A 72089-nucleotide genomic window follows, 5' to 3' on the forward strand; every position below is an offset into this window, starting at 1 on the left:
AAAAAATATGTTCTAATAATTATGTGATCTGTATACTAATTGTCTCATTGAATATATACATATATATATATATTTTCAACAAAAAATTACTTCTAATAATTATGTGATGTATATACAAATTGTCTCCCTTTGTTTAGCACTATTTAAAGTGTAATTATTAAATAAAAATCTAAATAAAATGTCCTTATTGCTCTATGTCTTATTGAGCACTCTTATATAAATCTAGTTAAATCTTAATGTTTATTTATCCTGTAATAAAATAAACGTTTTATAATATCAGCTCTGTCTAGTTTTGAGCACTATTTTAAAGGGTTATTATTAAGTCAAAATGTAAATAACATGACTTTATTGCTCTATGTCTCATTGATGGCATTGAAATAAAATATATATATATATATATATATATATATATATATATATATATATATATATATATATATATATATATATTTACTTCAATTAAAACAGACTTCCATTAATTATGTGATCTATATATAAATTGTCTCCCTTGTATATATATATATATATATATATATATATATATATATATATATTTCCTTAAAAAAATCACTTCTGATTATTATGTCATCTATATACAAATTGTCTCCCGTGAATATATATACAAAATAACTTCTAATCATTATGTGATGTATATATAAATTGTCTCCCTTGAATATATATAGATATAGATTAAATATATATATATATATGCATTTCAATTAAAAAAATAAGTACTAATTATGTCATCTATATACAAATTGTCTCCCTTGAATATATATATATATATATATATATATATATATATATATATATATATATATATATTTCAAGTAAAAAAATAACTTCTAATAATTATGTGATCTATATATATACCAATGATGCTTGCATGTGCTCCATAGTTTTATATAGCTGTGTAGTAAGTTTAAAAATTGCTTTGTTTAATTATACAAGACGATTTTACTTTAAGAGTGCTCAATGCATTTAAAGAGCTTTGTAGTAAGAGTTGAAAACATTTTTGCAATTATTTTAGACAAATCTACTTCCAGAGTGCTCAATATATTAGTAGAGCTAAATAAAACATTTGAGAAACAGATATGGCATTTCAACTGCATAAATTTATTTTGACAGAGTACAATACATTAGTAGAGCTAAATATACACTTTCAAAAACATGTATGGCAATTCAGCTACACAAATATACTTAAGAGTGCTCAATAGATTAGTAGACGAAAGCATAAAATTCAGAAAACATGAGGAGCTCTGCAGTATGTTTTGAAAACCTAAATGTCAATATGTAAGTATAGATATACTGTAAGTTTTTATATATATATATATATATATATATATATATATATATATATATATATATATATATATATATATATATATGACAAGTATTTGAAACAAATTTCCTATTTGAGTGCCTAATATATTTGAGAGCTCTATGGTAACTTTATAAAACATATTTCAAAATTATGTTAGATAAATTGTCTTTGAGAGTGCTCATTTAATTAAGTAGAGTTCTGCATTAGTTTTGGGGTATGGTTCTCACTTTATTAGGGCAATAACTTGGACACATTATACTATGGACAAATCCATTGAGGACAATCAAAGGTAACCTGTTTTTTTCGACTCTGCTGAATAAGACTCATCCGTCTTGGTTCACTCTTGGGACATTAAAACAAAAAAGGTGAAGAATTAAAAAAAGAATGCAAAAATGTAAATGTCTTTGCAACTCATTCATTTTCACTTTCATAAAACAAAAACATCTGTAAAAACTTGATAAAAGAATGCACAAACAATAAAATACAAATTTGCTGTCTTGGAATCTGAAATCAGTAGAAACATCCCCTACTGAAATTCCTGCACACCTCAAAAAAAAAAAAAAAAAAAGATTCCTTCCCAATGCAATACTTTTCAAGCAATTACAGTGTCAGACTTGGTACTGGAATGACTCTGTAAACTGAAAAAATATACATAATAAAAAATGTTAAGCAAAATTGATTCATGTTAACACCTCTCCCAACACCACAGATTAACTACAAAAATACTTGATAAAACAAGACACAATTACAAATGTGTATGAAAAAAATTAAAATAAAAAAAATAAAAAAAATCAACCAAGCAATTGCTCATGATTTTCTGGTGTTTGATGGAATGTGAGTAGGCATACAGCCTGGATAATTTTCCAAGGTAAGTGATGATATTCATCATTATTGTCTTTTTGGATTAGTTCAGATATATCTCATAACTATAATTGTTTTATGTATATATTTATATGTCTAGATGTTATGTCTGCTATTTGCATGTTCCCTATAGAAAAAAAGCTACATAAAATCTACAAGTGTATTCTGATGTAAAATTAACTAGTAAATACAATGCTTGTGTTCCTGATATATCAACTATTTCTTATTAGCATATAAGTTGAATCATGAAATGTATCTCCCTTGCCTGTCTCTCTTTATACCTCTGTATTTATCTAGATCTGTCTATCTCTCTTTTCTTATTCTATATCCCTATTCCTCGCCTTGCTATCCACTATGTGTGAACTTATAAATTTCAACATGTCTAGATTGATAAGCTTCTCATTTACCGGTACCTAACTCCCGTTTTGAAGTTAGAAGTTTTAACTTGATTACACATTTATATGCCAAGGCATCGATGAGGCACATCCAGACGCCAACCTACACGGTGCAGAGAAAGGACAGAAAAAAAACTAAGTCCCGATGTGCCTAGCAGATTAGAAGGCATTTTGCTACGCCTACATTCACCCAACATGGCAGTAGGCGTCGATCGGGCACTTCCAGACACTTATTTACACTGTTTTGAACTTAGAAATTTAAATTGAATACTCGTGGACATGTGTTGGTCTAGTAGCTCCTCATCTACCTATACCTACGTCCGCCCCTGTAAGGACTTAGAAATTTTTCAATTGAATACACGCTGAGATGCCTTGGTCTATAAGATTGTCACCTATCTATACCTACATCCCCTCTTGTTTGGACTTAGAAATTTTTCAATTGAATACACGCTGAGATGCCTTGGTCTATAAGATTGTCACCTATCTATACCTACATCCCCTCTTGTTTGGACTTAGAATTTTTTCAATTGAATACACTCTGAGATGCTTTGGTCTATAAGATTGTCACCTATCTATACCTACATCCCCTCTTGTTTGGACTTAGAAATTTTTCACTTGAATACACTCTGAGATGCCTTGGTCTATAAGATTGTCACCTATCTATACCTACATCCCCTCTTGTTTGGACTTAGAAATTTTTCAATTGAATACACTCTGAGATGCTTTGGTCTATAAGATTGTCACCTATCTATACCTACATCCCCTCTTGTTTGGACTTAGAAATTTTTCAATTGAATACACTCTGAGATGCTTTGGTCTATAAGATTGTCACCTATCTATACCTACATCCCCTCTTGTTTGGACTTAGAATTTTTTCAATTGAATACACTCTGAGATGCTTTGGTCTATAAGATTGTCACCTATCTATACCTACATCCCCTCTTGTTTGGACTTTGAAATTTTTCAATTGAATACACTCTGAGATGCCTTGGTCTATAAGATTGTCACCTATCTATACCTACATCCCCTCTTGTTTGGACTTAGACATTTTTCAATTGAATACACGCTGAGATGCCTTGGTCTATAAGATTGTCACCTATCTATACCTACATCCCCTCTTGTTTGGACTTAGAAATTTTTCAATTGAATACACTCTGAGATGCCTTGGTCTATAAGATTGTCACCTATCTATACCTACATCCCCTCTTGTTTGGACTTAGAAATTTTTCAATTGAATACACTCTGAGATGCCTTGGTCTATAAGATTGTCACCTATCTATACCTACATCCCCTCTTGTTTGGACTTAGAAATTTTTCAATTGAATACACGCTGAGATGCCTTGGTCTATAAGATTGTCACCTATCTATACCTACATCCCCTCTTGTTTGGACTTAGAATTTTTTCAATTGAATACACTCTGAGATGCTTTGGTCTATAAGATTGTCACCTATCTATACCTACATCCCCTCTTGTTTGGACTTGGAAATTTTTCAATTGAATACACGCTGAGATGCCTTGGTCTATAAGATTGTCACCTATCTATACCTACATCCCCTCTTGTTTGGACTTAGAAATTTTTCACTTGAATACACTCTGAGATGCCTTGGTCTATAAGATTGTCACCTATCTATACCTACATCCCCTCTTGTTTGGACTTAGAAATTTTTCACTTGAATACACTCTGAGATGCCTTGGTCTATAAGATTGTCACCTATCTATACCTACATCCCCTCTTGTTTGGACTTGGAAATTTTTCAATTGAATACACGCTGAGATGCCTTGGTCTATAAGATTGTCACCTATCTATACCTACATCCCCTCTTGTTTGGACTTAGAAATTTTTCAATTGAATACACTCTGAGATGCGTTGGTCTATAAGATTGTCACCTATCTATACCTACATCCCCTCTTGTTTGGACTTAGAAATTTTTCAATTGAATACACTCTGAGATGCCTTGGTCTATAAGATTGTCACCTATCTATACCTACATCCCCTCTTGTTTGGACTTAGAAATTTTTCAATTGAATACACGCTGAGATGCCTTGGTCTATAAGATTGTCACCTATCTATACCTACATCCCCTCTTGTTTGGACTTAGAAATTTTTCACGTGAATACACGCTGAGATGCCTTGGTCTATAAGATTGTCACCTATCTATACCTACATCCCCTCTTGTTTGGACTTAGAAATTTTTCACTTGAATACACTCTGAGATGCCTTGGTCTATAAGATTGTCACCTATCTATACCTACATCCCCTCTTGTTTGGACTTAGAAATTTTTCAATTGAATACACGCTGAGATGCCTTGGTCTATAAGATTGTCACCTATCTATACCTACATCCCCTCTTGTTTGGACTTAGAAATTTTTCAATTGAATACACGCTGAGATGCCTTGGTCTATAAGATTGTCACCTATCTATACCTACATCCCCTCTTGTTTGGACTTAGAAATTTTTCACTTGAATACACTCTGAGATGCTTTGGTCTATAAGATTGTCACCTATCTATACCTACATCCCCCTCTTGTTTGGACTTAGAAATTTTTCAATTGAATACACGCTGAGATGCCTTGGTCTATAAGATTGTCACCTATCTATACCTACATCCCCTCTTGTTTGGACTTAGAAATTTTTCACGTGAATACACGCTGAGATGCCTTGGTCTATAAGATTGTCACCTATCTATACCTACATCCCCTCTTGTTTGGACTTAGAAATTTTTCACTTGAATACACTCTGAGATGCTTTGGTCTATAAGATTGTCACCTATCTATACCTACATCCCCCTCTTGTTTGGACTTAGAAATTTTTCACGTGAATACACGCTGAGATGCCTTGGTCTATAAGATTGTCACCTATCTATACCTACATCCCCTCTTGTTTGGACTTAGAAATTTTTCAATTGAATACACTCTGAGATGCTTTGGTCTATAAGATTGTCACCTATCTATACCTACATCCCCTCTTGTTTGGACTTAGAAATTTTTCAATTGAATACACTCTGAGATGCCTTGGTCTATAAGATTGTCACCTATCTATACCTACATCCCCTCTTGTTTGGACTTAGAAATTTTTCAATTGAATACACGCTGAGATGCCTTGGTCTATAAGATTGTCACCTATCTATACCTACATCCCCTCTTGTTTGGACTTAGAAATTTTTCACGTGAATACACGCTGAGATGCCTTGGTCTATAAGATTGTCACCTATCTATACCTACATCCCCTCTTGTTTGGACTTAGAAATTTTTCAATTGAATACACTCTGAGATGCTTTGGTCTATAAGATTGTCACCTATCTATACCTACATCCCCTCTTGTTTGGACTTAGAAATTTTTCACGTGAATACACGCTGAGATGCCTTGGTCTATAAGATTGTCACCTATCTATACCTACATCCCCTCTTGTTTAGACTTAGAAATTTTTCAATTGAATACACTCTGAGATGCTTTGGTCTATAAGATTGTCACCTATCTATACCTACATCCCCTCTTGTTTGGACTTAGAATTTTTTCAATTGAATACACTCTGAGATGCTTTGGTCTATAAGATTGTCACCTATCTATACCTACATCCCCTCTTGTTTGGACTTAGAATTTTTTCAATTGAATACACTCTGAGATGCCTTGGTCTATAAGATTGTCACCTATCTATACCTACATCCCCTCTTGTTTGGACTTAGAAATTTTTCAATTGAATACACTCTGAGATGCCTTGGTCTATAAGATTGTCACCTATCTATACCTACATCCCCTCTTGTTTGGACTTAGAAATTTTTCAATTGAATACACGCTGAGATGCCTTGGTCTATAAGATTGTCACCTATCTATACCTACATCCCCTCTTGTTTGGACTTAGAAATTTTTCACGTGAATACACGCTGAGATGCCTTGGTCTATAAGATTGTCACCTATCTATACCTACATCCCCTCTTGTTTGGACTTAGAAATTTTTCAATTGAATACACGCTGAGATGCCTTGGTCTATAAGATTGTCACCTATCTATACCTACATCCCCTCTTGTTTGGACTTAGAAATTTTTCAATTGAATACACGCTGAGATGCCTTGGTCTATAAGATTGTCACCTATCTATACCTACATCCCCTCTTGTTTGGACTTAGAAATTTTTCAATTGAATACACGCTGAGATGCCTTGGTCTATAAGATTGTCACCTATCTATACCTACATCCCCTCTTGTTGGACTTGGAAATTTTTCAATTGAATACACGCTGAGATGCCTTGGTCTATAAGATTGTCACCTATCTATACCTACATCCCCTCTTGTTTGGACTTAGAAATTTTTCAATTGAATACACGCTGAGATGCCTTGGTCTATAAGATTGTCACCTATCTATACCTACATCCCCCTCTTGTTTGGACTTAGAAATTTTTCACGTGAATACACGCTGAGATGCCTTGGTCTATAAGATTGTCACCTATCTATACCTACATCCCCTCTTGTTTGGACTTATTGTCACCTATCTATACCTACATCCCCACTTGTTTGGACTTAGAAATTTTTCAATTGAATACACGCTGAGATGCCTTGGTCTATAAGATTGCCATCTATCAATGCCTACATCCCCTCTTGTTTGCACTTAGAAATTTTTCAATTGAATACACTCTGAGATGCTTTGGTCTATAAGATTGTCACCTATCTATACCTACATCCCCTCTTGTTTGGACTTAGAATTTTTTCAATTGAATACACTCTGAGATGCCTTGGTCTATAAGATTGTCACCTATCTATACCTACATCCCCTCTTGTTTGGACTTAGAAATTTTTCAATTGAATACACTCTGAGATGCTTTGGTCTATAAGATTGTCACCTATCTATACCTACATCCCCTCTTGTTTGGACTTAGAAATTTTTCAATTGAATACACGCTGAGATGCCTTGGTCTATAAGATTGTCACCTATCTATACCTACATCCCCTCTTGTTTGACTTAGAAATTTTTCAATTGAATACACTCTGAGATGCTTTGGTCTATAAGATTGTCACCTATCTATACCTACATCCCCTCTTGTTTGGAGTTAGAAATTTTTCAATTGAATACACTCTGAGATGCTTTGGTCTATAAGATTGTCACCTATCTATACCTACATCCCCTCTTGTTTGGACTTAGAAATTTTTCACTTGAATACACTCTGAGATGCTTTGGTCTATAAGATTGTCACCTATCTATACCTACATCCCCTCTTGTTTGGACTTTGAAATTTTTCAATTGAATACACTCTGAGATGCCTTGGTCTATAAGATTGTCACCTATCTATACCTACATCCCCTCTTGTTTGGACTTAGAAATTTTTCAATTGAATACACGCTGAGATGCCTTGGTCTATAAGATTGTCACCTATCTATACCTACATCCCCTCTTGTTGGACTTGGAAATTTTTCAATTGAATACACGCTGAGATGCCTTGGTCTATAAGATTGTCACCTATCTATACCTACATCCCCTCTTGTTTGGACTTAGAAATTTTTCAATTGAATACACGCTGAGATGCCTTGGTCTATAAGATTGCCATCTATCAATGCCTACATCCCCTCTTGTTTGGACTTAGAAATTTTTCAATTGAATACACTCTGAGATTCCTTGGTCTATAAGATTGTCACCTATCTATACCTACATCCCCTCTTGTTTGACTTAGAAATTTTTCAATTGAATACACTCTGAGATGCTTTGGTCTATAAGATTGTCACCTATCTATACCTACATCCCCTCTTGTTTGGAGTTAGAAATTTTTCAATTGAATACACTCTGAGATGCTTTGGTCTATAAGATTGTCACCTATCTATACCTACATCCCCTCTTGTTTGGACTTAGAAATTTTTCAATTGAATACACGCTGAGATGCCTTGGTCTATAAGATTGTCACCTATCTATACCTACATCCCCTCTTGTTTGGACTTAGAAATTTTTCAATTGAATACACGCTGAGATGCCTTGGTCTATAAGATTGTCACCTATCTATACCTACATCCTCCTCTTGTTTGGACTTAGAAATTTTTCACGTGAATACACGCTGAGATGCCTTGGTCTATAAGATTGTCACCTATCTATACCTACATCCCCTCTTGTTTGGACTTAGAAATTTTTCACTTGAATACACTCTGAGATGCCTTGGTCTATAAGATTGTCACCTATCTATACCTACATCCCCTCTTGTTTGGACTTAGAAATTTTTCAATTGAATACACGCTGAGATGCCTTGGTCTATAAGATTGCCATCTATCAATGCCTACATCCCCTCTTGTTTGGACTTAGAAATTTTTCACTTGAATACACGCTGAGATGCCTTGGTCTATAAGATTGCCATCTATCAATGCCTACATCCCCTCTTGTTTGGACTTAGAAATTTTTCAATTGAATACACTCTGAGATGCCTTGGTCTATAAGATTGTCACCTATCTATACCTACATCCCCTCTTGTTTGACTTAGAAATTTTTCAATTGAATACACTCTGAGATGCTTTGGTCTATAAGATTGTCACCTATCGATACCTACATCCCCTCTTGTTTGGAGTTAGAAATTAAAAATAGATATGGAAAGAGTTAATTTCGAAACATCGCTAAAATCATCCCCACACACAGCAAGCATAGCTATATTATTAAATTAATTAAAAAAAAACACTAACCTAGTTCTAAAACAGATCCTTTGTTCGATAAAATGCATGCCCATTGGCTGATAGGAAGGGGCGCGGTGGATACTAGAAAGCTGATTGGCTAACTAAAAATCCTCAACATATATAAAAACAAGAAGCAACCACAGAATTCGCGCATAAGCCTGACGAATCCTATAAGTGGATGAAACGCAGAATATTCAGTGTAGCTTAATTGCCGTATATATTTTATAAATTACTATATATATATATATATATATATATATATATATGACATGTTGTGTTGCCATGTGTAATATAAAAGTTTTTAATTTTAACTCAAAATTAAAATTAAAAAATCTCTTAATCCTATTAATTTCAGTGTTATGCAATCAATTGTTTAAGGGTTTATCAGTTAAATATTTTTGCATAGACACACATACATACATTTACTTTTTGATTTATATAGATTTGTTTTATTTTCTTTATAGGATTGTCACCAGCCGACATTATTTCCAACAGGAAGTTGCAAGGGTTTGTGCGGCATTGGTGCAAATTTTAGAAACAAAAAAAAAACAATATGGGAAGTCAGGAATTTGTTTCGATTATGTTCACGAAAAAAAATGCCGAAATGTTTAAGTTGATTCAGGAGGAAATGCACCTTGACGACAACGCTTTGATGGAATTCTTTTTTACATTGCATGAAAAGTAAGTATCATTTATAAAAATTAAATTTTGTTATTTTTTATAAATTTAATTTTAATTGGTCTCCAGACAAAAGAGGAATTGGACCTAGTAATGTAAGCTTTTTAATGCTATCATTTATAAAAATTAAATTTTGTTATTTTTTATAAATTTAATTTTAATTGGTCTCCAGACAAAAGAGGAATTGGACCTAGTAATGTAAGCTTTTTAATGCTATCATTTATAAAAATTAAATTGTGTTATTTTTTTATAGATTTATTTTTAATTGGTATCCAGACAAAAGAGGAATTGGACCTAGTAATTTAACCTTTTTAACGCTATCATTTATAAAAATTAAATTGTGTTATTTTTTTATAAATTTAATTTTAATTGGTCTCCAGACAAAAGAGGAATTGGACCTAGTAATTTAACCTTTTTAACGCTATCATTTATAAAAATTAAATTTTGTTATTTTTTTATAAATTTCATTTTAATTGGTCTCCAGACAAAAGAGGAATTGGACCTAGTAATTTAACCTTTTTAACGCTATCATTTATACAAATTAACACTGACTTAAATTTTGTTCTGGTACTTTGTACAATTTAATGAAGGCATTAAAAAATGAAAATATCGAAAAAAGGTTATATTGTACGTATCCGTTATGGACTGAAGATCTCCAAGGAAAAATTTCATTTAATTTGATCGAGTAGTTTTTTTTTTTTTTTTTTTTTTTACATCGAAAAAACACGTTTTTATGAGAGCACGTTGAAATCAGCCATTATGGAAATTTTTAACCCGCCACGGGGAGATAACTCAATGTAAAGTGCTGACACTCCCTCCCCGTCTTTATTACTAGCTTTTCTTTTTAAAAATCAAACCTTTTGCTTGGTATCATAACAAATTGTTTTTTCGCTGTAAAAAACATACTACTAAAACTAATTAAGTGAAATTATTTTCTGGAAAACTTTGTTCCATAACGTATATGTACAATATAACCTTTTTTCGATATTTTCAATTTTTAATGTCTTGAAACATTTTAATTTTTTTTAAATTAATAAGAAAATATTGGATCCAAAAGATAAAACAGTTTTTAGAACACATTAAAAAATGAAAAAATGTTTCATTAAAAGGAGAAAAAAATATCCGATTCCTTTTACACCATATCAGGTTCATCTTCAGAAAGCGAAAAAGTTCTATTGCTGTTTTTTTTTTTTTTTTTTTTTTTTGCATATAAAAATCTTTGTCTTGTTATGTTTACTGTTTATCTTTTTTACGAAATCATTTACGAACTTTGTTATCAAACATAATTTTTTATAACACTATTGAATACAACAGGAAAAAAAAAAAAAAAATTACTGTTGTTTAGTGTTAAAATTTGTGTGAAAAAAAAAAAAAAAAATTTCTTTTGTTTTCATTTAATTTTACTCTATATGAAAAAAAAAAATCTCGCATTGTTCTTGGCTTTTAATTTTACCTTATAATTTTCTTCAACAATGCTTCAAGCAAACTACAATCTACTTATAATTTTTTTTAATTAGCAGGAATTCACTCCCGTTTGTTCGTACTTTTCTCAATAACCACACCTTGGATTTTTTTTAAATATTGTGCACAAACAGTAGTCATGGTGATAATAAATTTTTGCCAGAACGGATTTTCTGGGATATCTCTGGTCGTCCCATCTAGGGGGCATTATATGAATAAATGTTCGAAGTCCTGTTGAAAGTAAATTTTTCACTCCTGGGGGAGATCTTGCATGCTCGGTTTGTTAATGGGAAAATCTTTGAATAAACAGATAAAACTGTTTTTAGAACACGTTAAATATGCAAAAGTATTTTTATTAAATGAAGAAAATATGATCCTATTCCCTGTTTTTTTTCTTTTTTCTTAAAGTTGAAACATTTAAATCTGAAACAGCTAAATCTGACCCCCAAGATCGCCATGGGCATGGAATATGTGCCTACATTAAAGATGGCTTCCCGTGTGGCAGGGATATCTCTAGAGAAGATCCTAATTTACCCTATATGTGCTTCAGGGTTGCACTTGCTAACACCACTGCATTTATATTTGCCCTCTATCGGCCCCACAACAGCGGAGTTACTATCTTTAAGAGTATATCTGAGAAAATAGACCAGATCCTGTCTGCACATACCTCAGCTAACATCCACATCTGTGGTGACTTCAACGTCCATAACGTGGAATGGCTGACCCATTCAAATAAGACAGACGATGAGGGGAGGTTTTGTCATGATTTTGCCATTGTTTATGACCTCACTCAGATTGTTCGCGAACCCACCCGTGTGCCTGATACTACCGGTCAATATTCAAACCTCCTAGACCTTTTTCTCTCAACTTCCCCTGAGCTATGTTCATGTTCCATTCATTCTCCTTTAGGATCCCCCGACCACTCCGTCGTATCAGTTAAGATAAAAATGAAATGTAATAAGTCCCCAGACGTACCCCTCCACCGTACTGTATACCGATACTCTATGGCTGACTGGGATAGCTTCCGTACATTCATATCTGATTTACCTCTGCATTCCATGTTTAAAAAGGAAGTGCCCTCTATAGTATCAGATCTGACCGAATGGTTAATTGTAGGCATAGACCGATTCATACCATCTAAAAAATTCCAACAAAAACCTAACAGCCAGCCATGGTTCTCCCCAGAATGTGCTGCTGCCATTGCGCACAAAAATCACTTTTTCCATAGCTACCAACGTAATAGATGCACTGAGACTAAAGCTGCTTTCAAGAACGCCAGCAACCACTGTAAAAGAGTAATAAAAAATGCATGAGAGCTATATGCCCAGTCTGTTAAATCCAAAGTAGCTGATCAGCGGCTTGGTTCCCACCAGTTTTGGCAAATAACAAATAGGATCCTGAAAAGAAGTGTGCGTTCTATCCCAACCATTATCAATGGACCAGACGTCATCTCGTCAGCATCAGACAAGGCCAAACTATTTGCAAAGAACTTTGCAGCTAATTCTCCCCTATGCGACGAAGGCCAACAACTTCCTTAACCCTAACCCTATAACACAGAACACTCTAGGTAACATACAAATATCTGTGCATGAGGTCGCCAAGCTAATCAAGAACCTTGATTCCAGTAAAGTAACTGGCCCTGATGGCATCCCAATTATAGTGTTAAAAAAGCTTCAACCAGAACTTGCTCCCATACTTACGAAACGTTGCCTTAAGGAGAAGTGCTTTCCGACTCCCTGGAAAATCTCATCAGTATGCCCTGTATTTAAGAATTCAGGTGATAAGTCATCTCCCTCTCAGTACAGACCAATAAGTCTCCTGTGTGTTATGAGTAAGTTGCTGGAATCCATATTAAATAGAGAAATAGTCAACCACCTCAGCAGAAATAACCTTCTTAGTTACACACAATATGGTTTCCGTTCTGCAAGATCTACCGCAGATGTGCTAACGGTTATATCTCACAGGATTAGTGAATCTCTTGATAAAGGCTTCCTTTCTAGGGCAATTGCTCTTGACATATCAAAGGCCTTCGACAAGGTATGGCATAAGGGCCTACTTCACAAGATTTCCAGCTACGGTATAACTGGAAATGTTTTCTCAATCATTTAAACATTTCTCTCCGATAGGCTCATAAGAGTAGTGGTTGATGGACAAAAATCAGAGGCCTACAGTATTAATGCTGGAGTCCCTCAAGGGTCAATCCTGGGCCCAGCTCTCTTCCTGATCTACATCAATGATCTCCCTAAACACATACTTAAATCATTCGTTGACATCTATGCTGATGACGTGACCATCTACGGCAACACATCAAAGGCTGTAAATGACAAAGCTCTCTCTGATTCTCTCTCCTCTGATCTTTAACGAGTAGTTCAGTGGGAGAAGACGTGGCTGGTTACCTTTAATGCATCTAAAACCAAACTCCTATCTTTACATCATCAATGCTCTGATCCCCATCTGGCATCAATTGAAATGAATGGCTTTCGTCTAGGAGAAGTCCCGTGTTTTGACAAGCTTCTGGGTTTGTCCTTTACTCCTGATCTGAAATGGAACACGTACATCAAGTCTGTTGCCAAGGTCGCTGGAAAGATGGTGGGATCCTTCTACCGCTCCAGAAAATATCTTGCTACTGATGCAATTCTCTATCTATATAAAAGCCAAGTACGTCCAAGGATAGAATACTGCTGCCATATCTGGGCAGGAGCTGCTAAAAACAGCCTATCCTGCCTTGACAGAGTACAAAATAGACTTTGTGGCTTAGTGGGGGATGTCCTTTTCTCTTCCCTGCAACCTCTCTCCCACAGAAGAGACGTTGTGAGCCTATCCTTGTTTTATCGTTATTTCCATGGCAGGTGCTCGTCTGAACTCCAATCTCTGGTCCCCCCTCGCCAATCTTTCACGAAAAACACCCGTCTAGCTGAATCCACTGTGAAAAATTTTCCCCACTCTTTATCTGTGCCTGAATCAAAACGTAGATTCCATGAACAAATCTTCTTTCTTAGAACTGCACGCCTGTGGAACTCTGTTCTGTCTGCCTGCTTCCCACCTGACTACAACCTGGATGTCTTCAAGTCCAATGTAAACATTCCTAATGAACCGCCTCCTTAAGTAAACACTTCATTAAATCTCCACACTAACATACTGTACTTGCAATAACCCTTATCCCTGAGTGGCTTCCGGGCCTTGATAAGTGATGACCACTGTGTAAAAAAAAAAAAAATTATTAAATCAAATAAAGCACATATATAAAAAAATGTGGTGTTTGTCTATAAATCGGTCAAAAAAAACTTTTTTACTAGAAAAATCTGTAAAAAATCTTTTTAATCTACGTACTTGTCATTGCATGAAAAGGTTATATTCCAAAAATCACATAAATCGATCAAGTAGGTTTTTTTTATTTAAGAAAATCAAATATTATGAGACATTTTATCGAAGAATGACTTCACACCATCGTGTTTTTAAATGATACACTGCTCGCGACACCTATTGGAATTGTTTGGAATATAAGTTCCGCAAGGGGCAGGCAATCAACTTTTTACGCTTTAGAAGAAAAAAAAAAAAACTTGGAAAATTAAGACATTTATAAGTTTTTAAGGATGTTGAAAACGAAAATAACGTTTAAAATTCCAGCAAATGAGTAGTTTCCAAGATATGAAGAATTTTACGTAAACTGAGCACCCACACGTTGACGATCCTCCAACAAAAATTCGGCAAATGCGTATTTCAGCTGCGTAAATATTTGACCACTAAAACTGGTGGCCATAAAGTGGGTGATCATTATACGTTAAATTATTTTCGAAAAGTAATCCCCTCCACTTTCTTTAAACTAACATTTCTTCATATCTTGGAAATTATTCGTTTGCTGGAATTTTAAACGTTATTTTCGTTTTCAACTTCCCCAAAAACCTATAAATGTCTTAATTTTCCAAGTTTTTTTTTTTTTCTAGAACGTGGAAAGTCGATTGTCTGACCCTTGCTGATCTTATATTCCAAACATTCCCAATAGGTGTCGCTAGCAGTGTATTATTCATAAACAAGATGGCATGAAGTCATTCTTTGATAAAATATCTCATAATATTTGATTTTCTTAAATAAATAAAAAAAAACTACTTGATCGATTTACGTGATTTTTGGAATATAACCTTTTCATGCAGTGATAAGTATGTACATTATAAAGATTTTTTTACAGACTTTTCTTGTAAAAAAAAAAAAGTTTTTTTTGGCCCGTTTTTGGTTCAACACTAAAAAAAATAAACAATTTGAAAGTGATGTTTATTGATATATTTCGGCGAAGAAATGCACCTTTGTCAAGATTGTTTTTTTTTTACCTCTCATGTCTCACGAAGGTACTTTTAGGCGTTTAGTTGTTGCTCAACGATTTGATTTTTTTTTTTATATAGTCCAGGAATGCACATGATGTGTGCTTAAGGAATAATAGTTTGGAAATGTTGGTAAATAGGAAATCAAACAGAGCACGTATATATAAAATAAAGAAGGGCAAGTTTCTTATCTCTATATAAATAAAATGAACTCATTTTTTCCCGTCTGATTTTGACCTTAATAGGATTAAAAATCAAGATATTTCATGCAAATATAATATGCACAAACGGCAGAACAATATCTGAGGTGTGTTATAGGCTTATTATTTCTCAAATTCCTCGATAATCTTAGATTTCTATACTTTTTCTGCTGAGAAGCCACGGCCAAAATCGGTTAAGATCAATGGAAGTGGTAAAATACTTTCTCTCTTATAAATTCCTCCTCCCCCTGCCACCACTTAACACCGTTTGGGGATCGTTCACAAGGAACAGTTGAGAAGAGAACACCGGTTTGGCTTCGTAGTTCTTTCATGTGAAGTTATTTAAAGTTTCTTATCTGAAATATATTGATAATTTTTATTGGATGGATTATCATCATTATTATTATTATTATTATTATTATCATCATTATTATTATTATTATGATTTTTGGAATATAACCTTTTCATGCAGTGATAAGTATGTACATTATAAAGATTTTTTTACAGACTTTTCTTGTAAAAAAAAAAAGTTTTTTTTGACCCGTTTTTGGTTCAACACAAAAAAAATAAACAATTTGAAAGTAATGTTTATTGATATATTTCGGCAAAGAAATGCACCTTTGTCAAGATTGTTTTTTTTTTACCTCTCATACCTCACGAAGGTACTTTTAGGTGTTTAGTTGTTGTTCAATGGTTTTACCTTTTTTTTATATAGTCCAGGAATGCACATGATGTGTGCTTAAGGAATAATAGTTTGGAAATGTTGGTAAATAGGAAATCAAACAGAACACGTATATATAAAATAAAGAAGGGCAAGTTTCTTATCTCTATATAAATAAAATGAACTCATTTTTTCCCGTCTGATTTTGACCTTAATAGGATTAAAAATCAAGATATTTCATGCAAATATAATATGCACAAACGGCAGAACAATATCTGAGGTGTGTTATAGGCTTATTATTTCTCAAATTCCTCGATAATCTTAGATTTCTATACTTTTTCTGCTGAGAAGCCACGGCCAAAATCGGTTAAGATCAATGGAAGTGGTAAAATACTTTCTCTCTTATAAATTCCTCCTCCCCCTGCCACCACTTAACACCGTTTGGGGATCGTTCACAAGGAACAGTTGAGAAGAGAACACCGGTTTGGCTTCGTAGTTCTTTCATGTGAAGTTATTTAAAGTTTCTTATCTGAAATATATTGATAATTTTTATTGGATGGATTATCATTATTATTATTATTATTATTATTATTAGAGAATGGGTTTTCTTGAAATAGGAGACTTCTGCTAGGTCCGTATATATTGGAACGGTTATTTGAATTACGTTTCAATGTATTATCCCCCTTCTCTCCTGCCTCATTATTTTGCTCCTAATGTAGTCATTGCTAGATGTCACATCCATAGTAAGCCGTTTAGACCTGCCAAACTTGCTTTGTCTGAATCCAACACACAGACACAGAACAAGCATGGAGCAGAGCACGTGCAGGCATCGCACGGCTTTGAGGCACATGTATTTCCGGTGACCTTTGACATTAAGCTTCCGTCCTCTTCTCTTCTTTCTCTTTTTCGCTTGACACCAAGCCGGTCGCACGTATAAACCACGCGCTTTATAAGCATGCACTCGGAGAGCGACAACAGAAACATGAGGTAGGCTTGCATATTTTTCATATAAACATAGTTATCTGTAAGATGCTTACATATAGAGCTAATACAATATGAACAATCCAAGACTGTTATATTTAAGCTATATATCGCTTGTGTAAAGTATGAACTATAACCTCTATTTGCGCACACTTACACAGATGTCAACATGTACAAGCCACAATCACACGTCCTTACGTGACTACCAAATTATTGCACCACTGTATAAACTTCGTTTTGTTTTAAATAAATAATGTAGTTATATATATATATATATATATATATTTTTTACATTTTCACCCCAAACAAGGCAAATTGCCACTTTGGTGTAGGGGGCTACTATCGGGAGCAGCAACTACTGGGGTACTATGTAGGGATTAGGGCAGCAAGATGTCGGTTCACGTTACACTTGAACTTCTGCACGTCAGTACTGTTGGGGAAGCAGAGACCTGGAATGGAATTCCAGAGTCTAGCGGTTCTGGGGAAGAAACTATTGGAGTAAAAAGATCTTTTACATCTAGGGATCTCTACAGTGTGGGGGTGGGATTTAGCAGCCTGTCGGGTTTGTCGAGGGTGCTCACGTCATGGGGGCACAAGTGATTGCAGTTCGTCAGAGCATTCACCACTAAAATACTTGTAGAACAGGCAGAGGGATGCAACATTTCGTCGATGGGACAGAGGCTGAAGCTTAGATGCCAGTTCAGGGCCTATCAGGTTTGCGACTCTCTTTTGAACCTTGTCAAGGAGCGAGAGACTAGTAGCAGATGCACCAGCCCAAATGTGACAGCAATACTCCATACATGGGCGAATGGTTGCCTTATAGAGGTACAGGATACTTTCGGGTGTTAGTAGTTTTCTAGCACGGTAGAGAGAGCCCACCTTTCTTGCAGCGGCCCTGGCAATGTATACTGGTATAATGTAGTTTTACATATATACTGGTATAATGTAGTTTTACATATATACTGGTATAATGTAGTTTTACATATATACTGGTATAATGTAGTTTTATATATCTATACTGGTATAATGTAGTTTTATATATATATATATATACGGATATAATGGTTTTCTTTATTTCTAATTGATGTAACATCCATATTGATTAAATGATTAAATATATTTTTATATTGTTGTTCTGTTATTTGTTATCTTCTATATGAGCTCCACCTCTATTTGTAGAGCTTTGCATTATTTTATCATTATCATTATTATTATTATTGTTATCGTTATTATTGTTATTTTTATTATAATTACTATTATTGTTATTATAATTATTATTATTATTATTAATATTATTGTTATTATTATCTTTATAATTGTTATTATTATTATTATTATTATTATTATTATTATCGTTATTATTGTTATTATTATTGGCTCACATGGAGCTTTCACACAAGTCAACAATTGATTGGTTTGGAGACCTGTGGTGTTCTCTGGAAGCTGAGTGACAACAAGTCTCCCCAGACGTCCAGCTCTCTCCACCTCCTTCGATAGCATTTGCAGATAAATCTGCCTCATCACAATAGTCTCATACCATTGATTTCTTGCTGGTAGTGGCCATTGGTTTATACTGGAATTTGAGTGGCACTAAGCCTCCCCATGATCCCAGTTCTCTTGGCGCTTGTCCAGCGGAGGTCTGGCCAGCGCTCTCTCCTCGGTCTTTCCATCATACTTAACCCTTCTTGGCTCTTTGGTATCACTTTTCTATTAGAGGAGGGGAACGGTGATGACACATTCTAGGGTTTTCCTTAATATTTCAGCCGTTTTCTTTATCGTTAGGCGTTGTATTTTTGCAGTTATTCCTCTGATTCCAATTTTTGCCATTCTTTTTTCAAAGTTTTTCCTAGTGCTCCTACTATTATCAGTACTATTTTGATTTTCTTCATCATCCAAATCCCTTTTAACTCTCTGGCTAGCTCTGTGTATTTCCTTTGTTTCTCCTTTTCTTTCATACTCGCCCTGTGGTCAGCTGGGACAGCAAAGTCTACAATTTGACAGGATTTTTCTTTCTTGTTAATTATTACGACATCTGGTCTTCTTGCTTGGATGGGTTTGTCCGTCTGTATGTCCATGTCCCTTAGGATTTTGTGGTTCTTGTTTTCGAGTGCTGTTGCGGGTTTATGCTTGTACCATTTGTCTGTACACTCAAAATGCAGTCGTTTGCACAATTCCCAGTGCACCGCCCTCCCCACTTGGTCATGCCTGTTTTTGTATTCCTTTTGGGCCAGTTTGCTGCATTCACTTACTATATGGTTTAGCATTTCGTCTCTCTGTCCACATAGTCTGCATTTGCTGTTTTCTTGTGTTTTATCGATCCTTGCTTTGATATGGTTGGTTCTTATCAAGTTATCTTGTGCTGCAGTTATTAGAGATTCAGTTTCACGGTTTATATGTCCTTTTCACATCCATGTCCAGGTGTTTTCGTTATTCTCATCTTTTCTCGCTTTGTCATTTGTCTCTCTGTTTTTTGCTTTGTTGTTGTTTTTTTCGGTGTCTCTCGCTGCCATAATTATCCTTTCAGTGTTTTGCATTATGTATTTTTCTAGTTCTTTTTTCGTGTCCTTCACACAGTCCTCTATACAGATCAGTCCTCTCTCGCCGTCTTTCCTTTTCACGTAGAGTCTGTCAGTATCGTCCTTTGGGTGTAGTGCATTATGCATGGTCATGAGTTTCCTGGTTTTCTGGTCGAGTTGTCCCAGTTCTTCTTTTGTCCACCCTAACCCGACGGTCCAGACTATCTTACTAGCGATAATCCCCATGTACTTATACCTTTTTATTAGGTTTCTGCTATACAATTTCGTTTCCAGGAGTTTTCTTGTTCTCCTGAGGTATTCCTTTCCAATTTTCTCTTTCATTTCTATTGTTCTGATGGTGTCCGCTTCCAGAATTCCCAAGTATTTATAGTCGTCTTGTTCCCCTAGTGCCTTAATTTCTGTTTAGTTGGGTAGTTCCATGCCTTCTGTCGTTTCCAGTTTTCCCTTTCTTATAACTAGTTGTGCGCACTTTTCCATTCCAAATTCCATTTGGATATCTTGACTGAAGATTCTGGTAGTGTTGATTAGTGTCTCTAGGTCCTTTTCGGTCCTTGCAAATAGTTTAAGATCGTCCATGTACATCAGGTGGTTCATTTTTTTCTCTGTATTGGAGAACTTGTATCCGGCTTGGCACTTTCTCAGAATACTATTCAAGGGCATCATGGCTATGATGAACAGTAATAGTGATAGTGAGTCTCCTTGGAAGATGCCTCTTTGTATGTTAATTTCTGTTATGTGTTGTCCATCAGCTGTCAGTTCCAGTCTCCATGTTTTCATTGCATTTTCTATTACATCAGTGATCCCGCTTGGTATTTTATACATTTTTAAGCATTCTGTTATCCATGCGTGGGGGATCCTGTCTTACGCTTTTTTGTAGTTGATCCATGCCATCGCTAAATTCTATAATTATTATTATAATAATTATTATTAGTGAATGGGGTTTCTCGAAATAGGAGACTTCTGCTAGGTCCGTATATATTGGAAGGGGTATTCAAATTATGGCCTATTATTTTGCTGCTAATGTAGTCATCGCTAGACATCACATCTCTAACATTTTACCTACCATTTTCTTTTGATGAGAAGCATTAGGCTTCGAAATAACTAGGTATGCATTCGTATATATTTTTATATTGTTGTTTTTATTCTTGTTGACTCTTTGCATTATCCTGATAAGTCTCCTCTTAAAGAATTTCTTTAATTTTTTGAAATCTCCATGTGTGTTTATATATATATATATATATATATATATATATATTTTTTTTTTAACCTTTGTATATCTAATTTTAAATAAATAAGAATGTAAAAATACTAATCATAGTAGGGGTGATAAGTAGTTAAATGGATTAATCCTAATCTTATAAATACAAGACTGATAAATTAAAAAATATATCCATTTTAAATGTGGAAATTTATAGCATGAAAAGGTTAGTAACTGCAATTAAGAATAGGAAATTAGATTAAATATTTGTAACATGTCTTCTTCCTGAGGTTAAGGGTGGTGGTGTTTGATCAACACTGCTGGGGAGCCATGATGTAATATACTGTTTTGTTTTTAAATCCCTGAAACAGTGTTTCATGGTAAACAACTGATGATCCCTTTAAAAATAAATTATTAGTACTATAGTAAATTCGAGAGCGAGTTGATGCAGTGATTGCAGGTGATTAAATGGCTTACTGACTAGATGGTTTTCTAACGAATGATAAAAAATATTTTTTTGTATAGTTTTAAAGGTTAAAAATTTCAAAGACTATATATATGTATATATATATATATATATATAATATATATATATATATATATAAACAAATTTACATGGTTGCGACACTGGACATTCTAATGTTTCTAACAAATGGTCAGTTAAAACCAGAAGTCTTCATCAGGCGACTTAATAAATGGTTGCTTCTCACAGAATAAGCCAGTCCTTAACTGGCCTATGGCCTAACTAAAAAAAACACACAATCGTAACTACTCTTCTGAGTTTTTGGATTTTGTAATTTTGCCCGTATTCCTTTCGTTTTCTTTTAAAGTTGATGAGTATCTTTTCTTCTGATGAGTCAGGACAGAAAAGATAAAAAAATGAAATTAATTTTGGCTGCAAGCCAGTTTCTGCGTTTCCCTCCAAGATGTTTGGGAAAACCAGCTCCCATAAATAGCGTGTAAAAGTCGTGCAAATTAAAGATAGACATGACCCCCATTCGTAACTCGTAGATATTATGATTTAGACAGTATATAAAAAGTTTTAAGGAGGAGTGACCCGACCGAGCACCCCCCCCCCAAAGCCTTTGCCGGACATACACAAAAAGTGCACACACACACACATTTTCGCTTTTATATATATACTAGCGGGGGGGGGGGGTACCTGGCGATGCCCCGGGTGTCTTGAGGTAAATTAAAACTCCGGGGGGGGGGGTTAAATGATAAAAAAAAATGTTTTGGTAGGTGAGTGTATGAGGATCGAACCCGTACCCTTGAGTTGGAAATTAATGTGTGAAAAAAAAATGTGCTAAGTTAACCATTGAACCACGGCGACAGACAACGTTAAGCAGGTTATTTAACTATAAAAACAGGCATGTGCAATAAAAGTTAACTCTGCTGCTTCCATTTGACCTAATTAAGAAGGTCAAATAGAAGTCACGCAGCATTTGGGTTTGTTTACCCAAATTTAACTGTTTCTTCCCCCAACAGATGTTGGGGAGGGGGAAAGCCGCTCCCAATTGTCCAGATTGAATAGCAACTGATCAAAGCTGATTGCTTCTGGACGTTTTTCCAGGCGCAATGCCGAAGACATCGTTTGAGTTTAGTTTCACTTTATATATACTAAAAAGCCCAATCAACGCGCAAGAAGCCAAAATAGCAATAATTTTGTAAAAATCGACGTAAATAAATCTATACGCTACGCAGTTTCCTAATTCCTAGATATTATTATATAGGACCTATATACACAGTTGTAAGAGATAGTAACGAACCTGGGACCGTGTGCGAGAAAAGCCTTTGCCAGACATACACAAAATGGTCACACACATTTTGCCTTTTATATATATATAGATATATATATAAAAAATATTATAGCCAATAATATTTTGTAAGACCGATAATCACTGGATTTCCAAACCAGTAGATTTATTGCATTACTTATTGTGAAGTAATATATCTCTATATAAATAAAATGAACTCATTTTTTCCCGTCTGATTTTGACATTAATAGGATTAAAAATCAAGATATTTCATGCAAATATAATATGCACAAACGGCAGAACAATATCTGAGGTGTGTTATAGGCTTATTATTTCTCAAATTCCTCAATAATCTTAGATTTCTATACTTTTTCTGCTGAGAAGTCACGGCCAAAATCGGTTAAGATCAATGGAAGTGGTAAAATATTTTCTCTCTAATAAATTCCTCCTCCCCCTGCCACCACTTAACACCGTTTGGGGATTGTTCACAAGGAACAGTTGAGAAGAGAACACCGGTTTGGCTTCGTAGTTCTTTCATGTGAAGTTATTTAAAATCACTAAACTAAGCTGCAGTGCTCTGTGGCGTAGTGGTTAGCGTGCTGGACAATTCACATTATATTTTCACGTTCGCGCCGACCTACCGTAGTCGTTTTTTTTTTTTTTTTTTTTTTTTTCCTAAACAACTGGAATGGACTTTTCTTGGTGGCCGAACTGTTAACGTTGCAGATGTTTTTTTTTTTTTCACACTTTATTTTCCTACTTTTACTCATGACTCCGGGTTTGATCCTTCCTACTTACCTACCATAACATTTTTTAAAACTCCCCCCCCCCGTCCCGGAAACAATCACTCGGGCAACGCCGGGTACCCCCGCTAGTATATATATAATATAATATAAAGCTGAATGTGTGTGTGTGTGTGTGTCTGGTCACGAATAGGCTCCTATATGGTTGACTATTTTAAAAAAACTGATTACATATAATGATAGAAGATGTATCGAGACACAGGAATGGGTATGTTTGATCTGGCAGAATGGTGGTTCATTAAAATTGTGGAGTCTGTGTTCGCGCCTGGTCCACAAAGTATGGAAATAAAAAATATAAAAAAAAAACGTTTACAAGTGTTTTTGATATAGATGTACATAAGAATACTTTGATGAGTATGTTTTAACTTAAATAGGGATGGTATAATAAAATTATGGGGTGTTCGTTCGCGCCTGACCTCCATAGAATGGAAATATGTCACAAAGTTTAACAAGGTTTTTTTATATAGATACACAGAATATTGTGATAAGTGTTTCAGTGTGAACAGGTATGGTATAATAAATTATGGGGTTTATCTATTTTATTTTTACTTTCATCATATTTTGCTTTGGTTTTGATACCCCAAATTCGAAGCTATCTCTTTACAACCCTTCCTTTTCATAACCTATCATACTTTCATAAATCAGAGTCCATTTTCTGTAGGCTGTTTTTGAACCCAGTCAACGACGGGTACTTTTGCTAGTATATATATATATATATATATATATATATATATATATATATATATATATATATATATATATATATATATATATATATATATATATATATGGGTCTGGCCATACCCACATGGAGAGACAAATAAATAGAAACATTAAAAAATCCTCTATACATATTTTTAAATACACCCCTCCATCTAAACAAACATAATATAAAGAATACCTGAACAGTCTAAGACTGAAATGAAAAATCACAATACTAAAATCTAAGAATCCAAAAAATAAATATCAAAATTGAATGAAAACACCCCTACCCTTATTTCAGAGGAGCTGCCCCCCTCCCTCCTCACACATACACATTAGTAACAACCTTGGATCACAATTACCTTTCTAGGGACGCAAATAACTTCATAATACTATATATATATATATATATATATATATATATATAAGGGGGCGGTCACCAACAATGTGTATTTTTTAACATTATTTTATTATTCCGTGTCTTGGTTTTTCATTGAAAATTATGTTTAGATCATTGTAATAATGCTTTTAAATAATTGAAATCGTTTTTAACGCGTTTCAGACGTTCTGTGAAGCGTCCTCTTCAGAAATTATTTAAAATGCTTAGAATATATTCAATATGTGTTGGAGATGTAAAAATAGCATTTTCGTAATTCATTTGAAATGTTTCCGAGACATGGAAACGTGTAAGTGAATCTACTTTTCATTGGAATGTTCAATTTTTATTACTATTTTATTGGGCTGTGGTCACCCCTGTCCTGTGTTTCTCTCTCTCACTCTTTCTTTCTGCTTGTGTTTTTATTTATCTTTTTCCCCTTTAGGGTAGGATGTGTGTGTGTTTTTTTTATTATTTTGAAGAATGTGTGTACTGTTTTATAGTATTATGAAGTTATTTGCATCCCTAGAAAGGTGACTGTGATCCAAGGTCATTGCTAATGTGTATGTGTGAGGAGGGAGGGAGGAGGGGGGGAGGAACCAGCTCCTCTAAAATAAGGGTAGGGGTGTTTTCATTCAATTTTGATATTTATTTTTTGGATTCTTAGATATTATGTTTGTTTAGATAGAGGGGTGTATTTAAAAATATGTATTGGGGATTTTTTAATGTTTCTATTTATTTGTCTCCCCATGTGGGTATGGCCAGACCCGTGTATATATATATATATATATATATATATATATATAGTAATTACTAACTAGCTCTACCTACGTATTGAGCACTTTTGAAGTAAATACTTTAAGTTTACGCATAAATCTATACTTTCATATATTAAATTTATGTGAATAAATGAAGTAGTTATATATATATATATATATATATGTGAACAAATGATTAATAAAATATGTTAAAAGACATCTTGAAAAAGAGTTAAAAACATATTTAATTTTAAAAAAGGAAGCACAAGATAAGTGGATAGTCCTTAATCTGCGGAGTTTCGAAGAAATACTCTCCTTCTCATCAGAGGGCAGGAATTAGCAAAATGCAGGATCGGATTTTGCATATAAAAGTATTTAACGAAACTACAAGTAAGTCAAAGATCTTACTTGGTTAAAAAAAGGGTGAGGTAAGGGGAACAGGAGGCAAAAGAATGTTTTTAACTCTTTTTCAAGATGTCTTTTAACATATTTTATTAATCATTTGTTCATATTATAAGCTCTATTTCCTTTTCGGTTTTATTGAGCTTTTTATATCTGGCTGAGTTTATTTTATTTGTAAATATTAACTCTTTAATATTTATAAGTTTACCATTTTGATTACCTTAGTAAACTTATTGTAACTTTTATTATATATATATATATATATATATATAAGTCCTAAGTTCTACTGATTCATTGGCTAATTTGATTTTCTCTTTTTCAGAAATAAACAGCAATCCAATATTGAATACTTAGAGTGTGTCGAAGTAGCCGAGAAAGCGGACATTGAAATACCAGAAATAGAAAGCACGACAACAACGACGACGATGCATTCCTTTGTGTCCAGTGAATGTGATGGTTACCCGATAGAGACTGCTGAACAATATGCCACAGTTACGCTGCCAAAAATTGAACCGACAAGTAACGTGGGTACTGAAACCGAGACGAGACTCGTTGACCAAGACAGTGGCGAAACGGCCAAAGTCCTTATTAGTTTGCAAGACTATCAGGCAGATGACCATGCGATGGTGAGCGCAGGAGAAACTGACCCTCAGGACTGCGTGGGCGTACAAGTGACGGATGTTTGCATCAATACAAGCGATATGGAGTCGATCAAAGAAAATAACATCAGTGTTGAAAATCAATTAATCGATGAAAGTCACGATGGACGAGAAGCCAGGATAGAAATGAATTGTCGTTCGGATCCGAATCCTGGTCTCGGCTCACATCCTCCAAGCCTTTCGGCTACGGATGCTGAGAAGATTTCAGATATTGGAGAAAAGATTGTTGAATCTGTAGCTGAAGAAGTTAACAAAGGTGATGGGAAAAAGACAGATGCTAAGAGTGAGAAAAAGAAACTCGATGAGACGTCGAATCCAGGCGGAACCAAACCGAAACGGAAAAGGAGAAATGATGTTTGGTTGACTCGGGTCCAGGATGCAGATTTCGGTAAGAAAGAATGATGGCTTATTATCGATAGACATTAAGAGTGCTTTTTGTTTTACTCATATATATATATATATATATATATATATATATATATATATATATATATATATATATAATTGTTTTGACGATTAATCGGTATACATATATAAATATATATTTACATATGTATTTATTTATATAAGTATTTATATATATATATATATTTATTTATATATATTTATTTATTTTACTGCTTTGGGATCAAATCAAGTTATTAAGTTAGATCCATGTCCAAAGAACCTATATCTAAAATTTGAAGTGTTTAGACCCAAAATTGCCGGAAGAGTTTGGTAGAGTTCTCAAAGGTCAAATCGTTGAACTTTTACCTCTTAACAGCCAAATTTCTGGCCAAAAACGAATTATAAAGATTTTCCCAAATCTCAGTGCGTTGTATATCAAATTTCGAGTCTGTAGACTGAAAATTGACAGAGTTATTGCGTAGGAAAATATACACAAACTGACACACAGATACTTTCGCTTTAATATATATATAATATAAAGTTAATAAATCTTAATATTAATTAATTGTAAGTATCTTGCATACTATAGCATTGTACCCATTTTTTGGTCACTGTTCACCGTTATGCCAACTGAAGACGCCTCAATAATTTCTTAAAAAAATGACGACTTGGTATGCTGAAAACAAATACCATAGGGAAAATTAGCGCAGTCAAATAGTTTGAGATATAAATATTCTGTATTTTGTTACATAATTTCTAGTAGTTTTATTTGGCCGCCATCTTTGTTGTTTCCATGAAATGGTATATTGAGCATGCGTGCGCACGCTGCAGTGAGCGGATGATCTGTGTAGTTGACTCAACGCAATTCTGAAAGCCGTTCTTAACATGAGGAGGTGGGGAGATGTTTATTGCAAAAGCCGTTCTTAACATGGGGAAGTGGGTGGGGGGGGGTGTCATACCGAAAGCCGTTCTTAACATGGGGAAGTGTATGTTTATTCTGAAAGCCGTTCTTAGCATGGAGAAGTGTATGTTTATTCTGAGAGCCGTTCTTAGCATGTGGAGGTGTATGTTTATTCCGAAAGCCATTCTTAACATGGGGAGATGTATGTTTATTCCGAAAGCCATTCTTAACATGGGGAAGTGGGAGATGTTTATTCCGAAAGCCATTCTTAACATGGAGAAGGGGGGGTGGCGTTTATTCCAAAAGTCGTTATTAACATCAGGAGGTGTGGGGGATGTTTATTCCGAAAGCCGTTATTAACATGGGGAGGGGGGTTATTCTAAAAGCCGTTCTTAACATTGGGAGGTGGGGGGATGTTTATCCCGAAAGAAATAGCGTTGAATAACCGTTAAACATAACAACACATATCGCATGCTCACTATCCCATTTCATTGAAACAACAAAGATGGCGGCCAATTCAAACTACTAGAAATTACATTGCACGATTCAGATATTTATATCTCGAAAACTATTTGTCTGCGCTAATTTTCCCGGTGATATCTGTGTTCAGCATACTCGAAAACCTTTAAAAGTTGTTGATTTATTGCAAAATGTTGAGACGTCTCCAGTTGGCGTAATGGTGAACTTTGACCCATTTATGTTTTCAATTTTAATATCAATTTGTTTTCAATTTCTTGTAGACGAACGCCATTATAAATGTTCTTTCTTTTCCGCTGCGTTCTTCCACGCGCATCACCTGCAACGCCATGAAAAGCAGTTACACACGTCTGGGAAGGAAGTGAAAACGAATCAGTGCAAAGACTGCTTCAAGACATTCGCTACGCAATTGACGCTCAAGTTTCATCAGGATTTCGCATGCCGAATGGTGCAACGTCCGCACAGATGTCCTAGCTGCCAGCTTGGTTTTAAGAATGCAGTGGAAATCGAAAGCCACAAGTGCAGCGGGAACCCTGCAAAGCCGTTATGCTGTATGAACTGCGACTTCCGCACTGGTTCACCACGAGACTTAGAACACCATAATCGGATCCACACGGGGGAACGATGCTACAAGTGTGAATTGTGTGATTTTCGGACAGCGTGGAAAAAAAACCTGAAGGTGCACATTTTGAAACATTCCGGATTAAAACCGTTCACTTGCAATGTTTGTGACTTTGCGACAAACGATCGCAGTAATTTGAGAACTCATTTGAGGAAACATTTGAAAAAGAATAGCGCGAGTCTTTGTCACACGTGCGGCACAAATTTCAGTGACCCGCAGGCTCTGGCGTCACATATGCTGTTGCACAATTATGACACGCCTTACAAGTGCACATATTGCAACTATTCGACCAAGTATAAGTTCACGCTCAAGTCACACATGCGGGCCCACAATGTTGAGATCGAGACAGCGAAAACCTCTCAGATCGTGTCGACTGATGCTGATCTTGGCTCGATTCAAGACGTTAGAGAAATATCAATCCAAACAGCAGACGCCGACTACGAAGAACTTGTTGAGAAACAGTTTTTTATGTGCCAGGAATGCGGTTTTGTTATTGACAATCGGAAACTTTTTGACATACATCAGTGTAAGGTGAACGACCCGACCGCGCCGTCTGTTTTGGATGGCGAAATGATTATTCAAATTATCGAAAGTCCAGCGGAACTCCAGGAAGTTGTTGAACCGTGACAAATTTGACAATATCTTGTAACTTTGTCTTGTTATCAATAATGTTGAAATATTATTTATTTTGTTTCGATTAATCGAACAATCATTCTCACATCTTATCTGCACAACGTTTCGGCCGATGTAACCTTCGACCTTCTTCAGGTATAAAAGTCGCCATGATTTGGTAGCAAAAAGAAGTGAGGGTAGTTCTGTACTCTAAGGTTTCACATTTTTTATCTAGTTTGAAGTAAAAGGTACTTGTACAGTTTAATCAACACATTAAAAAATGAAAATATCGAAAAATAATTAAATTGTACGTATCCGTTATGGAACGAAATTCTCTGAATAAAAAATTTCACTTAATTTCATCAAGTAGGTTTTTTTTTTTTTACAGCGAAAAAACAATTTGTTATGATACCGAGCAAAATGTTCGATTTTTATGAAGAAAAGCTAGAATTAAAGATGGGGAGGGGATGTCCGCGCTTTACATGGATTTATCTTCCTGTGGCGTTTCTAAAATCCAAACAAAAATTAAGAAAAAATCCAAGATGTCTGCCTTCAAAGTGCTGTCATAAAAACATGTTTTCCGCTGTAAAAAACACAAAAAAACTACTCTATCAAATTAAGTGAAATGTTTTTTTGTTTTTTTTCGGAGATCTTCAGTTCAAAACGGATACGTACAATATAAACTTTTTTTGATATTTTCATTTTTATATGTTGATTAAACTGTACAAGTACCAAAGTTTACGCAAATTATAAAAGTAATTTAATTATCAGCGAACGTTGTCTCCTACGAGACCTTGCAGGGGGTTAAAATAGTGACAGCCACCTTAAACCTTGTGTTGCTTTGCGAAGCACCTCCCCTCTCTCTTATCCGATCAAGAGTCTCCCTTATCCCGAAGTCGCCGGATGCCAGCGAGCCACCCTCCTTCGCCCAATTGCAAGGGATGGCTGCCTGGAGGTCACCACCTGTTTAAATGCAATTCTCAAGAGTGCCCATCGGGAGACACGGGATCTCTGTGACGGTGATGATCGACGTTTCCAAAGCGTTTGACACCGTTAATCACGACTCGATCTGCCGGGCAGCGCGCAGGTTTGGCGCACCAGATCCTCTGGTGCGCTACATCCGGGCCGGCTATGATGCTACGACCAGCGTGCTGGGAGACCGGGTTTTTCACCCTTCCCGTGGTGTTCGCCAGGGCGACCCTTTGTTGCCTCTGCTTTTTAACATGGTCATGGATGAGGTTCTTTCCTTGTCCCTTGCCCGAGATCGCTTATCCAATGGGGTCAACTGAGGTAGGGGCGTTAGCTTACGCCGATGACCTTACTCTCTTCGCTCGGACTCCAGAGGGTATGCGAGTAAAGCTTGAGGCGGTGGAACTAGCTTTGGCGCGATCGGGTATGGTGATTAACCCCGCTAAATCACTGTCTCTTGCCATCTTGTCTAACAAGAAGGCGAAAAACGTACACCTGGCCGCAGCGGAGCTTGTCTGTGGTGCTCAACCCGTTCGAACCCTAGGGGTCTTGGATTCGTTTGTGCTGCTCGGGGTCAGTTTCGACTGGAAGGGGATACTTCCCTTTCCACACCACAAGGTGGTCCATGACTGGCTCGGGGAGTTGCATTCTGCTCCGTTAAAGCCGCAGCAGCGCATTGAGCTCTGGCGGGGATATGCGATGCCCCGGCTATTGCATTCATTTGTCTTGGGCAACGTGCGCCACAATACTCTCAGGGCTATCGATGTTAACGTGCGAAACAGCATCCGCAAGTGGCTCAGGCTCCCAAAGGACTGTCCGGTCGGCTTTTTTCATGCCGCTGTTTCTGATGGGGGATTGGGGTTGCCTTCATTGGTGACTTTGATTCTACTGATGAGGCAAAAAAACATTAATTATAATGTATAAAAAAATCAAAAAAAATCTGGTTAAAACAAATTGAATAACACATGATTAATCATACTGAAACCAGCAAACTTACAATTGGTTGATGGATTTTATTAAAAAATTCGAAACCTTAGAGCGCAGAGCTAACCTTTTTTTTTTCCTGACATTTTTTTAATTGCCATTGCTCCCAGGTCCACTCTGACTTGGAGTGGTAGTACCTGTTAGGGTCCCAACTATGGGTTAAATAGAAACTGACTTGAAAAAAACAAATATATTCTAATAAAAAATTTTTTTCAAAATCACTTGATTCAGCATTAAATAACCTGAAAAGGGTTGATATGCCGTAAAACAAAAACAACCACCCAACCAACTAAAAACTTACAATTGGTTGATGGATTTTAATAAAAATTTAATCATAAGTTAAAAATGATACCTCTAAGATTCCCTGATAATTAAAGCATTTTTATAATTAACTAGCGAGGGGTACCCGGCGTTGCCCGGGTGTTTGGAGGTGTGTGTGGAAACTCGGGGGGGGGGGGGTTAAAAAAATCGTTTTTGTAGGTAAGTATAAGGATCGAACCCGAACCCTTGAGGCAAAGTTGTAAATTAAAGTGTGAAAAAAAAAAAAGTGCAACGTTAACCATTGCCCCACCGCGAGATGCTAACGGAAACACGTTTGAATTTATTTAATTACTTGGATTTGGCAGGTGCCCGTTTTAATGAGTTAATGAGGTCAAGTTTGACTGCGGGATAGTAATTTTTATTTTCCCAAGATGTTATAGGAAAAAGACTAACCCACATGCGGCGAGCGACAAATGTTGAATATTTATCTTCCCGAAATCGAGTAAATTAAATAGACAGGCGAGCTTCGTTGTTAACTTTGAGATATTACAATTTATATGCGATCTAAACAGTTTTAAGAAGTTGTGAGCCGACCGACCACTTCTCTGAAAAAAGCCTTTCTTGGACATGCACAAAAAGCGAACATACATTTTCGCTTTTATATATATAGATGTAAACTTACTTCCAAGTAGATCCAAAAATTCGAAACCTTACAGTGCAGAGCTAACTGCATTTTTTGTTCCTTCCAAAACATGGTGGCTTTTACACCTGATAAATGTTGGTTACATTGAACGTAACGTTGTGCGGATAACGCAATGGTCTGATTACTTTAACATTCATATCTCATCCCAAACATTCAGAATTATAATTGTTTTTTACTGAAATATTATTTTTTATTTAATAGTGAGCTAATTAATTTGATTTTTTGTTTTTTACAATTTCTTTTTTTAATTTAAAAAAAAGTTTTTGTTTGATTTTTTTTTTGTTTTTTACAATTTTTTTTTTTTACTCGATTTTTTTTTATTTTTCTTTTTGATTTAAAAAAAATATTTTTTTAGATTTTTTTAATTTAAAAAAAAAGTTTGATTTTTTTTTGTTTACAATTTTTTTTTTACTCGATTTTTTAATTTTTCTTTTTGATTTAAAAAAAATATTTTTAGATTTTTTTTTTTGTTTGATTTTTTTTTTCTTTTTTCTTTTTTACTTCATCTTTGTTTCCATTAATTTTTTTTTAATTTTTTATTTTTGACTTTGAATTTTCTTTTCTTTTTTTTTTTACTAATATTAATGAATTTTTCTGGTGGATAGTGCAACAATATCTTTAGACAATGCTTAAAACAGGATAAGATTTAAATTATTTAAGAAAACGGTTTGACAGAAATTTAACATTTTTTTCTTGATTTTTTTTTTTTTTTTGATAGATATTGAAGAAAACAACTGGACAATAACTTAATTACGTCCCTAGATGATTGATTTTTAATATAAGCAGGAAATGGCAGCTAACGTGCTTCCTAACTTCCAGCGTCGCGCTACCGAAAGCAGTGAGAAGGCAAATCAGTTCCTTCACTTTTATTGCTTTTTGCGTATTTCTATTGTGAAGCGATTTATGGAAGCAATTTATTGAAGCGATTTATTGAAATATAAGGTTGACAAGAAAGTTCTTGCGCTTTTTAACTTTTAAATTCAGATGAACATATCTCAGCGTAATCAAAAATTTATTGATCAAAATAAGCACCATCAGAATCAACATACTTTTGCCAACGTAAAACAAGTGTATTTGTGCAAGTAACGTAAAAATCTTGCGTTCTGGTAACGATGAAGTCGCTGAAGATATTTTTGATATTGCTTAGGTTTTTGAAGCATTTCTTATGCAGAAAGTTGTTGAGATGCTTAAAAAAAGTGGTAGTCGGTAGGTGAGAGGTCTGAAGAGTATGGCAGATGAGGTAAAGTTTTGTAGCCCAATTCGTATTCGTTCAACTTCTGCAGGGTTTTTTTTTTTTTTTTACACAGTGGTCACCACTTATCAAGGCCCGGAAGCCACTCAGGGATAAGGGTTATTGCAAGTACATTACGTTAATGTGGAGATTTGATGAAGTGTTTACTTAAGGGGGCAGTTCATTAGGAATTTGTTAACGTTGGACTTGAAGACATCCAAGTTGTAGTCAGGAGGGAAGCAGGCAGACGGAACAGAGTTCCACAGGCATGCAGTTCTAAGAAAGAAGCTTTGTTCATGGAATCCACGTTTTGATTTAGGCACAGATAAAGAGTGGGGGAAATTTTTCACAGTGGATTCGGCTAGACGGGTGTTTTTCGTGAAAGATTGGCGAGGGGGGACCAGAGATTGGAGTTCAGATGAGCATCTGCCATGGAAAGAACGATACAACAAGGATAGGCTCGCAACGTCTCTTCTGTGGGAGAGAGGTTGCAGGGTAGAGGAAAGGGCATCCCCCACTAAGCTACAAAGTCTAGTATAAATGCCTAACAACGAAATGCAAAAATCAGCAAACAAAAAGAATCAGCAATAAACTAAAACACAAAGAAATATACAACATATATATACTTATTTACAATTGGCTGTAGTTCAATGTTGATTTTGACAGACTCCGCTCGGTCCGAAATAGGTTAATTAATAATTATTGTACTTGCAATAACCCTTATCCCTGAGTGGCTTCCGGGCCTTGATAATGGATGAGACTTCTTTTGGTGCAACTCTGGCTTTAGGAGTGTTGTGGAGCTTCTTTGGTGTTTACCCATTGAGCTAAGCATTGCCGGTTGTCGTAAAGAACCGACTTTTCATCGCAAGTCACAACCCGGTCAAGAAACAGTTCGTTCTTGTTGCATAAAAGAAATGAAGATGACACTTCATAATGGCGTTTCTTTTGTTTGTCATTCAATTCGTGAGGCGCCCATTTATCAAGTGTTTTTTTTGTCTTTCCAATCTCTCTCAAGTGGTTGGAAATCATTGTATATGTTACGTCTAATTCAGAAGATCTCAAACAGTTGTGCGTGGATTGGCTTCAACTAAGGCTTTTAATTAATCGTTGTCAACATCCGTTGGCCGACCACTATGCTCATCATCTTCAAGACCCTGGTCATCGCCATGAAATTTCTTAAACCACCATTGTATTGGCATTCAGTAGTGGTTCCTGGGTCAAGTGCTTCGTTGATAACACAAGCTGTTTCAAGAGCTTTTCAACCTAGTTTGAATTGAAAAATTGAGCGAATTTTCTGGTTTTTTTATTTTGAATCCAGCGTTGTTTTAAAACGATTGTAATTTAAATGATTAGATATGTTGTATATTGGTTTATATTGGAGGAGATGATATATTAAAACGTGTCATGTGTTATCTAGTGGATGTAAGATATTGTTCTTTTAACAGACAGATAATAAACGTATAAATCGTATGTATGTTGTTTAGCCAGGAGGACATGATATTGACGTGTGAACTGAATCATGTTGTATCAAACTTATCACACGGGATATTTTTACAGTTCATATGTAAGAATAATAATACATGCTTTATACCTTTTTTTTTTTGAAGAGTTCTTCTGTATCTTCCCGCTGCCCCGTGACGAACCATGAAGTAATCAGCACCATCCAATTGAGACATCTGTTCTTATTTGTGAAACCATTAAAACAACTCTTTATATTTTTATAATATAAATTTATTACAGTTGTCTCAAATGGTTTTCACAGGATCTGCAGTTTGTCTACATTTTCTGTTCTTACAGCCTGCTCCTAGCTGTCTGTCCACCCCTGTCTAGACGTCTGTCCACTCTGATAGTCAATCCTCAACTCTCTGAATCTCTCCAAAACTAACTACATCACGTGTTCTCTTACGTCACCTAATTACGTGTCTCAGACCAATCTAATAATGTCCACAACTAGTTATTTGTTTATTCAAAACCCCAAAATAATGTTTACATATATTTTCTATTTTCACATTCTTTTTGCGATTCACACGTCAATCATTTCTTCCCCAATTTAATTGTTTATTCTTCTAATCATAATAATTGATCCAACGACCATCCGTCGCTCAAATCAATTAATAAGAATACAATAGCAATAATAACAATGTTTTGACCATTGACCCCGCTTGCTACAGTTAACAGATACTACGCTGTGATCACAGGGTCATAACATTACAGATAGAGCGAAGAACGCTCTTTAAAATGATATATAAATTAAAGGTTTTATAACGAAAACTTATTTAAAAATACATCATTTGAAATCAAAATGAAAACTTCCGCAAGACCCTTTTTGTCAACCTTATAAAATACTAGCGGGGGTACCCGGCGTTGCCCGAGTGTTTGTTTCCGGGACGGGGGGGGGGAGTTTTAAAAAATGTTATGGTAGGTAAGTAGGAAGGATCAAACCCGGAGTCATGAGTAAAAGTAGGAAAATAAAGTGTGAAAAAAAAAAAAACAAAACATCTGCAACGTTAACAGTTCTGCCACCAAGAAAAGTCCATTCCAGTTGTTTAGGAAAAAAAAAAAAAACGACTACGGTAGGTCGGCGCGAACGTGAAAATATAATGTGAATTGTCCAGCACGCTAACCACTACGCCACAGAGAACTGCAGCTTAGTTTAGTGATTTTAAATAACTTCACATGAAAGAACTACGAAGCCAAACCGGTGTTCTCTTCTCAACTGTTTCTTGTGAACGATCCCCAAACGGTGTTAAGTGGTGGCAGGGGGAGGAGGAATTTATTAGAGAGAAAATATTTTACCACTTCCATTGATCTTAACCGATTTTGGCCGTGACTTCTCAGCAGAAAAAGTATAGAAATCTAAGATTATCGAGGAATTTGAGAAATAATAAGCTTATAACACACCTCAGATATTGTTCTGCCGTTTGTGCATATTATATTTGCATGAAATATCTTGATTTTTAATCCTATTAATGTCAAAATCAGACGGGAAAAAAATGAGTTCATTTTATTTATATAGAGATAAGAAAATGTCATTATTGAAAAAAATACAATAAAAATTAACAAAATTATAAAAAGATAAAAATAACAGAATTAGTCTTTATTAATAATTAATAAAAGCTTTTATTTTATTAAAAAATTTATAAAACAATATATTTATGAAATTATAAAAATAAGTTATTTTTTGAAATTTAAAAATTAGTTTTTTATTTGAATTTATTTCATAAATATATGTGTATGAAAGCATAAAAATAAAATTATTGATATCAAAATTACAATTTTTCAAACATCATAAAAAAAAACGTATCCAATACATAATACCCCCAAAATAGTTAAAAGAATATATATATATATATATATATATATATATATATATATATATATATATATATATATATATAAATAAAATGAACTGAGCGTGCTGGACAATTCACATTATATTTTCACGTTCGTGCCGACCTACCGCTAGCATATATTAAAAGGTGTTTTTAAAAATTCTTCAAAAAAAAACTAATTTCAATAATTGTTGGTTAAAATTACCTATATATAAAGGGCAAAATGTGTGCGTATGTTTTGCAAAAACTTTCGATATACGCGATGGATCTTTACGAGATTGGTATCTAAGCTTCAGCCTCTGTCCCATCAACGAAATGTTGCATCCCTCTGCCTGTTCTACAAGTATTTTAATGGTGAATGCTCTGGCGAACTGCAGACACTTGTGCCCCCCACGACGTAGACACCCTTGACAAACCCGACAGGCAGCTAAATCCCACCTCCACACAGTAGAGATCCCTAGATGTAAAAGATCTTTCTACTCCAGTAGTTTCTTCCCCAGAACCGCTTGACTCTGGAATTCCATTCCAGGTCCCTGCTTCCCCAACTGTACTGACATGCAGAAGTTCAAGTGTAACGTGAACCGACATCTTGCTGCCCAAATCCCAACATAGTACCCCAGTAGTTGCTGCCCCTGATAGTAGCCCCCTACACCAAAGTGGCAATGTATCTTGTTTGGGGTGAAAATGTAATAAAAAAAAATTTTTTTTTAAAAGTGTGATCCTTCGGACGACAAATATCGAAAAATTGGCCAAAACCTTAATTCCTTTACCTTAAACTGGCCACTTTTCTACAAGGAGGGGTCTTTTTTTTTTTCGCTGATATTCCGTGAATTTCAGTGGAGGCATCGGCTAAAACGTTAGTTTTTTTTTTTTCCTCCTTCGCATTACGGGTTCGAGTCTGCCTTCCTGCCAACTACCACATTTTTTTTTTAACACATTTCTCCACCCAAGCTATTGTTGTTTTGTCCCCCCCCCCTACCACCAGGGTGTCCTTACTATGCCTCCACACACCCGGACAACGCCGGGTACCCCTGCTAATATATACAAAATCTAGACAAATTAAAATAGCATATTTAAGCGTATTTTATACCAGGCAAAGCCGGGCGCTAGTTACAAATATAAAAAAAAAGATTGGAAAAACCTACTAAAAAAAAGAATACATGCACAAGAGTGTAAGAGAAAAAGAATTGGAGGAAATGATTTTTCTTGTCACCTCTTCCGGTAGCAGTCACGCAGTAAGTTAGGAAGTATGTTAGCTGACTATAACCAAAATGGCAGATGAAACATTTTACCATTAAAATGTTGTTTTTTTTAATTTAAATAATACTGATTATGAAGGACTCGTTAAGGAACAGTTTTTTTTTTATGCACCAGGAACGCTATTTTATTCTTAACAATTTTGTTATGAAATAAATGATTCGATTAACAATCAAACATTTTTAACTTTTAGTTGTGTAAAATAAATGACACTCACGTCGGATAGTGAAACGATAATTAATATTATCAAAATGATAATTAACATTAACAAAATGATAATTAACGTTATCAAAATGGTACTCCACAGTATTGAAACAATACTTAACATTATCGAAATGTTAATTAACATTATCGAAAGGCCAGCTGAACTTTTGGATGTTGTTGAAATCAATTTGAAATATGACATTTTTATGTAATGTCGTTATCTTGTTATGAATAAAAATGTTAAAATGTTATTTGATGATTGAATTTGATTTTCTTCGTTTTCTTGGAATTGTTTTACTTATTTTCTCTTTTCCTAATGATTTTTTTAATATTTTTTTATTATGTTTTTTCATGTTTTTTGTTTTTTTTTTAGTTTTTCGTGATTTTTTCCGTTATATATTTTTCATTATTTTTTAATATTATTTTTTCACAGTATACATTTTTAATTATTTTTTATATTATTATTTTACAGTATACATTTTTCTTTATTTTTTCATTGTTTTATTTATTTTTTACAGTATGTATTTTTCATTATTTTTTATATTATTTTACAGTATACATTTTTCATTGTTTTTTTAAATTTTTTACAATATGTATTTTTCATTATTTATATTATTTTTTTACAGTATGCATTTTTTATTTTTTCATTATTTTTTTATATTATTTTTTTTATTCTTTTTATATTATTTTTTAATTTTTTTATATTATTTTTTTTATTCTTTTTATATTATTTTTTAATTTTTTTATATTATTTTTTTACAGTATGTATTTTTCATTATTTTTTTATATTATTTTTTACAGTATGTAGTTTTCATTATTTTTTTATATTATTTTTTACAGTATGTAGTTTTCTATATTTTTTTATATTATTTTTTACAGTATGTAGTTTTCTATATTTTTTATTTTTTTTCATTATTTTTTACAGTATGTACTTTTCTATATTTTTTCATCATTTTCCATTGTTTTTCATTATTTTTCAGTATTGTTTTACATTATTTTTTATTTTTCATTATTTTTTTTTTTCATTTTTAAAAAGTTTTTTCCATATTTTTTTCATTATTTAAAATTTATTTATTTAATTTTTTTTTTTCAGTATATATTTTTCAGGATTTAAAAACATTTTTTTAATTTGTTTTCATGATTTTTTTTTTCATGTATCTGTTGATATTAAGTTTTTTTTTTCTGAGTTTTCTAAATTTCTTGTTTTGGTACGAGTGCATTTTGTGAACCGGACGTATCGGAGCATTCATTCGCAATCAGAAATCAACAACGAACGTGAATGCAGTTACCCAATAACAAGCAACAAATAATATCCCTTTATGTCCGAGTAGCGATATGCCATGTTAGGGGTGAGAGTAAGTAAAAAAAAAAAAACACTAAGTATCGTCTGATTAGAAAGAAATATATCATCTTGTTATCATTTCAATTTTAATATTTTTCTTTTTAAAAAGTACAATGTCAGATTTTTATGCAAGATTAACGTATGAGGTGTACCTTCAATAAGTTTCCAGACTTTTTGTACAAAATTGTCATATGTTAAGTCTTGCGACATTATGTTGAACAAAGATGGCAGCGAAGAATCTTTAGCAATTCCTAGTAACAAAGATGGCGGTGAAGAATCAGTGCAGTTCCGATCTTGAGTGTTAAGCAATTCGCAGTAACAAAGATGGCGGCGAAGAATCAAATGCAGGTTTGTGACAGACGACAGCGAACTGATTGAATCCAAAATTCAACAATTTTTATGGTAACTTTGGAAGTTTCTGATCGGTTGGTTATTATAACTTGTGGTTATCATAACTTGTGGTTATCATAACTTGTGGTTATCATAACTTGTGGTTATCATAACTTGTGGTTATAAAAACAATTACATCGAGAGTATCACCAGGACCGCTGCGAAGAAGGTAGGTTCTCTCTATCATGCTAGAAAGCTACTAACGCCTGAAAGTATCCTGTACCTCTATAAGGCCACCATTCGCCCATGTATGGAGTATTGTTGTCATATTTGGGCTGGTGCATCTGCTACTAGTCTCTCGCTCTCCTAGACAAGGTTCAAAAGAAAGTCGCCAACCTGATAGGTCCTGAACTATCATCTAAACTTCAGCCTCTGTCCCATCGACGAAATGTTGCATCCCTCTGCCTGTTCTACAAGTACTTTAACGGTGAATGCTCTGATGAACTGCAAGCACTTGTGCCCCCTCAACGTAAATAACCCCGACAAGCAACTAAATCCCACCCCTTCACAGTAGAGATCCCTAGATGTAAGAGGGCCTTCTACTCCAGTAGTTTCTTCCCCAGGACAGCAAGACTTTGGAATTCCTTTCTCGGTCCCTGCTTCCCCAACTGTACTGACATGCAGAAGTTCAAGTGTAATGTGAATCAACATCTTGCTGCCCAATTCCCCACATAGTACCCCTTTAGCTTATGTCCCTGATAGTAGCCTCCTACATCAAAGTGGCAATGTGCCTTGTTTGGGGTGGAATGGTAATAAAAAAAAGAAAAAAAAAAAAAAACCCAGTACAGTCTGGAAAACAGGTAGCAGGAAGAGAATTCCAAAAGTCTATCGGTTTGAGGGGAAAAAAAAAACTATTAGGATAGAAAGCTTTCTGGTATTTAGGGATCTCAAAAGTGAAGGGGTGTGATTACATTTAAACTTCGGCATATAGAGAGCGTTCTACTTGTTGAGTACAGGATGGTCTGCTGTGTGATAGACGACCCCGTCCCCATGTGTGTAATGGTGGATGTATTTAATAGCATAGGAATTGAAAAGACAAAAGGTTGCATAATGAAGACGAAAACATACCGTTATATATCAGTGAAAGAAATGCAATTGATTTGCATAAAAATATACATGAAGAAATGATAGAAAGAATAAGAGTTTGTTAGAATAAGTGTTTGTTAGAATAAGAGTTTGTTACTTGCGGTTGACTGGCTAGTCAGGAACGTGGTGGTGGCCCATGGCCCCACCAGAGCGGTGTTTGTCACATCTTGAAAGTCCAGCGCGAAAGAGGAAGAAATATGGGGAACAGGAAGTGACGTAGCTAGGTCGCTCTGAGTTAAAGGGCGACAATCGAGCTAGGCTGGGAGTTTTCAACTCCCACATGCTCCAGTAGTTTCTTCCCCAGAACGGCTGGACTTTGGAATTCCCTTCTGAGTTCCTGCTTTCCCAACTGTACTGACATGCAGAAGTTCAAGTGTAACGTGAACCAACATCTTGCTGCCCAACTCCCTACATAGTACCCCTGTAGCTTATGTCCCTGATTGTAGCCCCCTACATCAAAGTGGCAGTGTGTCTTGTTTGGGGTGGAATTGTAAAAAAATTTTTTTTTAAAAATCAGTACAGTCTGGAAAACAGGTAGCAGGATTGGTTGTTGGTTGTTTTTATTTTACGGCATATCAACCCTTTTCGGGTTATTTAATGCCGAATCCAAAGATTTTGAAGAAAAAATTTTTTAATAGAATATATTTGTTGTTTTCACGTCGGTTTCTATTCAACCCATCGCAAGGAAAATTAACTGAGACAAATAGCTAGTTTTATTAATGCGTGTACTTTTGTAATGAAAATCACTGGTGACCATGTTTGTACAGGCGGCATATGAAAGGGGTCAACCCTCAATTTGGTCAGGAATGCTGAAAACGAATATTCGTATATTAATTTTAGGTGAGTAAATTAAGAAGTTGTGTATATATATATATATATAACTACTTCATTTACTCACATAAAATTAATATACGAAAGTATAGATTTATGCATAAACTTTAAGTATTTACTTCAAAACTGCTCAATACGTTGGTAGAGCTCGTTAGTAATTTATGAAATATATATGGCGATTAAGCTACACTGAATATTCGGCGTTTCATCCACTATAGGATTCGTTAGCCTGACGAATCCTATAGTGGATGAAACGCCGAATATTCAGTGTAGCTTAATTGCCATATATATTTCATAAATTAACGAATCCTATAGTGGATGAAACGCCGAATATTCAGTGTAGCTTAATCGCCATATATATTTCATAAATTACTATATATATATATATATATATATTTGTTAGTACATTTTCATGTTTTTTAAAGGTAGATAACTCTTATTTTTATTATCTCCCTTGAGAAAGCACACACACATATATATGTATATATATATATATACATATATTTGTGAGTATATTTTCATATGGTTTCCTAAAGGAAACTCTGACTTGATTTATCTGCCTTGATTAATATCTGAGAAGTTCTTTTTGTTTTAACTTATTTTAAAGCGTTTATTTACTTTGGAACATAACAAGTGTTCAGGCTCAAATTAGAACAAGACCGAGGTGACTGTCATGAGACCGTCGTCTCCCTGCATATTAAAACAAAGCCAACCTCCATACGTAGTTAATTGTCATGTCGAAAATAGTAATATATCCAAAAATTACGAAAACTCTACAAGTGCAGAGTTCTTTATAGTTCAAACCAATATTAAGTAATTTTTTTTTTTTTTTTTTTGGCATACATTATTGCTGATATTCATGCTGCTCCTCTTTGATCAAATTGTCTCTAGGATGGATTAGGGTTGGGGGTCAGGGTTAGCCTTTTTTTTTTTATATTTGATATGTAATTCTATGTCGATTTTTTAAATCTTTTTGAATATGCTGAAAACGAATATCACAATTTAATTCGGGGCACATGATGTATAACAAATAGATAACACAGAAAATAGACTTATAGTTTTTAAAGGTTTATTAGAAGAAAAATATGTAACCCACAGTGAGGACCCTAACAGGTACTACCACTCCGGGTCAGAGTGGACCTGGGAGCAATGGTAATTAAAGGGTGGCTCCACACTCCCCAAGCCCGCTTATGGAGCTTTACCATCGGATACAGTTTAAGGTCATATCCAGGACCCTGAAGTGGCGGCGGCTATCCTGTTATTGTAGAAATTTTGGATGGGAGTGGTCTTCTTCTGGGAGAAGTTTCGGCTGGTTGCTAAATAAAAAGAAAAAAGAGACAAGTTTTAATCCAACGGAAATGGAATCATGTCGTTACAAGTCCGAGTAATTTTGAAATGGATATATCTATAAAAGTGAAAGTGTACAACTTATAGTATAAACCACTGAAATGTTAGATATAGTTTCCTTGGCCATGGATCTAACGTAATAAATTCATATGACCCTTAATCAATAATGGTTAATGTGTCAAAGTTAAAAATAAAGGAAAACATATATATAAGTGTAATTATTACTTCACGCGACAAATAGCTAGGGGGTTGCTTTAATCCACGATGTATTTGTAAGTCATGCCGTGCTTTCTTTTCTCTAGCTTTAATTTAAACCTACGTCACTGCCAGTGGTCATACACGCAAACACGTAACGGGTTCTAGCCTTCCTCCCTGCTACCACGCGTTTTTTCGTTGTTTGGCTCAACACAAAACCCCCAAACTCCCAGGGATAAAATGCTAGTTTTGTACAAAGTACTGAGATGCCAGACAATTATGCTAGTTTAGAACTTTCAGGTCCAAGTAATCAGCCACATTTTCCAATTTTGGGGCATAAATATTACTGCAAAGGCGTGTCAAGGGCAAACTCGAATTTGAGCGCAATCGTTATTCTAATAATTGCTCATTTTTAATATGCCATTATTATTATCATTTTCTTATATGGATCAGCAAGATATTTTTACTAGTAATAAGTTTATTTTTAGAACAGCTTATCACTTATTCTCTGGTATATTTTTGGTTTTAAAGTATTATTTTAGTATTAGTGTTTAATCTTTCAGTATTTATACAATTTAACATTTTGATATTTACATTTATGTCGAGGTTTAGTGTTTATTATTTGATCGGTTATAACTTAATTTAGCGCTAATTTATAAGTTATGTTTTAGTATCTAATCATGATTTTTTTGTTTTTAATTATTAGTTTTAGTTTTTATAGTTATTTAATATATTATAATTTATTAGAATATATTAACAGTAGTAAAATTATATTACTGATCCATAATGAAAATGATAATTATAGCTGGAACAATTACATCGAGAGCATTGCCAGGGCTGCTGCGAGGAAGGTGGGCTCTCTCTACCGTGCTAGAAAACTTCTAACACCCCAAAGTATCCTGTACCTCTCTAACAAGGCCACTATTCGCCCATGTATGGAGTATTGCTGTCATATTTGGGCTGGTGCATCGGCTACTAGTCTCTCGCTCCTTGACAGGGTTCAAAAAGAAAGTCGCAAATCTGATAGGCCCTAAACTGGCATCTAAGCTTCAGCCTCTGTCCCATCGTCGAAACGTTGCATCCCTCTGCCTGTTCTACAACTATTATAATGGTGAATGCTCTGATGAACTGCAAGCATTTGTGCCCCCACAACGTAAACACCCTCGACAGACCCGACAAGCTGCAAAATCCCACCCCCCACACTGTAGAGATCCCTACATTTAAAAGATCTTTCTACTCCAGTAGTTTCTTCCCCAGAACTGCTAGAATTTGGAATTCCATTCCAGGTCACTGCTTCCCCAACTGTACTGACATGCATAAGTTCAAGTGCAACGTGAACCAACACCTCCCTGCCCAAATCCCTACATAGTACCCCAGTACCCCAGTAGATGTTTCCCCCTGATAGTGGCAAAGTGCCTTGTTTGAGGTAAAAATGTAATAAAAAAAAAAAACAATAGTAATGTAAATATTTGTATATAATTACAAAGCATATTGTTCATGCATTTACATACTTTACTTTAGGCAAATCCACATGAACAAGGAAACCTATCTCTCTCGGCAAAAATGAGTTCAAACTGAAGAAATGTTATATATAATTGTTTTCGGCTAACTTTACCAAATCTGTGCGTATGCTAAACATAAGTAAAAAAAACAAGTAATGTTCAACGCTGCAAGAGAACTAGAAAGAGAATAAAAGTTAATAGACAGGATAAAGTCTGGAACAAAAAGAGAAAAAATTAATTAGCAAAATTTATCAGGTGCGAAAAAAGTGAGTAATGTTCAACGGTACTGGAGAACAAGAACAGAAAGGGCCAATTAGAAGCTGGAATCATCAAAAGTCATTAGACAAAAAAGAAATCAAGTAAATAGGATGCCATTTATCAGGTGCTGTAAAGAAATGCTCTTTTAGAATCTTCAAGTCTCAACACTCACTAGTAAAAATAAGTCAAAAACAAGTAATGTTCAACGCTGCAAGAGAACTAGAAAGAGAATAAAAGTTAATAGACAGGATAAAGTCTGGAACAAAAAGAGAAAAAATTAATTAGCAAAATTTATCAGGTGCGAAAAAAAGCGAGTAATGTTCAACGGTACTGGAGAACAAGAAAAGAAAGGGCCAATTAGAAGCTGGAATCATCAAAAGTCATTAGACAAAAAAGAAATCAAGTAAATTAAGAAATTAACTGAAACCCATCTAAAACAAAGCAAATTCAGCAGCTGGTACAAAACAAGTGCTGAAAAGGTGGTTTAGAGTCCTGAAGTCTCAACAATCACTAGAAAATTAGAAATAAATCAAGGTAGTTGTTGCAGCACCACCAAGACACATTGATACAATAAATGAAACCTTTATGAATTCGATGGGAAGTTGGAGTTGCTTATAAAAAAAAAAATATATTATTACTTACTTTAGGAATTTCTGGAACTGCTTCCAAGATGGGGATGAGAGGGGTCATGGGTGTTGCTGCTGCTGGTGCTGAAAACTTGAATAACTTTTTCTTTTTTTTTTAATTGTTTTTTTCTTTTTTTGGTTTGTTTGTTTTATTTATTTTCCTTTATTTCATAGCATTTTATTTTTATGAAATTATTTTTTTGGAAATTATAATTAGGAAATAACAATACTTACTTTATGACTTTCTGGAACTGCATCCAAGATCGGGATGAGAGCGTAACGGCTACTGCTGAAACCTGTAATAACTAGTTGTATTTCACATTATTAGTTTTACATTTTTTTTTTTTCAGTATATTTTCCTTTAGATCACAGTATTTTAATTTTTGTGAAATTTTCTTTTTTTAAAAAAATATAATTAGAAGAAGATATCAATACTTACTTTATGACTTTCTGGAACTGCATCCAATATTGGGATGACAGGGTCATGGCTGTTGCTGTTGAAACCTGTAATAACTAGTTGTATTTTGCATTATTATTTTTACATTTTTTTTTTTTCGGTTTATTTTCCTTTAGATCACAGTATTTTATTTTTTGTGAAATTTTCTTTTTTTAAAAAATTATAATTAGAAGAAGATATCAATACTTACTTTATGAGTTTCTGGAACTGCATCCAATATTGGGATGACAGGGTCATGGCTGTTGCTGTTGAAACCTGTAATAACTACTTGTATTTTGCATTATTATTTTTACATTTTGTTTTTGTTTTATTTATGTTACTTTAGTACATTGCATTTTACTGAGTGTATGTTAATTATTTTGTTAATTTTTATTAAAATAAAATACCTGTAACAGAAAAATAATTTTGGTTATGATCATGCATGGGTGAATATTTTCGGTTAGACTTGCTAAAGTTGGTTAAAGGAAATATAAGCAGAAAGGAATTCGTTTTAATCACTAGCAACACAACGAAAGAAATACTTACCTGAGGATTGTGCTGATTCTAACTAGAAGCTGCAGTAATGGAAAAGAGGAAAATTAAACTTGTCAATTACAAAAACTGAAATCGAAAAGAAGAAACGCTTGATGCTTTACTCACCTCTGGCTAGTCGTGGTCGCCATCAAACTGAAAAAGGAGGGAAAGGGTGGAATCCACTCGTTACCAGGTACCGTACAGGAAAGGACAGTCTGGCCAGGTAGGTGATGATCTCCCCAAAGTGGAGCGCTACATAAAACATGCATTGCTACGAACATCCTCCGAAAAAGGCGGTTTCTACTCGGAATAAAAGGCGGAGCAGAAAACGGAAGTGTTCTCTCTACTCAACACGATTCCTAGAGAGATACCACAAGATTGTGCGTGAATGTGGAAGAGCCTATGAAAACTCACAAAACTGCCATTCCTACTATCGTATCGGATATTATTAATCGGAGGTCCATCATTGCATTACCGCCCCAGCTCGTAGTTGATAGATAGTAGGAATAATATTACCAGCGCCCTTCAGGCAGCTTGTGAGAACACACAAACTAATGGTAGTATTACTCTAGTCGTTCCTGGTCGAATGGAGCCATGCATGCATTATGTAGTAACACGAGCATGTGTCGCCTGATAAGAAAGAGCGTAGGCTCACCCACTTGGGGAGATTTCCTATCCAGACTTGCACCTATTTGTACACCTGGAACTGGACTCAGAACCTCGACAATGAGAAGAGTCAAGGAGAGCAAGGTGTTGAACTACCTAAAGAGGTCACCATATAAAACAAGCGTTGCTGTGAACAACCTTCCAAAACGAGGGAAGGGACTTTTTGTTCTCTCTACCCAACAGGATTCCTAGAGAGATACCACTAGATTGTGCGTGAATGTGGAAGAGCCTATGAAAGCTCACAAAACTGCCATTCCTACTATCGTATCGGATATTATTAATCGGAGGTCCATCATTGCATTACCGCCCCAGCTCGTAGTTGATAGATAGTAGGAATAATATTACCAGCGCCCTTCAAGCAGCTTGTGAGCACACGCAAACTAATAGCAGTATTACTCTAGTGGTCCGTAGTCGAGTGGAGGCACGCGTGCATTACATAGTAGAAACACGAGCACGTGTCGCTCCCTCTTCGGGGGAATTCGGAAAAGTGCACCTTGCGCTGCAGGTATTTGTTGAGCTGGGAGTTGACTCAACACCTCGACACTGAGAAAAGAGCTTTAGAAAAGCTCCAGATTAGTTACCTGCAAAGTCGAGGAAAGTTGGAGGACCAGGCCTGCGAAGGAGAACACACACAATTTGGGCCTTGATGGAAGCACACGGGAGAGAGGGAGGCCCATTTTTCTCTTTCGGGGGAGTGTTCTCCTTCCAGCCTGCTCGAGCACGTATTTTCTGCTTGCCACATGCAAGCATATAAAAAGACGACCAGATGACGGACGCAACAAACTCATGCGGTCATTAACTGGATTTTGATCGGGTTCCGTACAACAAGGTGTTGAACTCCCTAAAGAGGGCACCATATAAAACAAGCGTTGCTGCGAACAACCTTCCAAAACGAGGGAAGGGACTTTTTGTTCTCTCTACCCAACAGGATTCCTAGAGAGATACCACAAGATTGTGCGTGAATGTGGAAGAGCCTATGAAAGCTCACAAAACTGCCATTCCTACTATCGTATCGGATATTACTAATCGGAGGTCCATCATTGCATTACCGCCCCAGCTCGTAGTTGATAGATAGTAGGAATAATATTACCAGCGCCCTTCAAGCAGCTTGTGAGCACACGCACACTAATTGTAGTATTACTCTAGTCGTTCCTGGTCGAATGGAGCCATGCATGCATTATGTAGTAATAAAATAAAATACCTGTAACAGAAAAATAATTCTGGCTATGATCAAGCATGGGTGATTATTTTTGGTTAGACTTGCAAAAGTTGGTTAAAGGAAATATAAGCAGAAAGGAATTCGTTTTAATCACTAGCAACACAACGAAAGAAATACTTACCTGAGGACTTGTGCTGATTCTAACTAGAAGCTGCAGTAATGGAAAAGAGGAAAATTAAACTTGTCAATTACAAAAACTGAAATCGAAAAGAAGAAACGCTTGATGCTTTACTCACCTCTGGCTAGTCGTGGTCGCCATCAAACTGAAAAAGGAGGGAAAGGGTGGAATCCACTCGTTACCAGGTTTCGTACAGGAAAGGACAGTCTGGCCAGGTAGGTGATGATCTCCCCAAAGTGGAGCGCTACATAAAACATGCATTGCTACGAACATCCTCCGAAAAAGGCGGTTTCTACTCGGAATAAAAGGCGGAGCAGAAAACGGAAGTGTTCTCTCTACTCAACACGATTCCTAGAGAGATACCACAAGATTGTGCGTGAATGTGGAAGAGCCTATGAAAACTCACAAAACTGCCATTCCTACTATCGTATCGGATATTATTAATCGGAGGTCCATCATTGCATTACCGCCCCAGCTCGTAGTTGATAGATAGTAGGAATAATATTACCAGCGCCCTTCAAGCAGCTTGTGAGCACACGCAAACTAATGGTAGTATTACTCTAGTCGTTCCTGGTCGAATGGAGCCATGCATGCATTATGTAGTAATAAAATAAAATACCTGTAACAGAAAAATAATTCTGGTTATGATCAAGCATGGGTGAATATTTTTGGTTAGACTTGCAAAAGTTGGTTAAAGGAAATATAAGCAGAAAGGCATTCGTTTTAATCACTAGCAACACAACGAAAGAAATACTTAACTGAGGACTTATGCTGATTCTAACTAGAAGCTGCAGTAATACAAAAGAGGAAAATTAAACTTGTCAATTACAAAAACTGAAACCGAAAAGAAGAAACGCTTGATGCTTTACTCACCTCTGGCTGGTCGTGGTCGCCATCAAACTGAAAAAGGAGGGAAAGGGTGGAATCCACTAGTTACCAGGTACCGTACAGGAAAGGACAGTCTGGCCAGGTAGGTGATGATCTCCCCAAAGTGGAGCGCTACATAAAACATGCATTGCTACGAACATCCTCCGAAAAAGGCGGTTTCTACTCGGAATAAAAGGCGGAGCAGAAAACGGAAGTGTTCTCTCTACTCAACACGATTCCTAGAGAGATACCACAAGATTGTGCGTGAATGAGGAGGAGGTGATGAAAGCTCACAAAACTGCCATTCCTACTATCGTATCGGATATTATTAATCGGAGGTCCATCATTGCATTACCGCCCCAGCTCGTAGTTGATAGATAGTAGGAATAATATTACCAGCGCCCTTCAGGCAGCTTGTGAGAACACACAAACTAATGGTAGTATTACTCTAGTCGTTCCTGGTCGAATGGAGCCATGCATGCATTATGTAGTAACACGAGCACGTGTCGCCTGATAAGAAAGAGCGTAGGCTCACCCACTTGGGGAGATTCCCTATCCAGACTTGCACCTATTTGTACACCTGGAACCGGACTCAGAACCTCGACAATGAGAAGAGTCAAGGAGAGCAAGGTGTTGAACTACCTAAAGAGGTCACCATATAAAACAAGCGTTGCTGTGAACAACCTTCCAAAACGAGGGAAGGGACTTTTTGTTCTCTCTACCCAACAGGATTCCTAGAGAGATACCACTAGATTGTGCGTGAATGTGGAAGAGCCTATGAAAGCTCACAAAACTGCCATTCCTACTATCGTATCGGATATTATTAATCGGAGGTCCATCATTGCATTACCGCCCCAGCTCGTAGTTGATAGATAGTAGGAATAATATTACCAGCGCCCTTCAAGCAGCTTGTGAGCACACGCAAACTAATAGCAGTATTACTCTAGTCGTCCGTAGTCGAGTGGAGGCACGCGTGAATTACATAGTAGAAACACGAGCACGTGTCGCTCCCTCTTCGGGGGAATTCGGAAAAGCGCACCTTGCGCTGCAGGTATTTGTTGAGCTGGGAGTTGACTCAACACCTCGACACTGAGAAAAGAGCTTTAGAAAAGCTCCAGATTAGTTACCTGCAAAGTCGAGGAAAGTTGGAGGACCAGGTCTGCGAAGGAGAACACACACAATTTGGGCCTTGATGGAAGCACACGGGAGAGAGGGAGGCCCATTTTTCTCTTTCGGGGGAGTGTTCTCCTTCCAGCCTGCTCGAGCACGTCTTTTCTGCTCGCCACATGCAAGCGTATAAAAAGACGACCAGATGACGGACGCAACAAACTCATGCCATCATTAACTGGATTTTGATCGGGTTCCGTACAACAAGGTGTTGAACTCCCTAAAGAGGGCACCATATAAAACAAGCGTTGCTGCGAACAACCTTCCAAAACGAGGGAAGGGACTTCTTGTTCTCTCTACCCAACAGGATTCCTAGAGAGATACCACAAGATTGTGCGTGAATGTGGAAGAGCCTATGAAAGCTCACAAAACTGCCATTCCTACTATCGTATCGGATATTATTAATCGGAGGTCCATCATTGCATTACCGCCCCAGCTCGTAGTTGATAGATAGTAGGAATAATATTACCAGCGCCCTTCAAGCAGCTTGTGAGCACACACAAACTATTTTAGTATTACTCTAGTCATCCGTAGTCAAGTGGAGGCACGCATGCATTACACAGTAGAAACACGAGCACGTGTCGCTCCCTCTTCGGGGAAATTCGGAGAAGCGCACCTTGCACTGCAGGTATTTGTTGAGCTGGAAGTGTGGACTCAACACCCCGACACTGATAAAAGAGCTTTAGAAAGCCTCCAAACCAGTTACCTGCAAAGTCGGGGAAATTTGGAGAAGCAGGCCTGCGGAGGAGAACACGCTCAAATGGGGCCTTGGAAGCAAACGGGAGGGGTTAGGGTTAGGATAAGGGAAAGGGATAGGGTAAGGCCCATTTTTCTTTTTTTGTTCGGGGAATGTTCTCCTTTCAGCCTGCTCCTTCCTTAACACGTCTTCTTTGCTCGCCACATGCAAGCGTATAAAAAGACGACCAGATGACGGACGTCATTTCCTGGATTTTGTTTTGCCAGAGCCCATTTAGCCGTGTAGTTGTTGTTCAACTACAACGTTACACCCCCCTACCACGGTGAGGATAGGGTTGGACTTTAGGGGGGAAAATACACATCCACATTTACTAATCTTACTCTTGCAATGTTGTTGTAATAAACAAAAAATTAGGAAATTCTTTAATGATTGCATTTTCGTAATTTTGGGATATGTTACGATTGTCGACTACAACTCAGTAGCTAGGATTCTTTTTTTTTTTTTTTTTTTTTAAATATCAATTCGAAATGGCGACCGATTCTCTCTTTAACACGGTAAGTTCGGGAAAAGGTGTTATAAATAATAAACTAGACCAAATACTATTAAAAAACCACCGAATATATGTCAAGTTATGTCACGGTAACATATATTGAGCGAATTTATAAAAGTATTTTGTCTAGTTTATTATTTATTACATCTTTTTCCGAACTTACCGTGTTAAAGATAGAGTCGGTCGCCATTTTGAATTTTCCAATATATCGGTAAACACTGTTTTTTCGAGCTGAATAAACATGTTTAATTTAATAAAAACACGAAAATTATATACAGTTTGGTAAAAAAGTAATTTATCTTGCCTTTGATAACATTTATTTGTTATATATTTGTTTTTTGACAACTGTTTCGAATCTATGTGTCCAGTACTAATACACACCCGGTTATTCTATATTAAATAAATACTGAAATCAAATTATGAATAAAAAAAAATATAAAAAAACTGAACTAATTTGGTGGGCTGAAATAAGGAACCAAGCAGAGAGCCGATGCGAGGTTAAAGAGACAGACAGACAGAGGATGTAGTTGGAGAGATACAGTACAGCTAGATAGATAGACAGACAGACAGACAGAGAAATATTTTTAATTTAAATCTAAATTAACGTCTTCTTATTTAATTTGTTAGGTGAAAGTCTACATATAATATTATTTAAACAAATAAAATGAGTAAACGGTCGGTAATTTCCGTAACGCCGACCACAACACTCGTGAAATTCCGTGGAGACAAGTTCTTCAAGGGAGACAATCAAGATTTCCGATTATCTGCCCTTGATTTCTTAGTCTGGCTTTTGCTTATACGCCATATCAACCCTTTTCCAGGTTATTTAATGGCGATTTCAGTATTTTGGAATGAAAATGCTTTTTATAGAATAATTTTTTTTTTTTTTTTTATTTATGATTAAATAAGCGACGTGGTTATTCTATATTAAATAAATGCTGAAATAAAATTATAAATAAATAAAAAAATACAATATAAAACCATCGATAATTTAACACATATTCTCAAACAGAAGATTAATACTCGATTTAAAGTTTGCAGCAAACGATTAAAAATACAACAAATTATAAATAAATATACATTTTATTTGACAATGATATCTGTAAAAAAAGGAAACGTGTAGTATCTGTTCTTTTTTTTTTTTTCGTTTAATGACATGAAATAATTATAGGGTTTGTATTACTGTACACATAGATTCGAAAAAGTTGTCAATAAACAAATATATAACAAATAAATGTTATCAAAGGCAAGATAAATTACTTTTCTACCAAACTGGATATAATTTTCGTGTTTTTATTCAATTTAACATGTTTATTCAGCTCGAAAAGCATACAGTGTTTACCGATGTATTGGAAAATTCTAAATGGCGACCGACTGTCTCTTTAACACGGTAAGTTCGGGAAAAGGTGTTATAAATAATAAACTAGACAAAATACTATTAAAAAACCACCCAATATATGTCAAGTTATGTCACGTTAACATATATTGAGCGAATTTCTAACAGTATTTTGTCTGGTTTATTATTTATTACATCTTTTTTCCGAACTTACCGTGTTAAAGATAGAGTCGGTCGCCATTTTGAATTTTCCAATATATCGGTAAACACTGTTTTTTCGAGCTAAATAAACATGTTTAATTTAATAAAAACACGGAAATTATATCCAGTTTGGTGGGCTGAAATAAGGAACCAAGCAGAGAGCCGATGCGAGGTTAAAGAAACAGACAGACAGAGGATGTAGTTGGAGAGATACAGTACAGCTAGATAGATAGACAGACAGACAGACAAATATTTTTAATTTAAATCTAAATTAACGTCTTCTAATTTTTTAATTTGTTAGGTGAAAGTCTACATATAATATTATTTAAACAAATAAAATCAGTAAACGTTTTTCGTAATTTTTGGACATCTTACTATTGGCGACTTTACAAGTGAGTGTGTAAATCAATTTTAACGTCATTCGACTGTTAGGTGGAAAGCACACATAAATACGACGTTAATATTTCACACCGGTGGTCAATAAACTGCACGAGTACTCAAACATCTCTCAACCAAACAAAGGTGAAAAAAACTAAACAAATAAAATCAGTAAACGGTCGGTAATTTCCGTAACGCCGACCACAACACTCGTGAAATTCCGTGGAGACAAGTTCGTCAAGGGAGACAATCAAGATTTCCGATTATCTGCCCTTGATTTCTTAGTCTGGCTTTTGCTTATACGCCATATCAACCCTTTTCCAGGTTATTTAATGGCGATTTCAGTATTTTGGAATGAAAATGCTTTTTAAAGAATAATTTTTTTTTTTTTTTTTTATTTATGATTAAATAAGCGACGTGGTTATTCTATATTAAATAAATGCTGAAATAAAATTATAAATAAATAAAAAAATACAATATAAAACCATCGATAATTTAACACATTCTCAAACAGAAGATTAATACTCGATTTAAAGTTTGCAGCAAACTATTAAAAATACAACAAATTATAAATAAATATACATTTTATTTGACAATGATATCTGTAAAAAAAGGAAACGTGTAGTATCTGTTCTTTTTTTTTTTTCGTTTAATGACATGAAATAATTATAGGGTTTGTATTACTGTACACATAGATTCGAAAAAGTTGTCAATAAACAAATATATAACAAATAAATGTTATCAAAGGCAAGATAAATTACTTTTCTACCAAACTGGATATAATTTTCGTGTTTTTATTCAGTTTAACATGTTTATTCAGCTCGAAAAGAATACAGTGTTTACCGATGTATTGGAAAATTCTAAATGGCGACCGACTGTCTCTTTAACACGGTAAGTTCGGGAAAAGGTGTTATAAATAATAAACTAGACAAAATACTATTAAAAAACCACCGAATATATGTCAAGTTATGTCACGTTAACATATATTGAGCGAATTTCTCAAAGTATTTTGTCTAGTTTATTATTTATTAATAAATCTTGCGCATTTGGGGTAACGTACCCCTCCTGCCTGGCATCGTGGCGGTTGCACTGGCCGCTGACGCAGACCAAAGTGTAGTGGGGGAAAAGAAAACCCAGGGGAATGGAGGGGGAGGAGCGGACTTTGAAGAAATTAGAGTTTTTGACTTCCCCTCACGGGGATGTCGGGTTAGCAGCTCAGATCCCCCCGCGAGGGGGGGAGAGCAGAGAAGAAAGACGCAGTGGGTGCTAGCGGGCCAGAGTGCCGCGTCGCAATTAAGAGAGAGAGGGGATAGGAATCCCTGCCCACAGAGGGGAGCAGAAACGAAGCACCCGCCCTACCCCACGTCACCCTACCCACTAACTTACCCCAACGGAAGCGAGAAAGAGAGCCCTGTCTGCTCGATCCACTGGGAGAGCAGCGAAGATAGATAAAGTTTGGGCCTGGCAGGTCAGTGCTGCTCAGGCAATTAAGTGTGGAGAAATTAGACCATCCCCTGTCTCTAGAGGGAAGAGACCGGAACGAAGAAAAAACGCATGCAAAAAACCAGCAAAAGCAGGTCTCAATTACCAGCTAGTGGTGTTGGTCCCGAGATTCCAGTCTCCCAAAAAAGGGGATCGGTTTCGGGTCCAAGCTCCCAACTACCCACTAACTTACCCCAACGGAAGCGAGAAAGAGAGCCCTGTCTGCTCGATCCACTGGGAGAGCAGCGAAGATAGACAAAGTTTGGGCCTGGCAGGTCAGTGCTGCTCAGGCAATTAAGTGTGGAGAAATTAGACCATCCCCTGTCTCTAGAGGGAAGAGACCGGAACGAAGAAAAAACGCATGCAAAAAACCAGCAAAAGCAGGTCTCAATTACCAGCTAGTGGTGTTGGTCCCGAGATTCCAGTCTCCCAAAAAAGGGGATCGGTTTCGGGTCCAAGCTCCCAACTACCCACTAACTTACCCCAACGGAAGCGAGAAAGAGAGCCCTGTCTGCTCGATCCACTGGGAGAGCAGCGAAGATAGACAAAGTTTGGGCCTGGCAGGTCAGTGCTGCTCAGGCAATTAAGTGTGGAGAATTAGACCATCCCCTGTCTCTAGAGGGAAGAGACCGGAACGAAGAAAAAACGCATGCAAAAAACCAACAAAAGCAGGTCTCAACTACCAGCTAGTGGTGTTGGTCCCGAGATTCCAGTCTCCCAAAAAAGGGGATCGGTTTCCGGGTCCAAGCTCCCACAAATGTGGAGTCGGTCCTTGCTAACGAAGATTAGTATGAAAACACCTTAACCTATCCAGAAAGCCCGGTGGCGGACAGTTTCGTAACTTAGAGAACAGATACTACACTTTGATCTTGTCACGAGGGCCGAGAAAGTCGTGGAAAATTCAATACATAAAATCAACACCTTTAATTTCTATGAATCGTCATTCGCGTATCGGTGCGAAGTCAAGTGTCGGCGTTAGAAAGCCGTTCTTAACATGGAGAGATTGGGATACGGCCATTCCGAAAGTCGTTCTTAAAATGGAGAGAGGAGGAGGGCGTTTTGTAACCATTCCGTACAAGCATCTAACAATTTAATAACAACCATCAAATGTTAAATAAAAATAAGATCAATAAAAAAATAAATAAAAATAAAAAAACATCAAATCAAATAAAAACAACGATCAATGTGTCATATCTGTTAACGAAAATATTTTTTTTAATTATTAGCAAATAATTCAAAGTGTAGTATCTGTTTTATTATTATTAATGACAGTTTAAAGGCTCCAAAATCACTTTCGAATTCAACATCAACTGTCGCATTAACTCGCATTCCTACAATTCTGAAATCTCGTCCCAATAGTGTAGAAGCGCCCATTTCAACCTAATAACATGGATTTCAATATCTAATAAAAAACATGTACTAATTTTTATACAAATACAGAAAAAAGAAACGGTTACTACGTTTAGCCAGAAAGACATAATTAGTAATTATGCATTTATGTTACCGTGTTTTTGTATTTCCTTTTTTGTTTTGTTTTTTTCGTTTTTTCATTTGAAATTCAAGTTTCACGACAACTTGATTACAATGTTAGAATACAAAGAATAGATTTCTAAATAACACCGTTTTTATTTCGGCACGGTAGCATAACTGCATATACTTTTGCAGGTTTTTGTTTTTTTCCTATTATAATCATACGTATATTTTGTGTCTATGACGTAACTGTTCCTTAGTTCGTCTTTATCAATGTTACAGCATATTCCAAATATCACATCCATCTGTAGAGTGGTTTATTTAAGTGATATTCATTAACAAATATAGGGTTTGTATTACTGTACACATAGATATAAATTATACTGAAAATTATATATAAAGAACGAAATGTGTAGTGTCTGTTCATTTTTTTTTTCGTTTAATAACACGAGGTAATTATAATAACTTAAATAAAATATCATTTTTTTTTATTATTCACTTTAAACATTAAAAAAAAAACAAGATTATTATTTTACATAAAAGAAATGCTGAAATAAAATCACAAATTATACCAAAAATTACTTACTTTTCTTCTAGTGAAAACTCCCAGTAAAAATACATGTGTCTCTAACCACGACGTTTCGTGAAATGGCAAATTCCACCCAAACATATTTCTTCCCGCGTTTATTTCATGTGAGCACGAGAGAGAGAGAGAGAGAGAGAGAGAGAGAGAGAGGGGGAGAGAGAGAGAGACAGAAAGAGAGAGAGGGGGGAGAGAAAGACGGAAAATAATGAAATTATGAAAGTAATAAAACAATAAAACTTCCATCCACACACCCACACACTCCGCACGTGTCTGCACTCTTGCCCGGGGTCAAACGGAAGTTAAATGAAATAGATTACATCTCGTCAAAGTTTTGTTTCTGTCATGACGTGGCGAAGGGTGGGGGTATCAAGCGAATTTGAAATTCAACGAATTTTATTTCAACGCGCCAATTCCTCCCCCTCCCACCGCCTCCCTCTTTCGAATCGTAAAAATAACTGTTTTTTTTTTGTTATTAAATTGTATTTTTTTAAGAAATCGTTACCTTAAAAGTTCAGAAAGCCATTCTTAATGTAGAGAGGATCATGTTAACTATTCTGTCCAATAATTTAATAAGCAGAAGATCTGATAAAAATTCAATTTAACTTGTATTAACACTTTCAATCTCTCCATGATAAGAACGGCTTTCTGAAAAAAAAACACCTCACAATCTGGAAAGCCGTTCTTACCATGGAGAGATTGGGCTCCCCCCAATTCCGAAAGTCGTTCTTAAAATGGGGAGAGGAAGGCGTTTTGTAACTATTCCGTACAGTCACCTAACTATTTAATAAAAAAAAACATCGGGTTTGTATTACTGTACACATAGATTCGAAAAAGTTGTCAAAAAACAAATATATAACAAATAAATGTTATCAAAAGGCAAGATAAGTTACTTTTCTACCAAACTGGATATAATTTTTGTGTTTTTATTCAAGGTAACATGTTTATTCAGCTCGAAAAACATAGTGTTTACCGATGTATTGGAACATTCAAAATGGCGTCTGATTCTCTCTTTAACACGGTAAGTTTGGGAAAAGGTGTTATAAATAAAAAACTATACACAATACTACTAAAAACCCGCCGAATATATGTCCACCTATGTCACGGTAACATATATTGATCGAGTTTGTACAGTATTTTATCTGGGTTTTTATTTATAACACCTTTTCCCAAACTTACGGCTGAATAAACATGTTATATTGAATAAAAACACGAAAAATATATCCAGTTGGGTAGAAAAGTAACTTATCTTGCCTTTGATAACATTTATTTGTTATATATTTGTTTTTATTACAACTTTTTCGAATCTATGTGTACAGTAATACAACACCAAAACATTAAATGTTAAATGAAAATAAGATCAATAAAAAATAAATAAATATAAAATACATCAAATCAAATAAAATAAACGATCAATGTGTAGTATCTGTTAACGAAAATATTTTTTTATATACACGTTGACTTGCCTTGGTCTATAGAATCTAACTCTCATTCAGGTATGCTGAAAACGAATATCGCAAGGAAAAGTAGCTAAGACAAATAGTTTTAGAGCAAGTTTTATTAATGCGTGTATTGTGAAATGTAAATCACTGGCGACCATGTTTGAACAGTTTGAACAGGCGGCGTATGAAAGGGGCCAACTCTCAGTTTGTTCAGGTATGCTGAAAACGAATATCGCAGCAGAACTTAAAACACTTGTTCAAGTACGTAGAAGAGTAACTTATCTTGCCTTTGGTAACATTTATATATTATATATTTGTTTTGTATATCAACTTTTACGCTTGGTTGTCTTAACTCCGAAGGATTAACCTTAGAATTTCCACAGGTCTCATTAGTTAAAACGAATTATTTCGCGGTCCAAATTGGCGTGAAATAAACAAATCTGACTGACACAGGGTTTGCCATTTCCGGTTGTCGCCGCCGACAACGCTCTTATATTTACAATCGAAAGCGTCGCCAAGTCCGTTCGTCGCTGTGTCTGTGTGTGTACCTATTTACTATGCCTCCCCACGGGACAGAGTTAGACACCAGGGTCGTTTTTTTAACGTGGAGAAAAGGTACAAAAATAAAAACTGTCTCAGTCGTGAAGGATTTCTCCTCCACCGAAAGAGAACAAGAAATAGAAGTGCAGCATCTGAAGAACAGATGGTATTTATTTGCTCCCCCACCACCGAGCAAATTAGGCACAAGGCCGATTTTTAATGTGAGGACTGAGGGGGAAATGGGGAACAACTCCCCGGGGAGTAGGGGAGCGGGATGGTGACAATTGGTATGAAGGGTTACCCCTACATTGACCAAGGTCTTATATGTGGGGTCAGCCCCATATACGGTCTTTGCTGGCAGTATCTGCCGGAACAGATGGTATTTATTTGCTCCCCCACCAAGCAAATTAGGCACAAGGCCGATTTTTAATGTGAGGAGTGAAGGGAGGGGGAAGGGAAAAAGGGGACCAGCTCCCGAGAGGTGGGAAATGGGAGCTGGTTAATGGTCAGGCATGTGGGGTTGCCCCCACATCTGGTCTTTGCTAGTCATAGCTAGTCATAGCCTGCAGTATCTGCCGGAACATCTTGTCACGAGGGCCGGCAAAGTCGTAAAATTCAATACATAAAATCAACAGCTTTCATTTCTATGTATCGTCATTCGCGTATCGGTGCGAAGTCGAGTGTCGGCGTTCTTGTCTCATTGAAGGGGAAGTAAGTTTTTTAACACAGTTGCGTTGGAAATGCATTTCTGCACGTGCATGGCTGGACGATAAGAATAACATTACAAATAAAAACAATAATTATTATCTTCAAGTCTCTTCTTAAAGGGGCTTTTCGGCTGGCTACGAAGTTACAACTAGCTAATCGACACTCGACACTGTCAATGAGTTATGCGAAACAGACGGACTGTTCCGCTGTATCACAGTTATTAAGTGTGGTTAGACTGAAACTCATTAAAGCCAGTAATCTAAGTTTCAACTAGCTAATAGACATTCGGCACTTTCAATGAGTTATGCGATCACCGCCACTTGTCCAAAAACGGACTGTTCCGCTGTATCACAGTTATTAAGGGTGGTTAGAGTGTAACTCATCAGAGCCAGTAACCTAACTTACAACTAGCTAGTTGACATTCGACACTGTCATTGAGTTATGCGATACACTGCTAATTGTCCAGAGACGGACTGTTCTACTGTATCACAGTTGTAAAGGGTGGTTAGACTAAAACTCATAAGAGCCAGTAATCTAATTTACAACTAGCTTATCGACAGTAGAGATTTTCACTGAGTTTACGTGTGTGTGTGTGTGTGTGTGTGTGTGTGTGCTTCGTTAACATTCGGACTGTCATTTTAAAATCGTTCGGGTATGCTGAAAACGAATATCGCAAGGAAAATTAGCACAGACACGTAGTTTTCGATTTATTAATGCGTGTATTTTGAAATGTAAATCACTGGCGACCATGTTTGAACAGGCGGCATATGAAAGGGGCCAACCGTCAGTTTGTTCAGGTATGCTGAAAACGAATATCGCAAGGAAAATTAGCAGAGACAAATAGTTTTGGAGCTAGTTTTATTAATGCGTGTATTTTGAAATGTAAATCACGGCGACCATGTTTGAACAGGCAGCATATGAAAGGGGCCAACCCTCAGTTTGTTCAGGTATGCTGAAAACGAATATCGCAAGGAAAATTAGCACAGACAGACGAATAGTTTTCGAGATAGTAATGCGTGTATTTTGAAATGTAAATCACTGGCGACCATGTTTGAACAGGCGGCATATGAAAGCGGCCAACCATCAAGTTGTTCAGGTATGCTGAAAACGAATATCGCAAGGAAAATTAGCAGAGAATGACCGACTACTAGTTTTGGAGCTTGTTTTATTAATGCGTGTATTTTGAAATGTAAATCGCTGGCGACCATGTGTGAACAGTTTTAACAGGCGGCATATGAAAGGGGCCAACCCTCAGTTTGTTCAGGTATGCTGAAAACGAATATCGCAAGGAAAACCAGCACAGACTGACTATAGACTCACCATCAAAGTATTGAAATATTTTTTATTTTATAAAGGAATCATTACTTATCAAGCCCCAGAGGCCACTCGAGGATAAGGGTTAAAGTGTGTACATACAGTAGTCAATGGACAATATCATAGTAATCGTTAGAAGTGTAAATTTGGTAAATTGGATTATTTAAGAGGAACGGCTCATCAAGAACTTGTTTACATTGGACTTGAAGACGACGAAATAAAAATATAAAGTTGAAAGAACTAGCAAAAAATATCATTTTAACGATGCATTTCAAATCGTAAACTGCCTGTTTACATTCTTTTTTACATTTTTCGAAGATAATAAAAAGTGTAAAAAAAAGCAAACCTTTAGAATCCTAAAAAGATCTCCCGGGAGCATTTTTGCCAGATGAAAAATATACAAACCAAAATAAAGAGAGGAGGCAACCCTGCTCAAAAATATGGCTTATTACATCGCCTAAAAAAAGAAGAAGAATCGGTGGCTCCGTGGGGAAGTAAATTGTATTCTTTTTTCTAACTTGGTTTACCAAAAGTTTTTATTGCTAACATTTATTTTCATGAACTCTATCTAACCACACCTCACAACCCTAATCTGGCCGGTCGGGGAAAAACGTTTTTATTTTTTTAAATTTTCGTGAATACGACAACACACATACGCACGCATGTACACACATACACACACACACACGCACGCACACATAAGCATATCGCTTGTCACCAAGCTAAAGAAGAGAGAGAGAGAGTGGGGGAAGGAGAGAAAGGGTCGTACGTGCCGGGGTCAAACAGAAGTTAAATGAAATCGATTATAAATCGCTCGACAAAGTTGTGTCAGAACTTTTTATTCTATGAAACTTTGAACAAATAAATATATAAGAAAATGAATGTTACCAAAGGCAAGGTAAGTTACTCTTCTACCTAGATCACATTTTTGTTGTTTTAACTTATTTTAAAACGTTTATTTAACACAAACAAAAGTAGCGCACGGTTTTAAGTTAGAACAATAAAGAAGTGTCTGACATTTTACAGACATCTTGTGAGACTCGATAATCGCTCCAAACTCGAAAATTAAGCAAAATACTGGTAGGAACACATCCAATAAATGTCAGCAAACGTTCGAACATGTTTTCTTTTTCACATTAGCGAAACACTTATCAGAGAAAAAGCGAAAATGAGAAGCAAACACAAATGAAGAAGTCGGTTTTTATCGTTGAGCACAAAAACAACAAAAAAAAGAGTATCTAATCTAATAGGCCCCGTGCGTGCTATAGGTCAATCTCCAACGTCTGTCCCATCGCCTCCTCGGTGTTGCATCCCTGTTTACAAGTACTTTAATGGGATGTGCTCTGATGAACCCATAGCACTTATACCAGTGCCCGGAAAACTTGTCCAGAGAAAACTCGTCTCCGGAAAAACCGTACCCGGAAAACTCGAACCGTCAGTTTTTTCAGGTATGCTGAAAACGAATATCGCAAGGAAAATTAGCAGAGAAAAATAGTCTTGGAGCTAGTTTTATTAATGCGTGTATTTTGAAATGTAAATCACTGGCGACCATATATATATATATATATATATTATATTTTTAACTTTTTATAACTTTTTAAATTACCGGGTGCTAACCTCTCTCTCTCTCTCTCTCTCTCTCTCTCTCTCTCTCTCTCTCTCTCTCAACGACGCACACACCCACATACACACACACTTGCATAAACACACACACACACGCCCACGTTCACTCTTCAAACTAAACAAATTTAACTCAGCACACACACACACACATACACACACTCGCATAAAGACACCAACACACACAAACACAAAGTATTACTCTGTGTGTGCGTGCGTGCGTGCGTGCGCGCATATCACGCCACATTCACTCTTCAACTAAACAAGTTTAAATCAACCAATGAAAAAGCAGCTAGGTAACACAAACTCCATAAAAGGTAAAAAGGTTGCGACATCGACTGCGAACTGTTCGGTTTTTCCCGGAAAAAGTTAACGGTTTTCACGGCGATGGTGAAATATAAAAAGAGGCCTAAAACGGGCTGTAAATTCAGTTTGGACCCTGGCAGCGAGATGAGTTCCGGAAGAATAGATGACCAGCCAGTCGACCCAGCTAAGCCGCCGCCCTGCCGCTCCTCTGTCTACTTCTCTGATGTCAAAAAAAAAAGGTATTTCTTGTCGTTTCAAAGTAGATGACGCATTTATTTCAGTTGTGTAAACTGCACAAGTGTTCAAATGAACGTTGTTAGTATGAGCACAGTTCATAAACACGTCGAATTTCTTTTCAAATTTCGACACTTGTGTAGTTTACACGATTTTAACGTTTAACGTCTTTTTATATTTTATTATACTGTTAGAAAGCCAGCCAACAAATATTACCGTGACAATTGTGCAGTTTATAGACCATGCTGTTCTTGGTTAAAATATTTAAATTTAAATCTAAATTAACGTCTTTTTTTTTTTAATTTGTTAGATGAAAGCATACATATAATATTATTTAAGGGTGGTCAATAAACTATAGAATTACCGTGACAATTGTGCAATTTATAAACCGTGCTGTTCTGGGAAAAAAATATTAAAATTTAATCTTAATTAACGTCTTTTTTTTTTAATTTGTTAGATGAAAGCATACATATAATATTATTTAAGGGTGGTCAATAAACTATAGAATTACCGTGACAATTGTGCAATTTATAAACCGTGCTGTTCTGGGAAAAAATATTAAAATTTAAATCTAAATTAACGTCTTTTTTTTTAAATTTGTTAGGTGAAAGCATACATATAATATTATTTAAGGGTGGTCGATAAACTATAGAATTACCGTGACAATTGTGCAGTTTATAATCCGTGCTGTTCTGGGGAAAAAATATTAAAATTTAAATCTAAATTAACGCCTTTTTTTTAAATTTGTTAGATGAAAGCATGTATATAATATTATTTAAGGGCGGTCCATAAACTGTAGAATTACCGTGACAATTGTGCAGTTTATAAACCGTTCTTTTATTGGATAAAATACTGGATGTGTATTTTCCCCCCTAAAGTCCAACCCTATCCTCACCGTGGTAGGGGGGTGTAACGTTGTAGTTTAATAGCTACACGGCTAAATGGGCTCTGGCAAAAAAAAAAAAAAATCCAGAAAATGTCGGCATTAGTTTGTTGCGTCCGTCATCTGGTCGTCTTTTTATACGCTTGCATGTGGCGAGCAAAAAGGCGTGATGGGGGCAGGCTGAAAGGAGAACAATACCCGAAAGATGTAAACCGAACGAAAGAGAAAAATGGGCCTCCCTGCAAGGCCCCGTGTTCTCCCCAGCCTGCTCCCAGTTTCCCCGACTTTGCATGCAACTGGTTTTGAGCTTTTGGAAAGCTCTTTTCTCAGTGTCGGGGTGTTGACTCCACTTCCAAGTTAACAAATAGCTGCAAGTCTGGGTACGGTCCGATTGGTTCCGAAGCTCTTCCGCTGTGAGGTGCGCTTTCGAATCTCCCGAAGGGGGCTACCCTCTAAGCAGGCGACACGTGCTCGTGTTACTATATAATGCAGGCTTGCCTCGACTCGACTAAGGACGACTAGAGTTCGACTAGATTGTGTGCTCACAAGCCGCTTTAAGGCCGCTTTTATTATTCCTACTGTCTAGGAACTCCGAAACGGTATGGTAGTGCAATTATATATGACCGTCCTCCAATACGAAATGGTAGTGCAATTATATATGACGGTCCTCCGACATGACAGTAGGAATGCCAGTTTTGTGAGCGATCACCGCCGTCTTATGAACACAAACTATTGGTATCTTTACGAATCCTGTTGGGTAGAGAGAACACCTCTGTTTTCTGCTCCGCCTGTTATTCTGAGTAGAAACCGCTTTTTAGGAGATGTTCGCAGCAAAGCTTGTTTTTATATAGTGCCCCTCCTTTCGGGAGTTCATCACCTCGCTGCCCAGACACGAGCTTTCCCCGGTGGAACCTCTCTTTTTTTCTTTTTTTATTTATTTTACTTTCCAGTTTCATGGCGAACGAACAGTCACGAGCAAGTGGTCTGCACCAACAGGAAGATGAGTATAGTATCACCCTTTCTTCTTTCTATTTCGATTTCAGTCTTTGTGATTTGATAATTTAATTTAACTGTTTCCATTGTTCCAGCTTTCACACAGCAGTAGATTATAAACACTATAAACATCATCTCTTTTTTATAGATTGGAACAAGCAATGAAACCTAGCAGCATCACCGTTCCTGTCTGCCACATGTCTTGTGCAGTTTGAATCAAGTATTTCTTTCTTTGCGTTCAAGCACATCTGGGTACACTTAAACTGCGTATGATGTATGTCTATCTGTTTCTTCCTACATTAGCATCTTGAAGTCTTCGCAGCAATCATTGTCATAGAAGTAGAGTAAGTATTCTTTTTCTTTCCTTCTGTGTGTATATTTCTGTAATTTCAGGTACTCCCCTTGATCATGGTGGAATTCTACTATAAGCTATTGTGAGAATTATGTGGATTGGAAAAAACAACTGAATCCAGCAGCATCACCTATCCTATCTGCCACATGTTTCCTGTAGTTACAGAAGTCCTCAAGTAAGTGTTTCTTTCTTTGTGTACATGCACATCTGGGTAAAATCAAATTCTAAACTATTAGCTTTATTTAAATGAATGCAGTTCTGCTTGTATTTCTTCTCATCAGCTAACTTATGCAACTACAAAAAAAAAAAAAAAAAATAAAGTAGTACATTTGATCATAACCAGAAAGTTGAATATATCATTTAAAAAAAATCCATTAGTTATGTTGTCTCTCTTTATTATATAAATCAAAAAAAAGTTTTTAAATTATTAAAAGAAAAAAAATCCTCACATTAAAAAATATATATATGTAACAAAGAACACAAACAAACATGAAATTGCCATGAGTTTCAGCAAGAAGCAGAACAGAGAAAAAGTGGAGATAACACCTGGGAAGTAACAGGTAAGAATTTTCCTTATTTCTTATCTCAACTAGCACATAGATTTTTTTCAAATATACATTACAAAAAATTACCCAAGTAAAACAATTGATGGAAAAACTAAGCATTAAAATTCAATTAAGCATAAAAAAGATAACTTCTAATAATTATGTCATCTATATACAAATTGTCTCCCTTTAATATGTGTATGTATATATATATATACATATATATATATATATAATCAAGGGAGACAATTTGTATATAGACGACAATTATTAGAAGTTATTTTTTTATTGAAATATATGTATATATATATATATTTATATATATAATATATATATTCAAGGGAGACAATTTTTATATAGATCATAATTATTTGAAGTTATTTAATTCAAATATATATATATATATATATATATATTTATTTCAATTAAAAAAATAACTTCTAATAACTGTCTTCTATATTCAAATTGTCTCCCTTGAATATATATATATATATATATATATATATATATATATATATATATATTCGAGGGAGACAATTTGTATAAAGATCACATAATCATTAGAACTTATTCTTTTTAATTCACATAAATATATATATATATATATATATAATATATATATATATATATATATATATATATATATATATATATATATTCAAGGCAGACAATTTGTATAAAGATCAGATAATTATTAGGAGTTATGTTTTAATTGATATAAATATGCATATATATATATATATATGAAAATAATGGAAATAGAAGTTATGTTTTAATTGATATATATATGAATATATATATATATATATATGAATATATATATTAATATATATATATATATATATATATATATATATATATATATGAATATATATATATATATATGAAAATATATATATATATATATATATATATATATATATATATATATATATATATTATACTAGCATGAGTTCCTGCCGTAGCCCCGGTGTTTAGCGGTGTATGCTGCCCCCCTCCCCAACCAAAAAAAAAAAGCAGAAAAACGGTTAATTTTAAAAAATTTGACCCCTATTATGAACCTTTACAATTTATTGTTTTGGGCTCCAATGGAGATATTAAGTTAGATCCATGTCCAAGGAAACTATATGTAAAATTTCAAGTGTTTAGACCCATAATTGTCGGAGGAAATTAGTAGGGTTCTCAAAGGCCAAATCATTGAACTTTGACCCCTTAATTGCAAAATTTCTGTTCAAATACAAATCACATAGATTTTCTAAAATCTCAGTACCCTTTGTATCAAAATTTGGAATATGTAGACTAAAATTGACAGAGAAATGTACACACAGACAGACATATTCAATTCTATAGATAGATAGATAGATAAATAATGAGAGACAGAAAGATAAATATATACAATGATTAATGAATTAGTAGAGATAGTTGTTAAATTTTTGGAAATATGTATGGCAATTTGATGATAAGACTTAGAGCTAACTGTTAATATTTAAAATATATACACAGAAATTCAAATGATAGGACTTATATGTAGAGTGCTCAATACATCAGTAGAGCAAGGTAATAACTTAAAAAAAATGTAAACGTCAATTTAGATAACCACAATTTTTTTGGTATTCTTGTGTGAATATGACATAATGTAATATAAATTTTAATAATTTTATTCTAACTGTTATGATTCTCAATGATAAATCTAAAATGTCAATATATATATATATAAATATTTATATATATATATTTCAATAAAAAAACACTTCTAATAATTATGTGATCTATAAAACAATTGTCTCCCTTGTACATATATATATAGATTATATATATATATAATATATATATTATATATATTTATATATATATATACATATATTTACTTAAAAAAAATAACTTCTAATAATTATGTGATCTATATATAAATTGTCTCCCTTGAATATATATATATATATATATATATATATATATATATATTTCAATTAAAAAAATCACTTCTAACAATTATGTGATCTATATACAAATTGTCTCCCATTTTTTTAGCACTATTTAAAGTGTAATTAATAAGTAGAAATCTAAATAAAATATCTTTATTGCTCTATGTCTAATTGAGCACTCTTATATAACTCTAGTTAAATCTTAATGTTTATTTTTCCTGTAATAAAATAAACGTTTTATAATATCAGCTCTGTCTAGTTTTGAACACTATTTGAAGTTTATTAATTAAGTTCAAATCTAAATAAAATGTCTTTATTGCTCTATGTCTAATTGAGCACTCTTATATAACTAGTTGAATCTTAATGTTTATTTATCCTGTAATAAAATAACATACATATAAAAATTGAATATATATAAATATATATATATATATATCAATTAAAAAAATAACTCCTAATAATTATGTTACATATATACAAATTGTCTCCCTTGAATATATATATATATATATATATATATATATATATATATATATATATTATATATATATTTATTTCAATAAAAAAAACTTTTAATAATTAGGTAATCTATGTATTACTTGTCTCCCTTGAATATATATATATATTATATATATATATATATATATAAATATATATTTTATATATATATATATGTATTTATATATATATATATTTCAATAAAACAATAACTTCTAATAATTATGTGATCTATATAACAATTGTCTCCCTTGAACATATATATACAGATTATATATATAAAATATACATATATTATATATATATATATATATTTATATATATACATATATATATATATATATTCATTTAGAAAAAAAATAACTTCTAATAATTATGTGATCTATATATAAATTGTCTCCTTTGAATATATATATATATATATATATTTATGTATTTATTTCAATAAAAAAGTAAGTTCTAATAATTATGTGATCTATATAAAAATTGGCTCCCTTGAATATACATATATATTTCAATTAAAAAAATAACTTCTAATAATTATATATAAAAATTGAATAAATATATATATATATATATATATATGTATATATATATTTCAATTAAAAAAATAACTTCTATACATTATGTGATATATATACAAATTGTCTCCCTTGAATATATATATATATATATATATATATATATATATATATATATATATATATATATATATATATATATATTTATTTCAATAAAAAAATAAGTTCTAATAATTATGTGATCTATATACTAATTGTCTCATTGAATATATATATATATATATATATATATATATATATATATTTATATAGATTTCGATAAAAAATTACTTCTAATAATTATGTGATGTATATACAAATTGTCTCCCTTTTTTAGCACTACTTTAAGTGTAATTATAAAGTACAAATCTAAATAAAATGTCTTCATTTCTCTATGACTAATTGAGCACTCTTATATTACTCTAGTTAAATCTTAATGTTTATTTATCCTGGGATAAAATAAACGTTTTATAATATCAGCTCCGTCTAGTTTTTAGCACTATTTAAAGGGTATTTATTAAGTACAAACCTAAATAAAATGTCTTTATTGCTCTATGTCTAATTGAGCACTCTTATATAACTCTAGTTAAATCTTAATGTTTATTTATCCTGAAATAAAATAAAATACATATAAAAATTGAATGACTACATATATATATATTCCAATTAAAAAAAAAACTTCTAATAATTATGTGATATATATACAAATTGTCTCCCTTGAATATATATATATATATTATATATATATATATATATATATATATATTTTTATTTCAATAAAAAAAAAATTCTAATAATTAGGTTATCTATGTATTAATTGTCTCCCTTGTATATATAAATATATATATTATATATATAAATATATATTTATATATATATATATATATATATATATATATATATATATATATATATATACATATATATATATTTCAATAAAAAAAACTTATAATTATTTGATCTATATAACAATTGTCCCCCTTGAACATATATATATTATATATATAAAATATATATATATATGTATTTATTTAAAAAAAATAACTTCTAATAATTATGTGATCTATCTATAAGTTGTCTCCCTTTTTTAGCACTAAAGTGTAATTATTAAGTACAAATCTAAATAAAATGTCTTTATTGCTCTATGTCTAATTGAGCACTCTTATATAACTCTAGTTAAATCTTAATGTTTACTTATCCTGTAATAACATAAACGGTTTATAATATCATCTCTGTCTAGTTTTGAACACTATTTAAAGTGTATTTATTAAGTACAAATCTAAATAAAATGTCTTTATTGCTCTATGTCTCAGTGAGCACTCTTATATGACTCTATTTATATCTTAATGATTATTTATCCTGGAATGAAATATACGTTTTATAATATCAGCTCTCTCTAGTTTTTAGCACTATTTAAAGGGTATTTATTAAGTACAAACCTAAATAAAATGTCTTTATTGCTCTATGTCTCATTGAGCACACTTATGTAACTAGTTGAATCTTAATGTTTATTTATCCTGTAATAAAATAAAATACATATAAATATTGAATGAATATATATATATATTTCAATTAAAAAAATAACTTCTAATAATTATGTGATATATATACAAACGACCCCCTTGAATATATATATATTTAATTCAATAAAAACAACTTCTAATAATTAGGTGATCTATGTATTAATTGTCTCCATTGATTATATATATATTATATCTATATATACATATATATTATATATATATATTTAGTTATATATATATTTAAATAAAAAAATAACTTCTAATAATTATGTGATCTATATAACAATTGTCTCCCTTGAACATATATATATAGACTATATATATATATAAAATATATATAGATTATATATATATATAAAATATATATATATTATATATATATATATAAATATATTTATATATATATATTTATTAAAAAAAATTCCATCTAATAATTATGTGATCTATATATAAATTGTCTCCCTTGAATATATATATATATATATATATATATATATATATATATATATATATATATATTTATTTCAATAAAAAAAATAAGTTATAATAATTATGTGATCTATATATCAATTGTCTCCCTTGAATATATATATACATATATGTATTTCAACAGAAAATTACATCCAATAATTATGTGATCTCTATACAAATTGTCTCCCTTTTTTAGCACTATTTAAAGTGTAATTATAAATTAGAAATCTAAATAAAGTGTCTTCATT

General features: G+C 34.5%; 1 protein-coding gene and 1 long non-coding RNA gene across 3 annotated transcripts; one reads left to right on the forward strand and one right to left on the reverse strand.

Annotated features, from left to right (window-relative positions):
• The first annotated feature begins 1394 nt into the window (after positions 1–1394).
• LOC145270688 (uncharacterized) lies at positions 1395–29778 on the forward strand. Of its 2 annotated transcripts, XM_080126316.1 has the most exons (4): positions 1395–2192; positions 9685–9901; positions 26373–27097; positions 28738–29778. In XM_080126316.1, exons 2-4 carry the CDS (start codon positions 9774–9776, stop codon positions 29721–29723), a joined length of 1839 nt encoding a protein of 612 aa, XP_079982442.1. In that variant the 5' UTR covers positions 1395–2192; positions 9685–9773; the 3' UTR covers positions 29724–29778. The 2 variants fall into 2 exon arrangements, with proteins under 2 accessions (XP_079982442.1, XP_079982443.1); XM_080126317.1 differs by lacking the exon at positions 9685–9901.
• A 13567-nt stretch (positions 29779–43345) lies between these two features.
• Positions 43346–58000, reverse strand: LOC145271154 (uncharacterized). The gene is made up of 2 exons (XR_013865714.1): positions 57934–58000; positions 43346–49818 (listed from the first exon to the last, which is right to left on the reverse strand). It is a non-coding gene; the product is annotated as an uncharacterized LOC145271154 (long non-coding RNA).
• Positions 58001–72089: the final 14089 nt, after the last annotated feature.

This window comes from Euprymna scolopes, chromosome 46, assembly GCF_053919585.1.
Source record: "Euprymna scolopes isolate OS-2025 chromosome 46, ASM5391958v1, whole genome shotgun sequence".
Classification (NCBI taxonomy): Eukaryota; Metazoa; Mollusca; class Cephalopoda; order Sepiida; family Sepiolidae; genus Euprymna; species Euprymna scolopes.

What these genes read in the sequence shown, in the direction of transcription:
- LOC145270688 (XM_080126316.1), top strand. Translation starts at nt 9,774, where the DNA reads ATGGGAAGTCAGGAATTTGTTTCGATTATGTTCACGAAAAAAAATGCC. An exon ending in TTTTTTACATTGCATGAAAA is followed by an intron (nt 9,902 to 26,372) that starts GTAAGTATCATT and finishes TCTCTTTTTCAG; the next exon opens with AAATAAACAGCAATCCAATA. An exon ending in GGTCCAGGATGCAGATTTCG is followed by an intron (nt 27,098 to 28,737) that starts GTAAGAAAGAAT and finishes AATTTCTTGTAG; the next exon opens with ACGAACGCCATTATAAATGT.